The sequence below is a fragment of the Corvus hawaiiensis genome, chromosome 3 (genome assembly GCF_020740725.1).
Source record: "Corvus hawaiiensis isolate bCorHaw1 chromosome 3, bCorHaw1.pri.cur, whole genome shotgun sequence".
Taxonomy (NCBI): Eukaryota; Metazoa; Chordata; class Aves; order Passeriformes; family Corvidae; genus Corvus; species Corvus hawaiiensis.
Genome location: NC_063215.1, coordinates 74927728 through 74998808, shown reverse-complemented (window position 1 = coordinate 74998808; position 71081 = coordinate 74927728). Strand labels below are relative to the sequence as shown.

The following is a 71081-nucleotide window of genomic DNA, read 5'->3' as shown; positions in this document are numbered from 1 at the left end:
CCTGTGAAACACTCGTGACAACATTTCTAAAATCTCTGCCATGCTCTCACAGTTCTGTTTCTTACAAACAATCCCATTTAGAGGCATGAATTGTAAAGCGCCAGGGGATGGCTGTTGGAAAATGGGACTTTTGAATTTCAATGAACTTTCAAAGAAGACTTACTGCTCAGGACAAACACACGCCTTTCCTCCATTTAAAGTAGTAGGAGAATGAAATCCAGTTGTCAGACAGGCAAGTTGATCTGAAAATGCCCTAAAACCCAGAAACCCAGTCCTCAGCTCCAAAACTACCCACAAAACGACTTTTATCTTTCCTTTCATTATTGTTTATCTCGCCTTTTAAAATTCTGCTGATACCTTCAGTAGCACATGAACTGGCCAAGTCTCTTCTTTTAAATCTCTCTTCAGAAACAGAAGAAATATTCTTGCTCTTGGTAAATGCAGCAGTGCAGGTGCTCCTTGCAGATAAGGTAAAAAAGCAACTTTAAACATTAGTAACAATTTATGTGGGCCATGGCTGAATTTTTAGTAGCTGAGTACCAGAAACAAATTCTGGGATATGAGTACATATTTAATATTTGTCTTAATTTTAGCACAAAAATATGGGTTCAGAGACAGGGTAAATGATGGGGTTTCTCCACTGTAAGAAAAAAAGGCACTGAGGTTATATTCAGGTCTATCAGACATGAGTATCTGGTTTGTTTTGTGTTACAAAATCAAACAATATTAAAAGACATGTCCATTTTGGAGCTAGCAGCTGAATTCCAGCAATGACAAGAGGCCACTAGGGAAACAGACTCATTTCTTAAAAGATATAAAAAAGGGCTGCTCTGAATCACTGAGCACCTCACCCAAGGCAATGAGCTACGGCAGGGTAAAGGCACACCACAGTCACCAGACAAATCAAGTTCACCCAGCCTGGAGGAGTAGCACCAAAACCACCCTGCTTCTCCACCCCACCTCCTCTTCACCAGATTAGACAAACCACAGTATCCTCAGCCTCACCATCAGCGCTTCATCCTGTGCCACGAGTGCTGACAAGGTTTATTCCCACTCCAGTGGTGGGTACTGCAAGGGGGCAAACCAGACCCCAGCCCTTCATGCCTGAGCTCTTCCCACAGCACCACTGTGGGTCTCCACATACAAAATTGTGCCATGTCCAAAGCACAGAAGACCACACAGAGCTGGCAGGTCTTATTCCCAGTTTGGGACCCAGACAGAGGCCAGGTTTGCAGAAATTATGCTGCTGTGGAAACCTGGTTCTCAAACCCCAGGACCCTGTTTCCCAAGTCTGGCGGAGGATGAGGGGCAAAGACAAGCACTGGGTGGTTTGGGGGATATGAAAATTTTGCGCAAAGGTGTCTGCTTCAAAATGTCTACACCAGGACAACCAGGAAAGTTGTCCCATGAGTGACTACAATACTGATTCCTGATCTGGTCTCTAAAGGCGTGTGACATGGAATTTTTAAAACTAATTAGCTATGATCAAGTGTTTTACATTTTTGTCAGCCCCACACATTGAATTATAGTTTCTCAGATCTTTTATGGGTTGCAGTTGAATTTCTTTTTCAGTATCAAAGACTGTATTCTTTTTCTCTGTAATATATTTTTAAGAGTGACAAGAGATCGATAAAAACATGTAATTTAAGGATCCATAAGCCCCACATAATTTAGCTTCATATACCATGCTCTAATAAAACAAGACATACCAGTCAGGCAGTTTGCACGCAGGTATATACATCTATGTCTCTGGTTTGGTTTATGTTAGGCTTTATGTTTATAAGCTCTGACAGCTATTTAACACTTTATTAGGAAAACCAAAATGCAATTAAATATTGTGATGTGAGTCTCCTCTCCTCGGGTTCAGTTGAAAGCAATGGCCCACCCCCACCTTTTGCATGAGAAACAAAGAAAGAAAAGACAGTGTTAATCACTCCCTATCCTTTGCAATTTTTATGAGCATTTGTTGCAGTTAAACAAACAAGCAGCATTTTTCTGTAGAATTTCCTCTATAGACCTGGATGACTGTGACAGACAGTCAGCAGCCAGCCTCAATTACAAATAACTTTTGGATATTTAACATGATCCTGCCTGGAAAAGGGAAAGCTGTGAGGCAGAGAGCCCTATGCTCTCCATGGGGATCTTCTTCCCCGTAAAAAGGACAGGGCTACGAGCTAGACAGAGAGCTCAGATCTGCCCAGCTGCTCAGCAGCAAGTCGGTGTGAAGAGTCAACCAGCCACACTAATACGTCCCTCGATTGCAGCCAATGTCACACCAGGCCAGTGGAAGGAGCCAGGAGAAAACTTTCCTTCTGTTAAAGTGAGTGGCAAGCTGCTGAATCACTCTGGCAGGCAGGAGTCAGCATGTCTAGGGGAAGTGAAAGTCAATGTCTCCTGGAGGGGATGTTAATAATAAAAACCAAAGCAAGGACATTCAGAACTCGAAAAGATCTTTACATTTAGTAAAAAAAATATTCCAAGAGTGACTCCATGCACAAATTAATATTTCAGGAACCGTAAACCAATATTCATTTTATATTTATGATACAACATTATTCATCTACTAGAGTTTCAAAGTATTTTACAGCCATGCACTAATAAAGCATCTCATTTGCTGTGAAATGCAGCCATCTTGTCATGGGAGCACCGTGGCTGACAGGACTGTCTAGGGCACAGGGGAGAAGAAGCTGCCCTCAGAGGAATGTGAGAAAGCTCAGCACTGCTGATCTTCCTTTTAAAGTCCAGGATGGGCCAAAGTATTTAGAGGAGCTGGGCTTAGGGAGACAAGACAAGTGGAAAAAATAGGTATAACAACCACGGTTGAAAAGAGAAGTTTCAGACAAGTCCTTGTTGAAATCTGACTTGCCCAGTGCAAATATATAAATACATAATAAATCATGCAAAGCAGATTTTATTGTCCTTCCTCTCCTTTGTGTCATATCAGAAGCTAGCAGCGGTCAGGAGCAAACCAGCTGGGATCCCCTCCTTGCTGGGTCTCATCCCTTCCTCAAAAGTGGAGAGGGAGACTCCATTTCTCCTTCTTTCCATCCCTGGCAGCCTTTCCCCAGCAGAGGAAAAGAGATGCAAAGTTAACCCTTTTGATTACTGGGGACTGTCATTGTGCACCAGTCCATACATATATCCACCCATTCCATAGATTGAATTGATGTAAACAGTGAATTCAAACAGTAACAACCAGTAATACTCTTCAGGGAAAAAGTGCAGAATGCAACACCTCTTCCACCAAACTAAATAATCCTGTATGCATAAATATTCTTGAAATACAGGGTTTGTGTTAGGGGCAGCAGAAGTTGTGATATGCGATGTGCTTTGTTACAATCTGATGTAGATTAAAAGTCGAATAATGCACCCTCGGAGATATACGTACCGAAATCCAATTTTCCCCTCAAATAGAAATACAATAAATAAAATAGGCATCCAAAACCATCTACATAACTCCAAGAAATGCCATGTGCTTGGTTTTTTATGTGTTTAGGAATATATATGTACATAGGGATGTATATACACATGAATATGAATTTGTTTATTCAGGGATGGAGTTTGCTTTTGGTCTCTCTATGAAGATCAAGTATTTCTAAAATAATCATTAGAAACCAAGAGTGAAGGGAAAGGAGAAAAAAACCCTTTAATTTTCATTTGGAAAAAGTTCCTCCTTATTGATAGGGCTTCTGTTTGATAGGAAAATTCCTAAGAAAAAAAATTGAAAGAAAATGTTAACTGTAGCTTACTAATGCAAATGCAAGCATAATTTGGTGGAAACATGTAAGTTAGCAGGTGTCAAGGGCTGTTGATTCAGAGCATGACAACAACCAACATGGGCCATTGAGGGTTTTCAGCTGTGATATTTTACACAAGTCTTTCCAGCTGTGTATGGTATCTCCAACAGCATTTCTATCTTACTGAGAAAGTCCTCAGAGGTCCCTAGGACAGCAGCTCAGGCACCAGGTGTTTGCACTGTTTCACAAGACAGGGACAGCAGCGACTCTTTTGGTCACTGCAATGTAAGAAAGATACTAAGCCATTAGAGAGCATCCAAAGGAGGGCAGCAAAGATGACCAAGGCCCTTGAAGGGAAGCCGTATGAGGAGCAGCTGAGGTCACTTGGTCTGTTCAGCCTGGAGGAGACTGAGGGGAAACCTCATTGGAGTTACAGCTTCCTCATGAGGGGAAGAGGAGGGACAGGCACTGATCTCTTCTCTGGGGTGACCAGGGACAGGATCCGAGGGAATGGCCTGAAGTTGTGTCAGGGGAGGTTTAGGCTGGATATTAGGAAAAGATTCCTAAAGGTTCCACCCCAAAGGGAAGCTGGGCTCTGGAATAGGCTCCCCAGGGAAGTGGTCACAGCACCAGCCTGACAGAGTGCCAGAGGCATTTGGACAATGCTCTCAGGCACATGGTGTGATTCTTGGGGTATCCTGTGCTGCAGGGCCAGGAGCTAAACTCAGTGATCTTTGGGGGTCCCTTCCAACTCAGGATAGTCTGTGATTCTGTGATTCTGATTTGCCTTGACAAAACCTCTCAGTCAGACCCTGTAAGTGCTGGGGTCAGCAGCCTGTTCTTCCAAATCCCTATATATTCAACACACACTTTCAAAAACCTGTTCCCCTACAGCTCTGTGCACACTGGAGTATCAACCATGCAAGTGCTGTGTAAACTCTTGCTGAGTACAGTGGAGTATTTGGTGTAAAAATATTTGAGTCCAAAGGTGAGTTAGATATATAGCAGATGAGCAATCCAGGGGAAGAGGCTAATTCAACAGAGCTTATCTGGGAATCTGCAAGCAGCAGAGGGGGATGACAACTGTATCTGAGCTTCCAGCAAGTTAATCTGTTTAGTGGTGCCATATTGCCTTAGTGAATTTCCATTGGCTATTCACGCCTCAAAACTTCACATTGCTTCCAATGTATTCAGGAAAAATAGTAACTTTAGTCACAATTAACATGTACAGTAAAACTTGTATGGATGAGAAAAAGGAGTGAGTGGTCTAGCCCACATTTTAGTCCCAGTTCCAGAACCTCTGGTAAATAACAGGAACAAGCATTTTGCAGCTCAGAGGCTTGTAACCTGTGTGCTTGTATTTTTCATGACACACACATAGTCAGACTTTTCTGTAAGGTGAGTCTTCCAATTCAAACACGAAAATCTTTTAAAAGCAACCCACTGCCAATCTATTATAACAATGGTCTCTGCTAGTGAATATAAGCCAAGGGCTCTAGGGACAGTGAGCACCTTAATGTTCTAGGAAAGTCATTTAACATCTGTCTCTTTGCATTTAAACCATGCTGATCACCCCATGGACCTCATTTTCCCAGACATAAAATAAGCCAACAATATCTACTTACCTGGTTTGTGGATAGAGACATCTGCAGTAAAGGGCTTGAGGAGTGAAGTAATTAATGAGGAAGACCTTTTTGCCTGCCACAGACTTTGCCATCTGTGTGAGGACCTAGTGTGAAGATCAAGCTGAGCAGCAGAGGTATCTGATAGAGCGATCTATACAGAAAACTGAGTCAGCTGCAGACAGAAGGCTGCTGTTGGAAGGCACTGCAGGTCAGTGGGACATCTGCTGTGCTGTGTGGGACAAAAGGTGAGGTGGGTGAGATGCAGACCCTCTCTCTGCAGTGCTGGCACTGGGGTTTGGGAGAAGACCTGATGCAGGGCAGGGTGTGCAACAGGGAGGCAGACCTGAAGTTTGTGTTGAAGGATGTCACTCTGCTATTTCAATACTATGAAAGTATTGAAATGTCACTGATCAACATGAAAATGTCTCCATGACAGACTCCCTGGTAAAGCTGCAATGCAAGTGCCGTAATCTAAACCCTAAAGATCTCTCCACCCATGGCTGCTCTCAGCTGATCCTGTTGCAGGACAGGGGAGTCTCTCTCCTGTGTCTCCCAGGGTAAGGGCAGGGAGCAGATCAGTGCTGTTTCCTTGACAATCACAGAGCCAATTAAGGACTGTCTTTCAGTGCCACAACTCAGATAAAATCAAGAGGCCACATTTCACTGTCTAATTGCCTTTTTCATCCATGGTGCTTAACCATCAAGAAATACAGGAATACAACACCAGAAAGGAGAACTCTAACATATCCAAACAGCACACCAATCCCTTTGTTTTACCCTCCCCTTGTTCAAGGTGTCACCCTCTCTTTTAGAGCACAGAACCTTACTCACCCTCATCCTCAACTGGCTAGAGTTGCTCCTGAGCCTGGTCTGCACAGCCACCAACACAGGTGACAGCCCACATCTCTGCTGGGCTCACCGAAATCTGCTCCTCAAGTGCGTGACGAAGCAGCTCGGCTAACTCATGGCCCTTCAGAGGCACCTGGTGCCATCCACTGAGCTTTTATAAACCCTTTGGAGGAGGAAGAAGGCTCTGTAGGGTGGGCTGGGATCACCAGTAGGTTTGGCACAGGACTGGTCACAGGCAGGGCCAGATGGCACTGCACGGCTCATCACAAACACATACCTGCACAGACTTTCTGGTTATCCAACAAATAATTACCATGTCCCTTTAGGATGTGCATAGCATGTGCCAGCCCAATTACAACACATGGAGTAGGAGGGGATGGTGCCATTAAACAGCACCTAATGAAAATTAGCCCTGGAGGAGGCAGGGAGGGGGAGACCTTAGCTTCCTTTTCTTTCCTTTCCCTATGTTTAGCTTCTTTCACTTTTTCTCCCTCAGCTTCTTTTCTTGTTTTTGCAATCACTGCACAATTTTTTCAGTGGTTTTTGCTCTTGATGGAAGCAGGCTTCTCCTTCCGCCAGGTAGGGGCAGAAATGCTCGAGGGCAGAAGCACTGCCCCTTTCAAGCCGGTCACCCATGAAGGCAGCTCCAGATGACCCACAAGCAGTGACACAGCCACATCTCGGAGCGTAATGCTCTTGTAAGGCTGCTTATGGTAATAGAAACTTAGCATTCGCTATGAATAATCACAGATTTTATTTATAGTGACAAAATGAGAGGGCCTTTTATGCAATATTGACTCAGGTTACCCAGGTCAATAGCAGCCAAGTCATAGTGACTCATACTGTGGAATTAAATATTTTAAACATAGCACAGTTATAGTCTGAGCCTGACTTGCCTTCAGTAACTGCCTTGATCTCATTTTCCTCCTTCCTCCTCCAAAACAGACGAGAGAATTCAAAGTATCCCATGCAATACAGCACCTGATGATCAAAGACAAGGAAAGGAGTGCTCACACCATCTTTTAGAAGTTTTGCCTAGTGATCTATAGCAAACAGGGGACACATGTAGGGTGCAGCTGTGATGCCAGGACACCATTTTTGCAGGGTCATGTTGTTGCTGCTTTTACAGTAAGGTTACTTGAGGACCCAGGTAGCTGCATGATTCATGCAAGGTCATTGAGAAAACCAAACAGAAGAGTGGGGGATGGAGTATTAAAGCTCTGAGTGCAATGCCCCACCAGGGACATGCCTCCAAGTTTTACAGTTCAGATGACTGAAGGGAAAGTAATGCTTGCTGAAGCCTTACAACCTCTCTCTACAAGGTAATAAAGGACTCGTGCACTTGGTTCAGGAACAGGTCCTTCTGTCCCAGTGTAGCTTTAACTATGATGTGATAAAGAATCCCCCACTGGAGGTGCAAGTTGGTACCAGGGCTTCCCCAAACCAAAGGCTAGAATAAAAGCATCAGAGAAACAGCACCATTTGGGCTGGAGGACTTTCCTCACCTGGGACCTGAGAGTTATGTAGTGGAAAGTTCAGACCATTCATCAGAAAGGACTTGAGTTCTGTATGGTCAGAACAGTGCAGCAGTGTGTCCCCAGTCCCAGGAGGATCCACCCAGCCTTGCCCATTGCTAGGAAGAGAGGAGAACCACTGCATGAATCTACCAGAAATTACAGGAAATAAAGAACTTAATAGGGACACATTTTTTTGTGATTATAAATTACCTTCTCTATAAGCTTCCATGCAATGACAAACTCCTGCATTTTTTACCTTATGGGGTTAACTTTGGCTGTGCCTGAACACATGGACCCAAACTACAGGCCTGAAACAACATATGAGTCAGGGCAAATTAGGAACAGCCCTGCTGGATGCCACAATGCCTCGACTGCTGAGAGGCAATTCAGACTCTGTTTGCCTCACATGGCTTTGGGGTATTGATCAACCCCCGTGCTGCCAGCGAACCAACCGCGCTCTGGCACAGCAGGCACTGGGGCAGAAAGTTCAGTGGCTGTGTCAGCCCTGGGAGGCAATGTGTGCTCTGTGAATGGCTTTTAGATATGCCATCCAACGTGGCTTCCCGAGACCATGCAGCATGCAAGCTGCAGCCATTTTTCACACTAACATGTTTTCAGTGTGCCTTTTATTTTTCCTCCCAGTAAAACTGACCAGAAGAGAAACTACACTGAGACAAGGACTAAATTGCTCTGATTCAAGTCTTTCCCAATTGGAAGGGGCATTATTGGAACAATGGATGCAATAAAGTGATTCTTGTTTACACGACTTTTCCATTAGCAGAAGAGGATTTGTGGGAGATGTAAGCTTCTCCAGATATTCAATTAGAGCTGTTTAATGAAACATTATAACTAAAGCATCAGGATATAAAACGGTGATTTACCACAGTTTATTGCTTAGTTAGAGGAGAACACTTTAAGTAAGCATGAGTAAGAGATCAAGCCTACAGTCTCTCTCTACACATCTCAGTACTTAACAGCACACACAATCTTCTCTGACCAGAGAAGACCATAGTCATTATTTCCCAGACCACAGTCATTATTTCCATGAGGTCCATGGCAGCCCCACTAAGTCTGCTCAGGGAAGGAAAGGCTTCACTCAGCAGTCTCTAGTTACTCAGCTAGGTCCTTCAAGGGCAGCAGTGTCTGTGTTGGAGAAGGCATCATTGCTATGTGTCACGTAGCATCTTTGGCCTGAGCAGTGGAACCTCTTTTACTAACAAAATAACAAATGTTCAGCTAAAAACTGAAGTAATTTCTTCCGTCTCCAGGAGAGCCACTTCTGTGGCAGGGAGGTGCAAAAGGACTATCTATTTACTCTGCAACCAAAACACTGCTTACCTCTGAAGGAGCAGTAACTCTCTACAGCTGCCCTAACACAACCAAAGTGGTGTGAAAACAAAACTTTGGCATAAGACTTGAACAGCAACATGACACCCACCACCTGGGATCTCATTGAAGGGATTTATTGTGCTCTATTCTGTCCAGCCAAGCCTGTTTGGTTGCTGAGTAAAGACAGCCCTTAGCATTTTTTGGGGTCAATGTGATACCAGGAAAATGGTCTCTCCTACAGCAACAGCAGTCATCTTACCGGGTGTGTCTGTGCTCATTGTAGGGAAGGATGCCTAAAGCAGGAGGAATTTGTAGTTCACCATATCAATAAACCTGTTGAGAAGACAACATGCTGTGGAAGGGCCTGGTGCAAATGGAAATGGAGTCAGAGTGGGTCAGGATGCTCCCCTAATGGTCTGAGTATCAGAAAGCACAGATAGCCACCATGTCACCACATGGAAGCATCACTTGCTGCAAGTCAGCTATTGATCCTTCATATAGCTTCTTCTTGTGTAATTAAGTCTCCTGAGAGGATAAGGGAGAAAATTAACTTCGGAAATGAAAAGTATCAATAGCTGCAGCTGAGGTTCTGAAGAGTCTAATGAATTCAGGGTGATGGAACAAGCACCATGAGCTTCCCTTGCAGAAAAATTATGTTCTTACATAAAAAGTCACCTGGAAGTCAGATTATGGCAACTGCTACTTCAAATGGAGTTATAAAAGGGAGAAATTTTTACCCCAGAGTTTTGTCTTTGGACATAACTTTATAAATTACAAGTTCTGCTGGGAATACACAGGATACAGCAGCCCGTGGCTGGCCCTGCTCTCCCTGGAAGGACAAAGGTGTTCTGCCCTAGCATTAACACGTTTCAGATGCTCCAAGCAAAATTTCTGGGGCCTCTCTTTTAAGTAGTTTCCCACAACTGTAACTCAATTCTTATAATGAACTTGCACTGCAACAGTCTGGTGAGACTGAAAAAGTGTGCATTTCTATTCTAAAAGCCCTGGCTCTTCCACACCAGTATTCCAGCAGCACTAATAGCTGCCATTAGCTAATAGCACTTGGAGCATCTTTATGGGTCAGCTGTGAGTTTGTGCATGACATCCATACGTGACATGAGGAAAGAAGTTCCCTGAATATGAAATTAAGAGGAAAAAAAAGTGAAGAAGAAAACAATATTGGAAGGAAAACACATACAGGAAATACAAACAATTAGGTGACATCAACATGGCCAGTGTAGTTCTCACTAATTTTAGAGGACTTGGTGACCCCACAGTTCTTACATTTGGCATTACAAAACTGGGAAACTCTGCCACAGGAAAAAATGTTAAGTGCACTAAGATGCTCTCAGAGTAAATGTATGAATAGCTTGATTTGTCCTGATGGATGGATAGACATTGTCACAGTTCACTTCATCTGACAGAACTAAGACTCATATATGGTACAAATTGATTCAGAAAAGAGAAGACTGTCACATGCTATTACTGCTACATTTGATCTTAATAACTATGTACTATAAACAGATTTTGGTGCACAGCTTCTTCCAAGGGAAAAAATGAGGAGTAGCCCAGCAAGAATCAAAAGCTCTCCTGAGTATGTACCACTTCGCACACCCTGAGCACTTTGAAGGGTGGGAAGAATCCACTTACATCTTGTTCTGCTTTCCCCCTTTTGTCCACCTCATCATCGCTGCATTTGGTACTCCTAAAGGATTTGCTAAAGGCCAGGGAAAGAAGGAACCAAATCTGTGCTGCATGTGTCTTCCTGATGTTGAAAGCAAACACTCTTACAGCTGTTAGTCCTTCTTTTCATGCCCTGTTTAGAGAAGAAATTCTGGGTTTTGTTTATCTTCTCATGCAAGACAAGCAGAATTTTAGGGCTTTTTTTTCCTTTATACTCCAGCCACTTGTCACAGTTTGCTTGCCTGGACACACAGAATGGCTGCATCTCTGAGGAAGAGGAATTTAAATAAAGGGTATCATTGAAGAGTAAATGTAAAGCTCTCAGACACAAAATCTAACAAAAAAGAAAGTAAAATAGGCAATGCTAACACAGAAGCCCAGGTAATAACCTCCATCCCCTCACCCACTGCATGTCACAGCAAAAGCTGGTGACGCAGCTCACTGCTGGGAGATGCTCCAGCAGCTCAGGAGAAGTGTCCAGCCTGGCACGGAAAGCCCTCCCCCGTGTTCAAGGAGATGACAGTCTGTCCTTGGCCCTGCCCAGCACTTGCAAGGTGATTCTGGATACATCACTGCCTGTCTCTGCCAGCAGCAGAGCAGCCTCCCATGAGGAATGGGGGGAAAAAAGACGTATTTGTTTGTATGTGATCAGTCACTGGATATATTTGCTTTTTTTTCTTTTTTTGTCATGAATAGCTCTTATTTCTTCTTGGGTACTTCCTGCCAACAAGAGCAGAGAAGGAGAGAAAGAAGGTCTAATCTGGATGTTAGCAAAAGTCACCCTTTGCAATCAAAAAAGCCCTAAACACCTTCCTTTTCCTTTTTTCTTCCTTTTCTCTTCTGAAGCAAACAATCAAATGCTATCCACCAGGGAGTGTGATTCATCATAAAATCTCTCTGTCTAATCAGCAAGCCCAAAAAGATTTTTGTCTTCTTATAATTGCATGGAACACAGAAGTTTTAGCAGTGCTCCTTCCCAGTGTACACGAACTGAGTGAGACAACCCTTGGAGTCCCACAGCCCCTTATCTGATGGGCAGCCTCATTCCCTGGTCACAAGGCAGAAGTTAAAATCGGTTTCATTACTGTCAAGGGCAACTTGTCCGATACCAGCATATCACACTTCTTCCCACTTCCTTCTCCCCTCCTCCAACACTTGTGGGCATAGGCACAGGTCCACTTGCACACACTTAGACCACTTCCCTTATCTGTGTGGCATATCATTGGTGGATTTTGACACTTATGGGGCAGAGGCAGTGAGCTATCTTTACCAAGAAAAACACTTAGCTGCAGGATGACAAGCTAGAAGGTGAGGGAATTGGAAGCACATAATGGAGAAAGCATCGGCAAATGAAAAGATGGAGTGGATAAGTAAAGAAGAAAGAGCCTTTAACAAAAATGCACAACAAATAGAGAAATGCGAAAGATTGTTTCTATGGCAATGTAAGTAAGACTGCGAAACTGCTGCCTGCAAGCAAATGTATTTAAAATGAAACACGAGGTAACTGAGGTAACAGATTCTGTGTCATTAATGGCAAAGCAATTTAGCATCACCCAGTCTTCAGCATCCCCCACACCTTTGCCAGAAGGTGCAATGTGACCGCCCAGATTTCAGCACTGGAGATGTTTTCCAGGCAGCCATGGCCAGGGGGCACCACTCGGGTCACAGGTCTGCAAGGGCAGGCAAGAGACACAAGTCTACTCCCACATGGAGCAGGCCTGTGGCTTGATCCAGCAAAGCTGACTTGAATAATCCCTTCCTGCACAGTTTTTGGCAGTCTTAAAAATTGAGCATTTTAGACTCCTGTTGAATCCCTGGTTGAATGAACTCTTTAATGAGATTTGCTCCTCTCTCTCTCTCTGGCTGCTGCTTTCTCGGCCAGACCGCTGCCTGTACCTGGCCTCAGAGGCCAGGGAGCCTTTCTGGAAAGGGGTGGCAGGACAGGGCAGACAGGGGCAGGTAGCCCCATTAAAAACATGAGCTGCCTCCCCTCTCGTGACCCCTGTGCCATCAGTTCACCAGCACCCTGTTGAGCCCACCCCTTAGCTTGCCTTAGATAGGCGACAAGAGATTGTTAAGATCTTGAAGCTGTGTGCACATTATATACTGTAAAATAAAATGTTGCTCTGTATGTGGTAGATTAGGATTAATTTTTAGGTCAAATAGACTGAAGTAAAAGCTTAAAATAGAGGGGAAATAAACTCCAATACAGCCTGTTCCTAACCTGCTAAAAGGAAGGCAAGATTATTAAAAAATTAAATCAGTGTTTCTTCCACATGACCTTTCTTTGAGACCCTTGCTGTTGCTTCCTGGAGACATATAAGACCTTCCTTTCCAAACCAGGACTGAAATGAGAAGCCATGCATGCGCTGGGAGGCAGGTGGCCAGCTGCCAGCAGCCCCAGCTCTCCCAGACTGGGAGACCAGCCCCTCTCACTCACCTCCAACAAGCTGCCTGTGCTATACCAGCATCAGAAGCAACAGGCCAAAGATGACAGGTACACTTGTCTAAATTAAATGTTGCCAAGTGGTTCTCAAGGAAAGGGCTCACAGCAAAGTGTAAGATGTAAATTGAAGTGCAGAGAGAGTGCTTCAACAGACGCTCTTATCAGTTGTGCTGCTAGACGCCCTTTTTCAGCTATGTGACATTTCAGTTCCCTAAACTCTATTATGTCCTATTTATTTCCATTTTTTGAATAGTAAAAGCTGTAACCTAGCACCTCAGGCACTGGTCTGAGGCTTTGGAGAGTTGGGTCTGGCTTGTTGCTGTGCATGCAGCATGGCAATGCCTCTATTGAAAGGACAGGGATAATACATCCATGCTGCAGCTAAATCCAGGTTATAAAAGCCTCATATGAGGGCCCGTTGAGTGCTGAGGGCTTATGCTGCTACATGTATTGGTTTTGAATTAACTCAACCTTTTTTTTTCTTTTTTTTTTAATGTAAGACAGCTTATTTACTCTTAGTGCTCTTATTTGTGATATGCCAATGCTATTTATCAAAATGCAGTTGGTGTCAGCTATATTTCTCTGCTGTTGACCTGAGAAAAACAGCAGTAAATTAGGCCCTTTCCTTTTAATTATCTGCCTCTTTTCCCCAGAAAAAATCTGTACCTGGATACAGTTTTCACTACAGTAATCAAGGGGTACAGAGCCTTCCCACTCTCTCCAATATGTTGCATGGACACCACTTAGTTCCTCTGTTCCTTTTCTGCTAGTTATGGGAGAGTGTCCATGACTGTGAATCAATTACGTATGCAAGGAAGGAAGCCATGCTGGTGGTCTGAAACATTCTCAGGTGAGGTGATACCTGCTTTTGTTTCTCAGTGGTCCGGACCTCACTCACACTCTTCCCTCCCACCTTAAAAGGCAAAGCTACCCTCAGCCTGCCGGTAGGATGGGCTGAAAGGCATCTTTCCTGTTAACATCACACACCCCCAGTTCTCTCTTTTCTTCTCCCCTTTGAGTTCAGGGTTTGTTTTGGTAGCTGGGGTTTTCTGTTTAAAAACAGTCCTTGAGGAAGCAGCCTGCTTGACAGCCCTGCTGGCTAAAATCTGCTGTTCATCCACAGAATGGAATGTTGCGTGCCACCGAAGCTTTCTTATTCTTGTCACCTACATGCCGCAGGTCTGCTCTGCCGAAGCACCTCTAGGGGTGAACGCACGCTTCTGTCTCTAAGCTAAATTCAATCCCTGATTTCTTTGCAGAAACGAACAACAAGGGAGAGATTTGGCATGACTGATGGGAACCAAATGAATAATTCATGGGAGATCATTTATTTTGATGAATTTTGTCCTCTTTTTCTGTTTGCAAATTGTCTGCAAGTAGCTTATGAACATCTCAAACGTATATGGGATTTGAAATTAACTGCTGGATACTTTCCGCAAATAACTCCTAGCCTGTAGATTGCTCATGAACCATTCAACAGAAGCATTTGAAATTTCAAATTCTAGCCACATCGATTAGTTTTGATTGCTTTTGTGAGCCAGAAGCTCATCTACAGTGCTGGTGTAAATGCAAAGGAACTCCGTGGACCACACTGAGGCATGACTCCGGGTTGACATTGGTTTTACCAGCCTCAGCGTCTGTCCAGAAAACATTTCTGTTCTCTGAGCAGGAAGGCAGCATTTGAAATCAAGTGTCCTCAGTGACTGGGAGAGGAGAAAGTAAAAATATAATTTTATGTTTGCATTTATTTTCCATGAAACATAAAATGCTTTGTTCTAGTAACAATCCCTGCCAAGTAAACATCCATATCTTTAACATGCCTGGCTATCAATCATGAAACCTGTCATTTCTTACCAGCTTACCTGATGCATTTCCCATCAGTTACTATGACATTTCCACTTCTAGAAATCCATTCAATTAGTTTGCTAAAGCAAATGCAGGACTAGATCATCATCAAAATGTCTCAGTTCCATGCCAGTCGTGCTGCATTGAAGTCAGGGGTGCAAAACTGGCAGGTTACAAGAGAAGATTCCACTGGGGGAAATAACTTTTATTTTAATATTTATCAATAGTCTTGTAGCAAAGCAGACCAAGAAAGAGCTTTGGCTGACAGGATGCTGGTTTTGGGAATCCTCAAACCTTTCGTTCAACTGGATAAATCTTGATATATGCCAATTTAGTGAATACTTATGTGATATTCATCTGAGCCTGGTGGTACTTGTGCCAAATTCCTGCTGGCTTTCTAGGGAGCCCCATGTCTGTTTTACACAATGTCATAAATGCCCGAACAGCTGGTAGAGCCTGTCAGCCCCTGTCACGCTATTTGTGTGGAGTACATCTGAACAAACACCCCAGCACTGGAAGGCCAAGTCATCGGCTCCCAGACTCACGGTTGTCAGCCAAGCGAACAGATACGAGTTTGTCTTAACTTACAGCTGAAGATCTGACTGCAAATCCTCTCCGATCAGGTTCTCTCGCTTCAGCAAGGCCCTGGCTACTCGAAAGTCAAGACACGCTATCGCACACATCAAGACACAACCCATCCGACCTCTGAGTGACAGCTGGATATTGGTTTTCTCCAAATTACTCTGGCTGCAAGCAACATGCAGCACAGTGAGGGAAACAGGGAACTCTTCATTAATGGGAATTAGCAGCTGATGCCGCTTTCTCTTTACCTTTCCACATCTCTGCACCCCTGAAATCCCTGATGTCAGACCTGCTGCCAGCCCCCGAATACTTTTTCCTTTTGCCACACCTGCGCTTTGCCAGGCCTGCTGCATCATACTTGTTTTCTCACTCTGGTCCTATTGCATCAGAAACCCTGGGATGGAGGAGGAAGCAGGATGACAAACACAAGTACCCTTTGCTGCAACACCAACAGAGGCGGAGGAAGGTGCTGTGCCAGGGTGGGGGGTGGCATTTCCTCAGGGCAGAGTATAAATTGTGTGGCACTCCCAGCCCACCCCACATTTGTGTCAGCCTTTTGCTGATATACTTGTAAGCTTGTCATTGCCGGAGTCTTTTTGGCAGCCCAGCCTTATATATAGACTCTAATCACAACTGCATATGTTGTACAATCAGCCTAAAAACTGATTAACTTTTGTATAAGCTTATGTTCAAGGGGCAATCCAAGATGTGGGAGCTGGCACCAGCTCAGGGTCTGAGACTGTGTCTCCTTGTCATGCATACCATAGAAACAGTGTATGGCAGACTTAAAAGAGAACCAAATTATATATAATGGGAGATTAAGAGGGTGAAGCATGGAACAGCCTTCATAAATTAGGTGGCCCATTGGGCTATATTACATATACGTAATACATAATCTGATGGAACGAACTGCTGTGAAAATGCTGATTTCACCTAGGAGTCTTTATATGTTTTCTTATTCAGTAGTTTTATTTCATCAACAGGAAGGTTTTTATTTAATTTCAAGAAAAGGACAGGAGGGAAAAATAAAGCACTCCAGCTCATACCATTTCTGTAGAAGGAAAAGGATGGTGTGGGAGAAGGAGGCATTTGTACCTATCCAAGCCCATCACCGAGGCACCCTGTGAGTTCAATTCAGACACATCAGGGGGGATGTCAGTAACACAGCTGGTTAGGACAGCAGTCATACCTCATGACATAAGCTGATCTACAGCAAGGTCTACAGCTGAGGCCCAGCAAAATAATTCCCCTCTGGAACTGAACTCCAGAGAAGTCTTCACCTTTGCTTGAAAGATGTAGCACTCACCATGCTGGGAGGCACAGAGTTTGACTTGATGGCCGTTTGATCTCTCCTGGTTCTTTAATTGCACACTATGCAAGTTTCTGAGCAACTGGACATTATTTTCCGCGCAATCCTCCCTACAAAAATAACCACTTCATTGGTCCATAGTTCCCACTGGTCATATTTCATATACCAAGTCCCCAGTGCTTCTCTCTGCCTCTTGGTGCACGGAAAGTGAACTGTAAAGCAGCTAGTGTTTGAACAGCTGCCAGGAAGAGCTCCTACTCGAAGGGCTTTCTTTCCCAGGCAGTGGGTGCTTCATCTTTAAAATCAATCTGATGCATTGGCACAAGCCCAGAGAGTGTTAGTCCATCTGCTGCCTAACTCTCCGGGTTTGTTTGCAGAGGCTTGCTGTCAGCTGTTCAAATCCCTCTTTTTCCCCTCCAAGGAATTTCCTTTTTTTTTTCCCCCCCAAGCCTCCACCAGGATCCCATTAATCCCCACTTTACTTTCTCTCTCTTAATCAGCTTCCTGAAAGCCATGGGAAGAAGCTTAGGAGCACACAGTGCAATTAACACTATGTCTTATTCAGCTGGCACGGTGAGCGCTGTACAGTGGGGTAGGTGAGGCAGGAGAAGCTCAGGTTTCTAAGTCAGAGTTTTGCATGGTCAATCCCCAAGCCAAACACCATTTCCCTGTGGAGCTAGAGAACAGGATCCTACATCCTACACTTTCCTCCCACCTTCTACAGAAAACAGTAGACTTCAAACCACTCCTGGTAAGAGACCAGAAGACTCTCACCTGCTGCCTGGTGGTGGTCTCAGACAAACTCCCACCACTTGGGTACTTGTATCAGAAAGTCGGCTACTGCAATGAGTAAGGACTTCTGGGGCTGTGGGGAAGAGAACACTGCTGATGGAGACAGCAACGTGTTCTGTGGCTGCTAGCCACCAGTCTGAGGGGATAGGCTTTTCACAATCCAGGAGTGCCTGGAGTTCCTGGGGAGGGGCTTTCCAAGCTGCATGACAGGCTAACAGCCTGCTAAAGCAGTGCCAAGCCTGCCCCAACAAAGTCTGGGGAGGCATCCACCACTTAACACCTGGATGAACTCAGGTGTCGGCTAGAGGAACAAGTCTCTGCATCACACTTGACACTCCATCTCCACCCATACCATCCTTCACTACCTTCTGAAAGCTTCATCTAGGGAGGAGACCATATCTCAGACAGGTTAGATTTAGGACTCTTCAATCTCTTGAGCAGATCCCAAGTAGCTGCAGGAGCAGGACGCACCTTGTGCATGTCCTGGCTTACTCCTGAATGACCCTTGGCCATAGCTCTCTGCGAAGAGCTGTAGCCAGCCCCTTCTCACCTCCTCAAAGTAGAGCAGAAGTGAACACCAGCACGGACAGGCACTGACCTCAACCCCACAGGGCAGCCACTGGAGGGTGGCATTGTTTTCCCCTTAGAGCATCCCAAGGTTGCTGAGCACCTCCCCTGGACAGGAGGAGAGATAGGGTAGGCTTTACCTGCACCCAGTTTCTCTCTCTGTCCGCGCCTCCCGCTTGTGGCCACGCTGTGTGACACGGAGCTTCGGTCCCGCCTGCTGCGCTCCTGCTGCCCCGGCGCCGAACAAAGGCGGCCATTCAGCCCCGGCCGCGCGGGGCTTTAGTGCTACACATGAACATCTACCATTGTTGCCAGCACTCCAGCCCAGAGAAATTAAATGCAAATTGTCTTTGTTCCCGAGCACAGATTGCCATTTCTCTATCCCCACGAGCCAAACAAACACGCTCTGTACTCCCCATTTTTTCCTGCACATCACCTGCTTCTCAGCTAATACCCGGCTAGGCTGCAGGATTGAGCCTTGGGCACAGCCTGCTCACGTGCAACAGCATACAGATAATCTTCTAGGGCTGTAGCTGCGTGTGTATCTGGTACAGTGGGATGTGTCTCGAAATAAAAGCATCAGAAATCAGTCAGGGGGTCATCAAAAGACACATCTAAAAGGCAGCAGATTTCCTGCTTGTAAGGGAAAGGCATCGCTGCTTTGAAGACTGTCTATCCAAAACTCCTCCACAGCAGGGGCAACGGTGATACCACGGCTCCAAACCTTGATTCAAGAAATACTACTTCTCCTGCCCTTATTCCTTTTATCCAGAAATAAGAGGATAAAATTGAACCAATGGACTCAGGTGTGAGATCAAACAAAATTTCCCATGACAATAATCTTTAAAGGTAGGAAATAAACTCTTGAGGATACTGAGAAAGCCCTGGTTTTGGAGTGGTTAATCCTGTGACAGAAAACAAACAGCATGCAAAACCCCCAACTTTTGACAGAACAGGTGACATACCATGTAATCTAAAGAGCTTGGTCTGCCAAGACACTTCTGATGTAACAGAGGCATCTATCTGTGAGACCCCTGAATAGACAAAGGCCTGGATCCCCACTATAAACAACTGGACTTCAGCAAACAGTCTGAACCTCTGCCTACTGCAGCTCTGTCTATTAGTTACGGGATGTCAATTACTGCTGAGACAGTTCAGTGTCACGGTAACAACGATGTGCCCTCCATTCACAGTTCACATACTTGATTAGTTGCTACAGCTCAAGAAGACACTGCTTATCAGCCGAGCTGCAGCGGCAGACTGCATTCACACATAGCCTATCACAAAACTGAGATTAAAATGTATTTGCTTAAATCTTTTTCATTGTGGCTTATGCAAACATGCTTTACCTCATGTTTAGTCACAGTGCACTTGCCTGCCTGAGCCTCCAGCTCATAGCAGGTTGTGCTTTTAGATCCACAAATCCCAAATTCAAGCCTAGATGATGATGATGCCTAAGGCCATGATGTCCTAACAGGGGGCACAAGATCTGCACAGAGCTGACAGCAAGACTAAGGTTTGGATTTTATATTAGGCTTATCTCCATGGTATTTGATCAATTCCATCCACTACCAGCTATCACTTACCTCTGTAAAGCAACAACATTCAGGTCACCAGCTTTGCAATTTGTGAGCAATGAGGCAGACAAACCTCTAGTTTAGAACAGATGAATCTCCAAATGGTTGATGCATAAAACAAGAAGCTTAATATAAAATAGTCAAATATGGGGTGTCCCCCTACGTTTAGAAATATTCATCACCTGCACATTAGCTCACTAGCTTCTTCAAATACACATAGATATTCGCTCTCACAATGCATTGAGGGAAAACTCAATTTCCATGAGTCAGTTCCTGGTAGAGACTATAGAGAGCTGGATAGTCCTCTGCCAAGAGGAAATTATTAAAGCCAGAAATCAGCCAAAACCATATGGTTACAAAACGTTGGGGTTCCCCACCCTCCCCGAAAGGGCAGGGCAGAGTTCTTGCAGATATTGAGAATCTTTCCTTGGCTCACAAAATGAGATGAGCACATCTGATCAACTCTTAGCTGTGAAAACACCCAACCCAAGACAGGAGGAGCTAAAGGATGAACACAGTAGCATGGCTTAATACAGATGGCCCATCAACAGACTGGCAAATGGCAGGCTTACAATTTTCATACTGTTGCAGAAGACCCCCAGAAGCTGTTGTTAGCAGAATCAGGGAAAGAGAAGGCATTTCCGAAGGTGCACATTGAAAACAAGAGCTAAAGAAGGTTGAAAAATTTAGAGCAGGTGAAGCTGCTCAGAAGTTTGCTGTAGAGGCTGGCTTCATCTCAAGCTGTCCTACACACCACATTCATTTCTCAGACCAATTTAAGCTCTCAGAAGCCTGAGAGTTATGAACAGTTACCACATCTGGCTGGGGGAATATTTCACCCTCAGTACTAAACTGCAATTTTGCTTGTATTTAACAATCACAATAATAACCCACATTTCTGGAACCTAAGGAATGCTGTAGTGCAGGCAAAACTTATTTCTGTAATCACTGTGCAAACAGAGGAAGTGCACAAAGGGGTGAAATACTGCAGATGCTGGAACATGGCACTTAGCAAGGTTGGACAAGCTGCCTGACAGATGACCCTGCCCAGCACTGGAGACAAGCACCTGGGCAAGATGAAGGCTCGTGAACATAGCCACCCGCAAGAGCTGAGCACAGAGCCACCTCAACCTTTGCTCTGTCAGAGAGTGGTGGAAGACATTACCTTTAACAGAGGCTACAACACAGGGAGTGCATGCCACATCCCAGGTTATGCAGCCACAGTTGGGTAGGGCTCCCCTCGAGTGCTAAACACCTCGAGAGGGAGAAGTGCCACATCCTGTGGGAATCCAAGGCAAGGAGAATGCAACCACCCATACTGTAACATACACCATGCAGTCTCCAAGGGCTGCTTTTCAAAGTTCTGGAAGTCCACTGCTCCAGCTAACATCTGTCAGCTGCAAGAAATTAGTCTCCCTGTGGCCTTGCTCACCTGCAGCCTACATTGGCTCCAAAAGAAAGGGAAGACAGGGCTACCATGGTGGGGCTTTTTTGTTTAAGCTTTTTAGCCTTAACCTTTCCCATTCCATACTGAAATTCCCACCCCAGCTGTCTTTGAAAAAACTAAATAAACACATTCTTGAAGTACTATGAATAGAAACAGCAGGGCAGACCTTGCTTTGAACTGAGTTGCACTGGCAATTTCTTCCAGGGAGCTTTTGACTTGAACATTTCCTACTAGCTTTGAAACAAAACCATGAAACAAACCTGCATCTGAATTTGTGAATATTTCCTTTCAAAATTGTCCCAAAAGGATGGACTCCCAAGCTTTCCAGTTCCTAGACAACAGGAGTGTTATCACTGAACCTTAAAGTAATGAAGTCTTAGTGGCTTATCTCATTCAATGAACAAGGCTTAAAGCTCAGTTCTAGCTACAGAGGGGAAACTGCATTACAAGCCCTGCAACCATAAACCTAATTTTGCTCTGGTCCAGTTTCACTCCCTTCTCTTTTGCTGCAGAACAACTCTCATGTTGCTCTAAGAAAGAGAATCCATTCTTGTGTGAAGCCCAAGGCAAGGCTTTAAAGCCAAGGCATGTCTGTTTTGCCACCAAAGGTGTAAATAACTGCAGTACATCTGGCTATCCTTTGGCCAGCTTTAAACAAGGTGTTTGTGACGGCAGCCCCTGAGGTGCCAGGGTAACAAGAGCTAAAGGGAAGACAGCACCCCCCATACCTCCAAGTCAATTAGCAGCCAGGATTGAAACTTCATTTTTGAGCTTTGGCATCTATGGGAAACCAGCCAAGAGCTAGTCTGCCTGCTGGTGCTGTGAGTGCCTCCATCTGCAGCACACACCTACTGCTGGGCAGAGTGGGAATTGTGAGAGGGCTGAGTTCCACCCTGAGTATGCAGGACCAGCAGTACCCTGGGATTTCAGAGGCAGCTCCTCATGGTTGCATTGACCTAGCTGCATCTCCTCCAGGTACTACCTTGAGTTTCACCAGCTGTGTTTGTTCTGTCTGTGGGCAAAAGGCTACTGTCCCACTGTCCCACAGCAGGGACCAGAGAGAGCAGAAGTGTGTTAGCTTCTCTGCAACTCAGCATTTTATTTTTAACCATCCTCTCCACGGGTTTGGGGAAATGGATCAGGCTCGGAGCTGCTGGGTCTGAGGCAAGACCACAGCTTTGCTCCACTGATGATGCTGTGGGGAAAGTAACCTCCAAGAGGGTGCAGAGAGATTGATACAGCCCTGCACTGCTTTGGTTAAACCAGCTGAAACTTCTCCATCCCAGGGCTGTAGGAAGTGACTGCCGGTGGTGGAGGGGGCACCATTCCTGTCACAACAAATAAACTCCAGTCACTTCTCAGTGCACATGTTCATCTCGCCCGGCCCCTTCACAGCCTGCCTGCAATCCATGGCAAATTCTAGACAGCCAAGGGCGACAAGGGGAAGAGATGAGCTCCTCTGACAGCCCGGCAGGTGGTTAGGAAGGATCCTTCCATTCCTATCACCCTGTCCTGTCACAAACACTTCTATTCTAAGTCAAGGTTTTATTCCTTCAAGATTTCAGACTAGGTTAGCTCTTCCAGTAAAAGAGGATGCTGACAAACATCTCCCTGGTCTGACAGAGTTTGAGCAAAGCTGTGGGAGTGTCAAATCCACATTAGCTGAAAGAATTCTTACAAAAAACCCCCAACTTGCTCCATTTGACAAGCCACTTTCCATCAAAATGGCACAGGCAGACTATGTGATCCTTAAATTGGGAATTAAGAGATAGAAGAATGGGCTGATTCCCCATGTTTATTAAAATCTACATTTGAGACTCAGAGCATTTATCCTGCATGCCATCAGCAGTAACATTTTACTCCCTTACTGCTGTATGGAGATCAACTTACTGACAATCTGCATTGCTGGAGAGCAGCTCCTGGCTATGCTGGTTTGGGGTTTTTTTTTTTACAACCTCCTCCACTGCATTAAAGAGCCCATCCAATACCTCGTCTGCTGCTCTGCAGAAGTATTTGCACACCAGAATTGAAAAGCCACCTCTTCGTCTCCTTTCTGAAAGCTACGGTTCATATATAGTGGCTGGCTTCACAGTTAAAAAGAAAATTCAACACAAAACAAGCAACCTAACAAACTTAACCAATAAAATATTAATAGATTTTATTATAATTAACATTATTGGTATTACTCTTGGTGTTATTTTTCTTGGTGTTAATATTGGTTTAACAGCACTGCTGAGAATCTCTAATTAAAGCATGGATAGAACACAACTCCTGCCCTGAAGAGCTTAATGTCAAAAATTTGGCTTCATGGATGATATGTTGCACCCACCCACAGGTTATTGGGTTCACTACAGCAGTAACTATATCAAGCTGAATCGACTGTGATGTGATACACAAGAGGTCTGGCAAGATGATCTAGCAGTCCCTCCTGGTCTTAAGCTTGTGAATCTAAATAAACAAGACAGGAAGAAGACAGAGGTGAAATCACTTGGCAAACGGCAGAGCACTGCAAAAAATCACTAAATTCACAGTGCAGCACTCCAGCCACTAAGTCAACAAGTCTTTGAACTTTTGGGAACATGTACTTTTTCAGAGAAAATCTTTTGTGTTCTTCCACCAACATTTACTGCGAGTGTATGAGCAAAACTGCATGTGTATTGTAACAACCACCCATCGTGTATTTGTGTGTGCTTTGAGGGCACAACCGACAATGCTTGAAGGGTAAAGACAGAGAAGGAAATCAGGATTTCATTTGCTTTAGATGACAGTTTTCAACACCTTAAACTGCCTGACATAGTCTTTCATGACCTTCCTCCACCCTTGCAGCTCACCCACTGTGGAACACTCTGCTAGATTATACCAGCTCTCATAGAAACACCTAAGATACAAGCATATGTAAAAGTCAAACATTCACATAGGCTTTCCTCACCTTGCAATTGCAAGCTATTTTCATGTTCTCCTTTTCTGCAGATCCCAGTCATCCATGACCTCCTTTTTTTTGCATCTGTGTGTGCTAGCATAAATGTTACATAGATGTGTAATTCCATGTAGGTTAGGGAAGGCAGAAGCAAGAAAGGATGCACAGCTGTCAGCTGGGAATTGCAGGGGTAGGTGGAATTACACCTAGAATCAAATTGTTCCTCTCCTTTCATAGCACAGCTTTATTTGCCTTGATTTCCTGTTCTCATCATCCCTGTTCCTTTTCATGTCTTTGCTATTAAAGTTATTAGGAAAATTATTCATTCAATTGCTTGTAGAAGCTGCCCAAAGATAAATACATTCAGCTTAATAAATCTAGTTAGCAGAATGGAAGGGGAGAATGCCTAATTAATGTATTAATGATTATAATGCACTTTGAAGATGAAAAGTGCTGAGAGCTCTAAGGGCAAGTTTCTGCCCTCTGAAGTCCCTAGGAATCATGTGCAGAAGCTAATTCTAAACATTACCACTGCTACAGTGTGGCAGGAAGAAAGATGCCACAACTCCTCCTCAACATCCTGGACGTGGATGCAAAGGTGAGCCCATCTTCCAGATACTGCCTGCATTAAGACAGCACAGCTACATATTCTCTTCCAAAAACAGGATCAGAGGTGTGGTGCTATTGCAGGGAAAGGGCATGTGGGTCAAAGGAGGTTTCCAGCTGGTGAAGTTTCCATGGCTCAGGAACAAAACTATTTCTCTTCCACAGGTTTCTCCTCATCCAGACAATATGGCACAGGCTGAGAGCTGAAGAACAGATTTGCCTCTTGCCGCAGTAAGAAATCTCCCTTTACAGCAAGGGAAAATAAGTTGCTTAGAAAGTCCCTTAGATGTCACTGCACAAACAAAATACAAGCTGCTAATAACAGGTTTCTCAGTCACACTTCCTTTGCATGTGGCACCAGGAGGCACATACTCTAGGCTCTCAGTATTATGGGCTTAGGTTATGAAAACTTTCATGGACATATTTTAAATTTCAGTCTGAAGAAATCAGGTACTAGCAGCTGACATTTGCATAGCTGTCTCCCGAAAACACTGAACAATCTCAATAAAACCTAGAAAAGAGAGTAAAATGCACACTAAAGCAACAGCAAGATTCACATACACCTGGTGAGAAGACGAAAGGGGCAGAAATTATGCAGTCAGTCAACATATTTTCTGGTCATCACTGGAGATACTGTGGATCAGCTAAATAATGCTGTATCACCCATCTCTGTAGCAGTTAAAAAAAAAAACAACTCAGTTCCCTTAGATACCCACAGAGCATTAAAATTTCTGCAAACTTCACAAATCTCTTACAGGGAAGACTCCTGTCTGTGTCAAAAGCCAGAGAAGATAAGGCCTCAGCAAGCAAAGCACACAGGTGACCTGCAGCAGGTGCAACACCAAAGCCACCACAAAGCCCTGAGCTTTACTCCCAGCCATGGGTGCTCAAAATCAGCTGCACTCCTGAGCCTCAGGAACAGGAACAAGCAGCAGCTACTTGCATTTGGGCAGACCAGCTGTGCTCAAGTGGCAATGTTTTCTTGCCAGGCTAAAATCAGCATCTGTTTGTTCTAGTGTCTCTCCTCAAGTGATAAGCATGGATGGCTACTTTGTCTTCAGGGGATTATGGGCTGACAATTACTGGATGAAGTGTGATAAATCAGCCTTCCCTCCATGAGTTAATACACTCTCTGATAAAGCTGAGGCTTTGTTTGCACAGACCACATAATTTACCAATGGAAGTATTGATCAAATTGTCTTTTATGGATTTGCCTGCTTATGCCCCAACATGAAATTCTGATTTTTTTTTTTTTTTTTGGTAACATGGTCCTTTACTCTTCCTTTCTTTTCCTGGGATATTAACAAACCCCAAACCCAAGAATACTCTTCTGTGGGGTTACTGGAGGGAACTCCCACGTGCTGCTCTAAAACTGGCATAAAAAAACTAAACACAAATCAATCACTTCTTCCTACAATGTTGTTTCTTCTCCCACCCACTGTCTCTCACACCTGGCAGTGTGCAGGGACAGCGAGTGCCTGCTCACAGTTCACACTACTGCACACATGGTGGCCCATTGCCCAGAAAGGTTTCTAGGTGCTTGGAGCACACCAAATAAAGCAATGGATGTTTAAGACGCACTGAAAATCAGGAACAGCCTGGTTTTCAAAGCTGCTCTCCTTTCAGCTACCAGAAACTTCCTTCTGTCTTGGAAGCTGCTAACTCCTACCCAAAATCAAATCATTAACAAAGCTATCTCAGCAAAGAGTCTTGACAATAGACTGGATGCATCCTAGACCTCCATTCCTGCTCTTTTGCTTCTCTCCCTTCCTACAGCAGAAGCAACCCATGGTCATCATCCTTAGGGCAGCAATGTGTCCGTTTTGTGCACGTTCCTGAGCAGCCCCAGCACAGCTCTGTGAAAGCCTGGAGAACCAATCCCTCAAGCAGAGGCTGTAAAAATAAAAGCAGGGATACCTGAACCTAACAGAAAACCTGAATGGATGAATCAAGAGGGGACCTGTCCCTGATTTTCCTCTCCTTTTATTCTTTGTTTGCTTTCCGAATCCTCTCTGCCAGCTATCAGCAAAAAAACACCCTGTCCTCTGGTTGTGGGGAAGAACTGAAAAAGCATTACAGTGACTTCCCAGCTGAAAAGAGGGTCCAGGCCCTGCAGCAGCCTCCACAAGAAGATGACTAATTCAGAGCAGATCATCTGTGGAACTTCTTTCAAGAAGCAATTCTGAATCCAACTTCTAAAAAATGTAATTAAAATAATGACAATTGCTCTGGGGCAGAAATTGGTCTCCACCAATCTTAAAAGAGAAACCTCAGAAGCACATGTCAGAATAAAGCTCTCCTGACATAAACAAGTCTACACCTAGAAAGGACCAAGCACTCACCACTGGCAGGCCTGTACCTCTTGCCACTCTATGCTTGCATTAGAAGACTCCTACAAAAGACAAAACTGATTTGGTCGTTTTTGTTTGCTATCATCTTCAGAAATAGGTACAAAAACGTCAGTATCCAAGAGATGGCAATACAGCTTAGGCACTTGGAGGGCATTTATTTATTCTTCACAGATTCTCTTGAAGAACTGCCGACAGGTTTGCTGGAGGGCTCTCCTAGACTAAAATTTCTGAGAAGGTCACAGGGACACACTTTCTTTCACAAATTTTCCAGACTTTAAAGTTAATTAAAAAAAAAAAAAAACTTTCACATTTTTTACAAAAGGTGTGTGAATACAGATGAGTGAGTACTGCTCCATAGCAAGACAGGTTTCACTTCCACTTGTCTGTGACATAAATATTACTGGGTAGGTACAGTAACAGGAGCCTCCTCCTTTTCGGGAATTTTGACTACTTGCAGAATACATCACTGATCATTCAGCAGCAAATGTCAGTACTGCTTACAATGGCACTTTTGTATGTTTCTCATTGAAAAAAATCAAGCAGTCATTTAGCTGAAAAAAAAATTTAAAATTGTTCTGTGTTGAGGAATCCACCACTTCCCTGGGGAGATTACTCCAATGGCCAATTGTTCTCTCTGTGAAAAATTTTCCTCCTGTGTCCAATTGGAATGTCCTCAGTTTTACCATTAGCTTTTGTGTTTTCCATGTGATTCCTTGTAAAAAGGGAGTCTTCATCTTTGTAGCCACCCTTTAAATACAGGAACACAGTGATAAGGTCTCCCCCTAAACCTTATTTTCTCAAGGCCAAACAAACCCAGTTGTCCTTTCCTCCCATGGAAGACTTCCCTGTCATTTGATCATCATTGTGGCCCCTCCCTGGACCTTGTTCTGCCTGTCCACATCTTTTTTGCATAGCGGGGAATAAAATTGATCACATTACTCCTGGTGTGGCCTGACAAGCATGGAAGAGAGTGGGAAAATGACTTCTTTCTCTCTTCTGGTGATGCAGTTGTTGATGGGATTGAATATCCCATTGGATTTCTTTGCCGCAGAAGCCCACGTTCACTCATACCAAGCCTGTTGTTCACTGGCACCCCCAGGTCCCTTTCCACAGAGCTGCTCCCCAGATGGGCAGATCCCAGCCTGTGCTGTGCTGGACTCTTGGATTATGTTTTCCCAGGTGCAAGACCCTGTGTTTGTCTTTGTTGAACTTCACAAGGTTTTTGTTAGCCCAGCCTTCCAGCATATCCAGGTCTTCCTGCAGCTTGCCTCTCCTGTCCCAAGTGTTCACTTCCCCACTCAGTTCGGTATCATCAACAAACTGTATCACTGGAGACATTTAATGGTTCAGTAATAATGGTACAGAAATCTCTCAAAGTACTCCTTTATTCATATTATTATGTTTTAACCCATAAAGATAGCTTTGGAGGGAGCCTTCTGTTATCCAGAAGCTCCGGAACTGCATCAAGAAGTAAACAAATAGGAAGCTACTGATGCATTTCAAGCTTAAAGGAAAGTACTCCGTACATTTTCTCTTCCCATAAGGTATGATCAGCAAAAACAATTTTTGAATAAGTAAGACAATATCTAACGTCTTACACCATCATCTTTTTTGACATTTCTATCCACAATTGCAAGGTAAATCAAGTATTAAGCCCCACCGCCAGGTAAGTAGAAAAATCAGCTGATTTTCACAGCAGCTACACAAAAATAAAGGGTAAATAAATCCAGCATGATCTTTGTTGGCCTTGACTATTCTTCTTGCCTTTCCTGTTCCTTGCTATTTGAGCCAGTTTTGGCACAGCAGACTTGGGCACTGCCCATGCACCAGTACCAAACACCACACGCAGAGTCACAGGCTGAGCCAGTGGCACAGCCAGCAGGACGCTGAGATCCCAGCCTCCGAGTTCTGCCTACGAGAGGTATTTCTGTCCGTGCTGCAGCAAGAAAAGCCCTCAGAAGAGATGCACTGCATCAACAATTGGAAATCTGGCCAAGAATATCTGTTGCAGAAGCCTGTAAGGCCTGGAGATTCACTCACACAAAGCAATGCTCCAGTGAAACAAAGGTCACGACTGCCGGCCTCTACCCCTGAGATGGTGCTTCTTCCAAAGCCTTTACCTTCCTGATGTTTGTAGCTCGTAAACTAACCCAGCCTAGGAGGAAGGGCTCCCAAACTGGTTTCAGACAGTGCTTTGTACCCTTGCAGCATGGCCCCACCGTGTGACAACAGAGGAACACTGCACCCATGTGGGAATGCTCTCGGGAGTACAAAGCCTGCTTTCTCAGCAGGTGGTCCTCTGCCAGTGATTTAATTTATTCCAGCTAAAAAAAAAAATCCGGAGCAGATCTTGGACAAAGACCTGGGATTAGCAAGTGAAAGACAGCCTTCCTTTTAACCCCTTTGTCACTTCTACACAGAAATGCTGCTTTGTGCTTCAGAACTCCACTGTTTTGCATGGAGAAGGAGGGGGGCTGTGGGATAAGTGGCAGTTGCACAGGGTGTTTGAAATAAAGGTTTAATTGTGGTAGGATTTCAAATTTTCATTCATTCAAGCATGCACTGCATCCTTTTGATAGTGGGGGTTTGTTAATTCCTTCACCCTTGTACATCTAAGTCAGTTACACATTTTCATTTCCAAGCCAAGAGATTAAAATTGGTAACGTTCACAAAGTTAGTATTAATGAAATAAAACGGATGTCAGCTCAACTCGTTTGCCTCCTTTGGCTAACATTATTTACTGTGGTCTACACTCAGAAGCTTTTGGGCTAAGTGTGTGGCTTGCAACCATGCAGCTACATCGGGGAGCCTTGACACTTAACACGCCAGAGATGCTACCTCACTTCCTTCCTCCCTCACTTCCTCCCCCGCTCCAAACCCAGCTCTCCTTTTTTTGCTGTTCTTTCCACATCCTCTCCCAGTGCTCAAAACCTCCTTTCATTTTCCTACTGTATTAACTGTCTCCACCCTGGAGATCTCCCCTCTTTGGCACCCCTTTGGATGCCCCCAGCTCATACATGTTTCCCTTCTGGGACCTATGTCACTGTCCCACTTCCTGGTGGAGCAGAAGTAACTCCCCCTTCCCACTGCTGGCCCACATGAAACAAAATACAGAAGTGGCCCAGTGGTGCACAGGATCCAGCTTGGATGGAGTTAACTCGCTTTGTGGCAGCCTATATGGCGCTGTGGTTTGCATTTGTGGCTAGAACAGCATTGATAACATAGCACTATTACTTCTGAATAGCCCTTGCACAGTACCAAAGCTCTCCAAGATGCTTTTTCAGGATGAGAGGAGGGTCATGCCCAGTCCAGTGGATGAAGTTTAGCCCAGTCCTGCTCACCTCCCTCATCTGAGCCACATGGAATCTCTTGCCCCAGACAAACTTCATCCTTTGGACCTTGCTACAAGGCAGATGGACTCAGAAAAGTGGTAAGCCACATTCCATCCTCCCTCTGTCCACCCCCTATCTATGGATTAAAGCAGATAATAAAATGAAAGTATTGAGTTCTTTCTACTACCTACATGTATGTGTGAAGACTGTTTTACCACTTACATAAAAATTTACATCTTTAGTATCTATCATTTTCAAGAAAATAAACTTCTGTCATTTAGCTAATGAAAGGGAGATACTTGATAAAACTTGATAAAGCTTCCTGTCAGTTGAGCTGCAAGAAGCCTAGGCCTTACTCTTAACCTAGAGTGAATGCAAAGCAACAAGGCTGAGCTTAGACCAAAAAGGGTCTCAGATAGTAACAGTGGTAATTAACATTTGTCACAAGCTAAAACTGTACATGGAGAGTGATCACAGCTCAGATGACTAAGTGTAATTGCTTAATGACAGTAAATCGACCAGAGCTCCAGGTAGTCAGTCTTTTTGATTATCATGAGATCAGAGGATAATACAGTTGGGAAGGAAATTCAATAGGTCAGATCAGGTTGCCCAGGGCTGGACTGGACAGCAAAACCAATCAAGCAAAGAGATACAATCTTTCAAATTTTTTACTGTTATTTCTGCAGTTTTGCACAGTAACCTGCTGTACAGCTGTGTAACACTGACAAATTTCTTCAGCTACAAAATGTAAAATAACAGGGTACAAAAATAAGCACTTTAACTGCTTTAATTCTGCTTACCATGTAAGCAAAAGCAGGAGTTATATCCCTCACTGGCTTTTAGACCAGACTGTTGCTTCCACAGGAAAGCACCATGATGTGCCAAAGCCTGAAGCCTGACATCTGCTGCCAAATTGCAGTGAGCTCCCCAGGGCTCCCAGCGAGTTCACCAGGGGCCAGCAGAGGCACAGAAGTTCTGTCATTTGTGGCACAACACAGGACCAGACCAAACAGCACAGCACATCCTCCCTCCCCATCTCCCTTTTTCCCCCTTATGAAGGCTGGCTGTATAGGGATAAATGCAATTCATGTTTAGCACCCTCCTCAGGTTCGATCTTACTGGTCATCCCAAACCAAACAGCAACTGAGCATCTTCTCAGTGCTGCAAGATCAGTTCATAACTGATCATGCAGCACCAGGCAGGATTCCTCATGCAGTGTACTTTTCCTCCCCCTGCTTTTTTGCTTTGTGGTAGTGGTTGTAATCATTATACAGATCCTTAAAGACCTCCCTCACGCCTGCTGGGAGCGATGCATTCAAGAACTTGATGTCCCGTTCAATGCAAAGGTCAAGGATGTGATATACTCCTTCTGTGAGATGTGTCTTCACAGCTGGGTGCAAAGTCACCTACAAGAAGAACAAAATTGCCTTAAACTTGAAGACAGAAAGGCAAGAAAACACCGTTTCCACAGTCAGTGTACATTAAATGCTGACAACGTTATCCTTTGCATCAGACCATCTGGAACAGCCCATTAGATAAAATCCAAGATTTTGACTTGTGCAGTATTTCCCTGATTTTTGCAAACATGTTTTGCAAAACAAGCACAGCCTTTACAGTAAAATCCACAGGAGTACTATATACATTGCTGCAGTGGCAAAGACACTAATCATCCTGGAATCACATGGACACTCCTCTGCACAACAACTGTAATTAAAAAACCCCTAAAATACTTGCCTTGGATTACACATTTCAGGAGATTCTGTATGTCTCCTATAGGCTGTATACTAGTAAGTCAGTTACAAATGAGCACTTCCTTTAGGCTGCTCTCTCATTTACATTGGGTAGTCATACAATTATAACTTCTCATTTCGTAATTTGATATTTATCTAACAATTTTTTCCTGAGTACTTCAATGTGCAAGCCTTAATAAAAGAAGCCTTCAAAAAGCTCAGGAGATGTATATTTCCTTAATTTGTTTTAACACCAGGAATGAGGTACCTTGCCTGAAGTCAGGCAGAAAGTTGGCGGAATACAAGAAATTACTCAGGACTCGGCGCCCTGCTCCTGACATTACCTCTGCTCAACCCCACAACCAGCAGAACCCCCACTACAACCAGGAACAGCAGTGCTGCCTCTGGAGTCCTCTGCTGCTCCAGGCTAATTGAAATTTGTCCTGTGCTCACAAATCACTTGCTAAGTACTTCACTGCCCAAGACAGTGCTAGCCTCTGGCATCATCACGTCATTTTTGCTGCAGAACCATGTCTTATCTTTGCTGAATCCCAAAATTAGCCTTATGCCTCCAGATGTCAGCCTCTGCACTCCACGCCTAATGAAAATTACATCAAAAGCTGTCACTAAAATTCAGGCTTCTTTCTTCCTTAGGCAACTAATAAACTTTCTGCTAATGAAGTGCACTCCTCACCACTGTGACAGGCTCCTGCTCTCTTTCTGCCCTACATGTGGAACAGCTAATATATTTTGTTAGATCCACTAACATAGCAGGGAAAAACATATAGCAGGCATTAAGGCACATAAGCCTTCATTAAGATCTGTGACCCTGAAGTGTTTGCATGTCCAAGAGGTTGTAATTTTCCCCTTCTCTGTCAGTTGATCAATTGGTTTGTTTCTAACAGATGTTTTTTCTCCCTACACTGTGCAATATGGTTGGAGAACAGCTGAGCATCACAGCTCCCAGTGAATGCACTGGGCTGGGCTCTCCCTTCCTAGGGCAGCGAAATGACTGCAGAGAACAAGGACAGGAAAACCCACAGCTATTGACAATATGGACCAGATGGCCCACTTGGGATAAGTAGCTACCTGAGAACTGCAGTTAACGGAACTGCACCCCTCACACCACAAATTCATCTGGACCCATGCCTTATTTGGTCCATTCTTGCTCTGCAGTTTCCTATAAACACCAATAACACCATGGGAAGCAGAACCAAATTTAAACAGCTGCCACTACTGGCTGGCAGTTAATTATACTTGTAAGTGGTTTATGGTCTATACAGTTAGCATAACCAATTTGTCAAGCACTATAGAGCTCTTGATGTGAGACATTAATTGTGTGAAGAGGTATTTCACTGTTGCTGAATTAAGCAACAGCTCATAGGCAACAAGCAGAAAGCACTGTCAACAGTATGAAAGAGATGCCACCCACTCCAGCAAGGAATCTTTCTAGATTAATACAAAATAATTTGTGGTATAAAGAGGAAGCACTGAGGGAGCTGCTGCACAACCACTTTAGGGGTAAGTAACTACTTAGGCCAGTAGCTTTCATCAGCTCTAGTTTGCAGACCCTTAAAAGGGTTTCAGTAAGTGTGCAAATGCCCATGTAAAGAGTTAAACCTACCAACATGTTTTTCTCAGTTATCTTTGATGGACCCTCAGGGTCTTCATATCACACACAGAAAGCCACTTGGAAGAGATGAATGGTTAAAAGAGTTTTTCTCTCCCTCCACAGAGCAACATGAAAGATGTGTTCAAGCTCCATTTAAGACAGGCATGCTGAGGCCTCCCCTTCCTCTGATATCCATCAATTCCCACCAGTCTAACGAGCAAATAAATCATCACCTACTTGTGATCTATCTATTCTGTCAGACAGAAAACACTCCTTTGCCACAGCGTCTGGTGGCACACTACACCAATTCCCCCTTCCACACCCAAAGGTTCCATGCATACATTACTGATCTGTGGTTTCAGCTATCATCCATCATTTTCCATTTCCCAGTGAACATCTTGCACAAAACTTTCCTAGAAGTCTCATGAGACTTTGTGCTCCTGCTAATACAGAGACAAGTGTCCTTTCAACTCAAAAAGGTCGTTTGACAATTCAAGTCAGGCTTTCAGACTTACATTCAGTGATGACCAGATTACAGATTTCAGAGGTGGTTAAAGGGAACAGAAGTTGTCTTAACAGCAATTTTCCCTCTGCCGAACTACCATGTTCACTACGTAAACAATAACCAACTAACCAGGAAATCTGACATCTCCCATTGTTTTGCTCTACCACCCCCCTGGCCAAAAAAAAAAAAAAAAAGAAAAAAGACAGAAAAAAGGTCATGAGAGAAGGCAGCAAAGTTTAACCTCTGTAATAACCTCCATGGTTAGTTACACTGGTTACACCACAATCCTTCAGGAACATAGCACCAGTTAGGATATTTTTATTTTTGTAAGAGGGCCTAAAAACAAAGACTAAAATTCCTTTCTGTATTTCAGCCCATGCCCAGGCCAGAACCACAAATAATCAATTTGCAGGTACTTGTGCCACAAGCAGCACTCAAACCCTAGTGAAATCTAAGTATATTGGGCTGAAGAAAATGACAAGCTGAAGTTACCTCCAGATGACAGAAAATACTGATCTGGCTCTGGCATCCATAAGAGCAGAAGTAGTTGCTCTCAGTAAGGATCAGAATGGTACCTTTGGTACAGAAGGATTTGGTACAGAATTACTGAAAAGCTAATAATTCTTGACTTGGTAACATTTTTTCTATTCACTTAATCATTTAGACCATATTAAAAGATATTTTCCAGAATTTTCCACCATTACTTTGCCAGATAGGGCCTTAACTACTACCAGTCCTGGACAACAAAACTATTTGGGAGACAAATAGTATAAGACATTTTTAACAATGATGGTGGCAAAACTCTGGAACAGGTTGCCCAGAGAGGTGGTGGATACCTCATCCCTGGAAACATTCAAGGCCAAATTGGATGTGGCAGTGAGCAACCTGATTTATTTCAAGATGTCCCTGATCATTGTAGGGGAGTTGGACTAGATGACCTTTAAAGGTTATCTTTCAACCTTTCAATCCAAACCATTCTATGATTCTATGAAGAAAAGCAATACCCAACATGGCATGAAAGCAAAGCAGTTCTGTACATGGGCACTGCATTGTTTCATCTTAGAAAAAAAAAGACACAGCCCACGCCTTTAGAAAATTTTCCAGGAGTTTGGTAAGAAACATTCTCAGAAACTCTTGCTCAGTATAACAGTCTGGATCAAACCTGTATCTCCATGAGGCATAACAACTTCTGTAACTTCACAAATTTTACAAAATTTAACAGAGTTGCCTTTGGAACAGAAACTCCAAAGCTAGCACAGTACTATGGCACTTTCAAGATAGATGAGAACATACCTTCTGCAATTCAGTCACATACTGAGCCACAATGAAAGCAGAAAACACAGTGAAGTCCTCCATTTCTGCAGCAATATGAGTATACATCCGTTCCACCAAGTGTGCACATTTCAGTATCATTTCAAACTCATCCGTGTTGCCTAAAACACAAAGTGAGATGCAGCCTGGCATTTGAGGCTTAAAAACATTAGGAAAGAAACCCCAATGAATCACTCAGTCTTGATGCTTGAACTACATGAGGCCAAGGACAGCTTGCCCATTTTATCATCTTTTCTTATCAAGCCACAGCTAGAGGCCCCGTACAACACACAAAATACATCTCTTAGAATGGCTATTTTGTAAGAGTATACTGATTCCAATTTCATGTGCACTGCAAGGCAAAAATTGTTTGTTATAGATGTTGAAGTGCTCAAAGCAGCAGTTATGGTCCCTTCCGTGATTAAGTCCCAACTAGCACTGCGGAGGAGAGAACAAGGAGACAAGAAAATTGTATTCCCTACCTAGAGAAAATCAGAAGACATTTCTTAGAAACAACATGGTAAGAAAGCTTTCTGATGAGATCTATTATGTGGAATATGGCAGCAAAAGCTACATCACTGGAGATATTTAAAGTGAGACTGGTGAGATCAGCTGAGAATTACCTCAGTAGGCAGAGAATGAAGAGAGCTAGCACAAACAGCAGAGAAGCCAGAAATTATTTTCATGTTACCTGTTACAAAACCAGAACAATCCTGCAAAGATAAACAGCATCATTTTCAACTTGATGATGCCATGTACCTGGTAAGCTTCCTGTGACCCTTGCCTTAGGGAAACATACTGCAGAAGCAAGACAATTCTCCAAGTCTGGCACCAGTTTAACATACCTTTCCCTCTATGATGGAGCCTCAGCTAATATATTCCTCTACAATGAATACATACACTTAGATTTGCCCACAGCTGTGGGCACCATAGCAGCTGAGATAAGTCTGAACATGGCACAGGCAGAAAGCTGGGATACAATCAGTTTCAGGCCATGAAGCCAACTTGTCTCAAAACTCACCACTGTTAATGAGAGGGTATTTGTGTCCTGACCATCTTAATCAGTGTGAACATCTTTGACTTGTCTACTTTGACACTGTAAATTCTTTAGTAACTTCCAGTAAGAAGTATGTTTTTCCCACTTCCTCTTAGGATATTTAATTACACTTATTCCAAATCCTTGATCATACAGATATATCATCTAATCCCAACTGATGCTTCAGATATGTAGAGTTCTGGCTTTATATTTAGCATAGAATGGTGACAGCTCAGCTCCACAGTAAACACAATTCCAGTCTCGAGAAATTCCATTTAGTAGCATTGATTTGGGATTATAACTCACACATATTAGCGTGCATCACTGGAGCTTGCAGCCACCATGCTTCCAGACACAGGGGTTGATAGGAAGAGCAGAAATTGAGCACAGCAAGCCTTACTGGTTCCTGTCTACTTGCCAGCCAGTTAGTGAAGATTAACTTATTCACCAAAAGCAATGCTGTCCTGCATGCAGCTCCACAGGAGCCCCAGATATCTTCCTAAGCCCACAACACCACAAAGCTCATCCCCAGTTTTACATAAAGGACAGACAGGGCTGACAGTTTCAATGTCACAGCTAGGTTTTGAGGAATTTGCCCTGTTCAGTATCTCCTCTTCTAGAGTATACAAAATTACAGTGTATATATATAATGCAAAGGTGGAAAAGACATGGTACCTCTGTCTCCTTTCTGACGTCCTTCATGCATGACAGAAACAACCAGACGATGGAAACTGCTCAGAAAAGATGGTGCTGCTTTCAACAGCACCTGAAAAAGACACAAAATAAAAACATCTGAGATTACATAGTAAAGGGAGTGGAGAGGGTAGAAACTATCTTTTCATTCTGCATCCTGAGCCATTTGTGTTTCTAGAGATCAACCACAGAAAAAGGAAACGTTTTTTCCTAACCTAGCATCAGATGTTCATAAGCAATCCACTGTTAGAGAACAACAGTGCAGGCACAAGCAAAGCAGGAGAGCAACTGAAATTATGTGATTTTGAGGTTCCCAGCCTTTTAAATGACAAGCAGTACAACACACTTTCATACTAACAAGACAAAATATTTCAAAACCATACTAAAAAAAATTTTATCACTGCTGTTTTGCTCTTTCTGCCTTTTTCCCCTCCTCCCACCCCCTCCCAGATGTACCTTCGGATGACACTGCACAATAGAGAAGAGCACTTCATGGACCCCCAGGAAGACACCACGATAGTCTTCTGTCTTCAGATGATCCAGAGGGACTGTTAGGAGAATGCTGAATGCCAATGATACATGATGTGGATTCACGAGAACCCGTTCTCCTTGTCTTAGCAGAGCTGCTACAGTCTCTAGAATAGGTACAACTATGACGGAAATCAGTGACAGGTCCTGACAGGCCTCTTTGGTTTGCAGCTACAAGACAGGAAACAGACATGGAGAAATGCATTAGCCACCTATCATTAGTGTTGGAACACCAGAGAACCCTAATGCTCCAACTGGAAACAAAAAATGAAACTAGACCTGTGCTAGCTGGACTGGCAGGGAGACTCCTGCACCTGAGCCATTTTCATGCAATTGTGCCCCGGGTGAGGATGCATATGAGGCATTTCAAACAAACACTGCTGTGAGCGTAACTGGAACAGCAACTATTCCCAGGCCCCTTGGAAACCAGCACCTCTTTGCACCTCTTCACACGAATGCAATGATGCAGTTCACTCCTTTACAAGCCTGCAGACCTATCAAAAAGGGCAGAAACTGCAAGCTTATGACTCCCAGGCATTACAGAGCCAATCTCTGATAAATTCTTGCCTAGAGATATCATCCCAAGAGAAGACAAACCTACTAGGTTTATGTGCTGTACAAATGAAGGACAGGAAACTTGGGTTTGATTAGTTTCAGTTAAGGTTCCCTTCCATAATTCAGTAAATTTATATAATTACTTTTTTATATAAGAATTTTTTTCTTTTTGTTTTGTTGCTGTTGGCTTCTGCTGCAACCCATGGCTGACAGTTACCTTTTCCTTTAGACAGAAGGAAGGACAGGAGACAGACTCTCTACTCTGTAGTGTAACAAGTTTCTCCCAAGCTCCATATTACATGGTGTAGTTCCATAAAATTACTGTGTATAAGAAATGGATGATCTGCACACTGCACTCACAGGAGGAGATTTACTTGAGGAAGGAGGAGAAAAAGAGTCTAGACAAAAACATTCAGATGAATCTGGCATTGATTTGTTTAGTTTTGGTTTCTGTGTGCCTCTGTGCACCTTAAATGTAACCACTAGAGACTCCAACAAATAGGAGGGGTAGGTAATGAAGTTACAATAAAGAGATACTTACAGCTAAAGCTGTGATTATCTGAGGGCTGGCAAACCAGAAAGCTTTCTCTTTGTCTCCACTTAATGGGCAGCTGAGCAACAATTTGGTTAGCGTAACAGCTGACAATACTTCCTGCAGAAAGCAGACGGATCATCAGTCAGGGGTACAAGGCACACTGGCTCCTTTCAAGCACAGAAGAGCTCTTTCAAGGCCAGTGGCACTTTTGAGCATTACCAGAGCCTTGACACATGAAAGGCCTCCCACCAATACCTCTCTTTGGAAATTGTGAAGTAAGTGGCAGCTCAACAGAATTCAATACACTGAGCAGCACTGACCCAAATGTACTTCACGCCACATTTGTTTCACAATCAACTTACTGTACAAAAAGGCTTACACGACTTTTAAGAAAGGAAAGCCTTCTCATACAACTGCCACTAGATAACAGAGGGAAGCAGAGGCAATACAGTACACTGTAAATTAAGAATGCTGGTTTTGGCAGCAGTGTTTTTTTTACTTGCTAGTTGTTTATACAGACTAATAAAAGAAGCATATTGCAAGCTACATTCAGGTAGCAGGAATTATCTGTGCAGTTCAGGAATTCCAGACACACTTTCAAAGAGATGCATCAAGAATTGATGCAGCACATCCACATCTCTTTCTGACAAACAAGACAGGGCTGGATAACCCCACAAGTTTAATCCAAGTGTCATTCTCAAGTCACTGGGCTTTCTAAGGAGCATACAGCTGACTTTTTTTGCCAAAAGTGTTCCATACATCATCACTGGTGCTTAAGCTGCTCTGAAGAAAGGCACAGAATTTAAAAAGATCCTGAGTGGTATCTGGTTATTGCTGAGTAGTCTTTAGAGCAACAAGAATCAAAATGTAGAGTTTTGGTTTTACTTAAAAATGCTAGCATTTCTAAAAGTGCCTTTTCCTTGTAAAAAAGAGCCACAGACAAACACTGACTGCTGGTGTCTGTTGTGCAAGAGCTCTGAGCAGCAAGTAGGAAAGAGCTTTCAGCATGGCCTGAAACACCACAGCTGTCTGATTTCTGTTGACAATACATGGAATCCAGACTGCTGAGTCCTTAAGCTGAACAGAAAAGTTTTTTGAGTAGGTTTCTATGATCTTTCCATCTCTCAATCTATATACAGAACACAGCAGTCACCAAGCCCTTATACATGTAAACTAATTTGACCTGATCACTGAACATAAAGCAGGAAGAACGTCCTGGGGTGATGTTTTGAAGCCGCTTTATTCCTTACCCGCCCGCTCGATGCCCAAGGACGCTGGGCCTTTAGGATGGACCCGGGGCCGGGGCCACAGCACCGAGTGTGGGGCAGTTTAACGGGGGCCCAGCGGCTCAGGGGCTCGGCAGGGAGTGCACTGGGAGTGCTGTGCTGCTCTTTGGGTTTCTGTTGTGCTCCAGCTAGCTGGGAAAAGGCTCTGTTGGGTTTTTTTCTTGTTCTTTTTTTCCGTTTCCTTCCCCTTGCCTCACTGCCTCCCTTCCCTCCTTGCCAGTCCAGGGAGCCTGCGAGGTGGCCCCGGCTGGTCCTAGCCCACGTGTCTGTTCCCTCTCCAGGAATTTGTTGTATTTTGAGGGGGTTTTTTATCCTGTTCTACCCTGTTTTGTTTGTGTGTTAATAAACAGTTTGGGGGGTTTTTTTCCACTCTCACTGTGACCCACTTGTCTTATTGGTGGAGGAAAAGGGGAGGCCCTTTTCCCTTCGGAGGAGACACTCATTCCAGAGTGTTTCCTCCCAAAGTTTTGTCTCCAAAACCGAGACGAAGAAAAAAATGTTTAACAAATGTCATTCAGCCAACAACCTTTTTTCAAGATACAGCAGCATGTACAAGGAAGTTGACAATATATTAAAATCATGTCTTACTTTAGCCTTCTGTTGCCAAATATTCCTCACTTCCAGTCCCTGCAGCACCAGCCTCATTATGGCATAAAACTCCTCAGCAGAGCAGTTTCCCAGCACCTGGACAAGCACCTCTGTCAGCTCCATCTCCATACTTTGGATCACCTGGGTTGTAATTGCAGGACCTGCATATTCAAGAGACAAAAGCAATCAACTGCCCAGACAAGGACTTCCACAGGTAAGAACACGGCAAACAAAAAATAAAATAACTCTTTTTAACACTCTTATACATAAAGAGCTCAATACTTTGCTTAACTCTCTCCACACCAGTACAATGACTTGATGATCTCAAGTATATCCTACTCTCAGGTTCACAGAGCAGTCATCATACCAATAAAGTCTTCAATAACACAGAACGACTACACAAAAGCAGCTGCACAAGCCAAGGGAGCAGGCTAAACAAGCCACAGGTCTTTTCTACAAATGGTGGCCAGAGATCCATCACAAATCACAAAAGCATAAAGCTTTTTTTATGACTATTTAATGGCAGTACAAACACTGAGATCACGACTGTAGTTCACTTGAGCAGTAGTCCCCAAAGTAGGGTGTGAACACCACAGGGTGTGCACAAGACAATTCATTGGGGTGTGGGAATTACAAGTAAAATATCTTTAACAAATATAAAAAAATATTTTAAATAGTGTTTATTTCATCTTTATCTCATGCTTTTTAAACATTTTCTGTATGTATGCTTTGTAATGTACATAGTGGAGTTCAGGCTGCATGTTCAATTTTTTAGGTTTTTTTTAATGATAGGTATGTGCAATCAAAAATGGTTGGAGACCACTGAACTAGAGCACACCAGCAGTAAGTTTGACAAATTCCAACAGTTTGAAGAAGTCAAAGAGAACAGTTACACCTGTGCTGTGTTCTTCTCTCTTTCTGAATGAGGCAACATAAAGGAGCCATTAGGTCCCACAGCTGGCAGCAGGTTTTTCATGTAGTCTCCAGCCCTGGCTCTTTATTTGATGAGGATAAAGGAACCAACCTGCCAATATCCCACAGAATTTATCAGAATTAACACATAGTGTTCAGCATCCTTAACAGTGAGGTAACTTCCACTGTTCTATAAACTCACCTACCAGATACAAAAGCAGATGAGTACTTTACTGTAAGATCTGACCTGGAGCAAATCAGCTGCCTCAGTGGTGCCTACTATACCAATTACACAAGCAGGACACTGCACTTCAGCCCTACATCCAGAAGTATTACCATGTTCCAATTACTTTCAAAATGTTCTACCAGGGATGAGTAACTCAGGACCTTAACTTATTAAGATGTTAACATCCATCAGAAGATCACCACCAAATTAGATGGTGGCTGTGGTCCAGGTACCACAATATTGCCTCCTTGAAAATTTTCCTGTTACACATTTAAAAAAGCCTGCTGTTTTAACACAAGTAAACAGATACAGACTTTTAAAGAAGCTGTATGCTTTGCTAAACGGCTTTTAACTAACAGAATTAGCACAGGAGGTGGAGAAAGAGTTTTCATACCAGAGAGAAGCTTTCTTATAGCAAAAACAACCATGACTGCAGTTTCTTTTCCAGGATACAGCTCTGGCACGGAGCAGAAGACGGTCAGGAACTGCAAAGCAGGCTGAAGGAACTGCAGATTATTCCCTGCACAGGGCAGCTCTTTCAGTATCTGAGAGTAAAACTCTTGGTACAGCTTAATACGGGGCCACTCCAAAAACCCACTGGGCTCCTTCTGCCAGTCCTTCTTGACAGGATGGCTCAGATCTGCTTTGAGGAGAGTAGTGACAGATGGTATGAATGCTACAGGCAAAAGCTGGTTTGGGGTGTTACTCTGAAGACCGTGTTCAACAGTTCTGACCATCTGCAGAACTACTGGTTCCAACCGAGCAGACATCACATCCGCAGAATGCAGCTTCTTTTCTGGCAGCTGCTGGAGGTGCAGTGTGACGACATGACAGAGTGTGGTGAATGCTGTAAGCAGTAACTGCTCAGCTGCAGGATTCCAGTTTTTCCAGTCTTTGCTTTTGGCTGCACCTGTGTCTGGCCTGCAGCTCACCAGGAAAGACATGAACTTTTCCAAGTTGAGCTTCACACTCTGTCTTCTTTCAATAATCATCTGAAGAAAGTTGTCCAAAAACTCTTGGACTTCCTGGACATACTGTGCCCAAACAGGAACATCAGTCAAGACATCAGTGAAGAACTTGCTAGCTGTAAGCTGGGAGGTCATGACAGCCTCAAGAACATCGCTGGCATGTAACACCTTAAAAACAGAGTTGGCATTCCTGCCAGCTTGCAGGCACCTCAAGAGGTGGAGGCAAGTACTTAAAAACTTCAGCAGTAACAACCTGCTGCAAGAGACACTAGCCCTGGTATTAACTAGCAGGGACAGCAGCACCAGGAAACACCGAGTACAGTCAGAAGGAAGGAAACTGTCTAATTTCAGAAGAGAAACAATTTCTAGCAAACCCAGGCATCTTTGTAGCTGACGTTCTTTCAGGATGACAGGGCAGCCATTTTTTGCTAACAATACTATACATTGGGCAACTTTCTCCAGTGTTTTCCATGACAAGCTCAGCTCATCCTTCTGCAGTTTGTTTTCTGATGGCACTTCCAAGGGGTCAACAGTTTTGCAAGGAGCCATAATTTCTTCATGCCAAGGAATATTACTCACAGACAGCTGCTGAAGTGGCAGATCTACTGAATCCCTGGTAGCAGAGGGCAGCACCACAGCAAACTGATGAATAAGATGGGTCAGAAAAGCACAGTGCAGGACCTTCATTTCTGGTAGAAGAGAGCTGTGGATCAAACCAAGGGATATCTTTCCAATGCTGATGGAAGGCTCCTGGTCTGTGGCAGTTTCCTGGGCTTTGGCCAACATCAACGTCTCTAGAAGCACATTTGCAATGTACTCTACATCTTTTAAGGAAATATACGGCAACAGGATGGTCAGGTTGGACATGACGAGGTGCCAGTGTGCTGTGGGGTAGCTAAACTCAGTTATCGCGCTGATATCTCCGTCCCACGGTTCAGATTCTCCTCTGCTCATGGTGGATCTTCCAGACTCCAGGATGAAAGCTGCAGCATGCTGCAAGGCCTGTAGGTCAGCTTCAGTCTGCATTAATATCATCTTCATTTTCTGAAGTGCAAGCAGTTCTAAGCAGTATTTACTAGTGGAGGCAAAACTATTTGCAAGTTCCATAACTCTCCCCCAACACTGCTCCTTCACACCAGGCAGGAAAGCTGAAATGCCCCAGAGCCTTGCAGCAGGTTCAGAAACAGCAACTTCAGCTGTTGGAGACACATATTTACTGCAGCTAAAACCAAACAGAGTGTCTACCTGAACCCAAGTGTAAACAAGGAGGAGAGCAGCGTCACTGGCCTTTCTTAGCCAAAGCTCTGACTTTTCTTCCTCTCTCTTAGGAGCCTGCAGCAGCTCCATCAGTGGCTGAGTTACTCCCCTCTGTATGTTTGCCATCAAACGCTGAGTGCGAAGCACCACAGGGGAAGGAGTGACATCATCCAGGCTCCTCATGTTGAACAGAAAAGCATGCAGCACCGAGCACACTGACATCAGCTTCAAGGCCATGTCAACTGACCCTTCAACAGCTGGAATGATAAGGGTCTGGCATTTCTCCACAAAGAGACACAGAATGTCCAGAATCTGGTTGGGTGGCAGTTCAAGGAGGCACTCACGAAGCTTTACTGTCAGGCCAGCAGAGAAGATGGGCGGCCTCAGTTCATCAACAGCTGGCCGGCAAATGACTGTCAGCACCTCTTCAAAGAGCCGTGGGAACTGCCTCAGCTTGGAGTAAGTCTGGAATATGGTGTTGATGAGAGTCTCCTGTGCCTTCTTCGTACGCGGCTCAGAGGCCTCGGCATCAATCCAAGAAGACGACACCAAGTCGTCCAGGTCTGGCTCTACTATAAGGTGGTTTAATGACATCAAGAGTTTGAGACACCTGAACCAAGCAGGGATGGAAGCTTGGGAGTGTGTAAGCAGCATCTGTGCTAGCTTCCGGTAAAACCCAAACTGCACCTCCTTGTGCCGGATGCGGTCACTGGCGACATTATAGATATCATTGCTGAGCACCAAGTTCAGAAGCTGTTCCAAAGCAAGCAGCTCTGTGCTCCAGTCCACAGGGGAGAGCGTATCCCTCCTCCCTCCCTGTTGTAGGTCAGAGAGCCTGAGACAGCCAAAAAGCCTGCTAAGCATGTGGAAACACACGAGGTGGTTTTCTGCCTTACAGTATGAGTCCAGAAAGAGCTTATATAGCAGGGACACCGAACCAGCCACAACCGCCCCATGGAGGGCAGATTCACACAAGTCACTGCCCAGCTTGGTCTGCACTGTGTTGACTGGTAGCAAAAGAGTTTTCAAAGCTCCTTTCTTCTTCTCCTGGGGTTCCTGTTCTGGAAGCAGCTCTTCTTTGTAGGATGAGAAAAGCTCAGGCTGAAATAACCCAGCCTGCAGCAAAGTTTCTATTTGGTTTCGTATGTCCCGGCTCAGGTGCTGACGCACATGGTTATCATCTGCTTGTGTCCAGCTCCTCACAGTCAACAAGTGCCTCAGCAGCAAACATGGCTGGAGCAAGTGACTTGTCACTTGCCCAAACACACGGTTTGGGTTGGTTTGCTGCCTCTGGATCAGGAGGTACTGAGCAAAGGTAAGTTGGAGGACGCTGAACAATTGGGAGCCCACAGCATCATCAGAAGCCAGCTGCTGACATGCCAGCTTGGACAGCTTGCTGAGGAGATCAACCAAAAGCTCACACTTTGCTGTGTAAATGATGGACAGGGAAGGAGTAGAAAGGATGCCACTGGAGCAGCTCAGCACTGTGCCAATGTTTTGTGTTTTTTCAGAACAGGCCTCCAGTAACCTTTTGTTTATGACCTGAAGATGGGGAAAAAAGAACAAAAACAAACCCCAAAAACCAGTCAATTTAGCATACAAAGATAAAGCCCATCATAATGAACCAACACCACCTTCTGTGAGCTGTGGCTGCAAGCAAGGGGGACATGCCAACAGCTGCTGGGCCTCTCACATCATAGGTGTCAAACTAGAAGCTCCACTGTCCTTGCATTTGTTTGCAGCACCAGATGAGTGAGGAAGCCCTCGTGCGCTACTGGCAACGGCATAAGACTATCCATACTTGATCCTAATAGTTCATCCTGCAGAAACGGAGTAGGGGTAGACTTCTTCCCTTCTTGAATGGTCCTCAAAATCATGCTCCAAACAACAACAAACCCACACACAATACACATCCCTGCTCTGATACAGAGAGCTTATTTAGTAAGAATGTCCATGACTCAATGTCATCTTTATATTTGAAAATAAGACAGTTTCTGGTGCTGATATCTGGAATGTGAAGGACTGTTCTCTTTTCTCTTTGAGGGATACACATTTCTAGAGAAAAAATATTGCATTTCTTTTCCTTTTCTCAAACTTTTTGTGGATTTCCCTGTTTTTCCCTTTGATCCACTTTTCACTTGCTCCCTTTTCTCACCTTTAGATAACGTCTGCAAACAAATTCAGTAACAATTACAAATCTGCCTCTATTTTGCTAAAACATCACCTGTCTCCTTACAACTTATTGTGGATGGTTCATCTCCTCAGCTGGAACACTGTTGGACTAAAACAGACCCTTAAATTCTTTCCACTGGACCCTCTACCACCTCTGTCCTTGGTGTTCAGAGTACCCTGTCCTGTACCTCTGACCTAATCTTTATCCAGACAGGTTTTCATACCCAGACCATGTTTAAATTTGGCACACTTTCTGCATAAAGTCTCTGAAGCACAGATTTCATCCAACCGATTCTCCATACTTCACGGTTCAATTCTGCATGTAAAGACAATCTTTTCTTGCTTCCCTTCAATCTGATCAAAACTACAAGGGTCATTTTCCAAGTCATTTTCACTGCCTTTGCAGCCATTCACTAATTCTGCCATTTTTAACCTTTGTGCTGCACAAATACAAACTGTACTGCAGGACTGAAATATAGAAACTTTCAGTATAGGTCCTGCAAGCTATCAGATTAATACATATTTCATCTAACATCTGACACTGTGAGAAAGAGTCAAGTACTGTAAAAGATACATATTGCTAGCCAGAATTTTATGAGATATCCACAGTTATAGTTACCTGTGCAATTGAAAAACTGAGACCAATAGTCTTCCCACTCTTTAAGAGATCCTGTAGTCTTTTACTATGGATAACATTGTCAAGATATGCCCAGAGTTTTTCAACAACTTCATCCTCCAGTTCAAGTTTCTTGTTGTAGTTTGAAACCAATGCATGGCTTACCCAGTCAAGTAAAACCTGTTAAGAGAAGGGAAAACAAGAAATATTTAATAAATCTTTAATAACCCCCAAGCAAAACCAGGACAAAAGCAGTACCTCTTCACAGTTACAGTGTTTGTGCCTTGAGAACTGTGCTACATCCAAGCAGAACAGACTCTGAGTGAGCAGAGAAGTCTGCCTCTGAAGATTTCAATTCCTAAGAGCTTACACTCTACCTAATGTTGGCGCTGTGCTCTCATGTACCATCCCAAAACAGCTTTCAGGAGTGAACATCTAAAGTCTGACAACATTCTAACTCTAACAATTGATACCGGTTAGCAAATGCAGTCTTTTAAATCAGTGCTCAGAGAATCAGCTGGTTTTCACTTTCTGACAGCTGCTATTCCACTCACATCCCTCTCCTCATGTGTTGAAATTCACTACCTAGAAATTCAGGCCCAGGAATTCAGACAGGTGCAAACTGGAAAAGGCTGAAATCTACTAATTACTGTTTCAAAACCGAAGTTATAGTGTATGGCTAAGTTTAATATTCTAAGTAACTGAAATAACAAGAACCCAAAACATAGATCTCAGATGTGCAAACCCTAGACCCCACAGTACTACCAGGGCTGGAGGAATAGGACAAGACACCCGTAACCCAGGGAAACACTGCAGAGACCTTCAGGAAACAGCGTCAAAACAAAACAGGACACACAGCGGGTTTCATGAAGAGAAAACCAAATCACCTTCCAAGCAGTAGTCCATGAATCCACTGTGTGCTCTTTGCTCATGCACAAGTTCTGAGCACCAGAGAACACACACATGGCTACAGTCAGTCCTCCCACCCTGAAGTTCTTGTTTTTAACTATGGCCAAAATCATCTGACTTCGGAGTGTCCTGTATTGGACATAATACCAATGGCAATGACAGCCCTGAAGACAATGATTTCTCATCACTCTGAGAGACAGAACACAGGCACCACCCTCTTTACAAGAAAGTTTCTTCCATACTTCACTAATGCAGGACTTTGTGCTAAAGCTACCTGCAATACGTTTTTAAAAAACATTTCATGTAACGACAAAGAAATCAGAGCTGATCACAATCCTAAACCAGCGCTATATTTACAGTGCTATCCGCTAGCTAAAAGCTAGGTCTGGATTTTAAGAATTGATTCATCCACAGCAGCAATCCGCCATCGGTATTTTCATCTTTCATCACTGTTCACCACTAAAAAGCACTCACTTGCTCCTTATTAGGCAGGACGCACTGGTGAGAAATCCACGCGAACCGAGCTAGTTTGAGTTTGTCCTCCCAAGAAGTCTTGGCGCTTTTCAGCTTCAGGTAAATCCCGGAGTAGATCGCTGCCATGGGGGCGGCACGTGGGAACAGCGAAGAGGCAGACACGCGTCTGGAAGAAACGCCAAGCAAAGAGAATGCGGTCGGACGGGCAGCGGCCCCTCACCCCGACACTCACGCACTCACCCACGTGGCACCGCTCGGGGCCCAAGCGCCCCCTCCCCCCGCCAGCCGCCCACGGCCCCGCTCCCCAGCGCCCAGCTCTCCCCCACCAGCCCCCGGTCCCATTCACCTTCCCCTCCGCTCGCAGGGACGTCGCTACCCACTCCCCGCACCAGGCACGGCCGGGCCCTCCGCGCCGGCCTCCGTCCCCTCCAAGCAGCGCCGAGCCCGGGAGGCGGCGCGCTGGGGCGAGCCCGCGCCCATTGGCGGCCAGAGGGCGCTTGCGCGGTCCCGGCCCCGCTCCCGCCCGCCCCGGCGTGTGTCAGCCGGGCTATGGAGCGGCCGCCGCCGCCCGCCGGGCCCCGGGCAGCACCGGCCGCGCCACCGGCACCGGCCCGCAGGGGAGGCGGCAGCGGCGGCGCGCCCGCCGGCAGCTCCCGGCGCCGCTGGGCGCAGTGACAGCGCCCCCCGGCCGTGCTGGTCCCCGCCGCCTCCCGCCGCCTCCCGCCGCCTCCCGCCGCCTGCGATGCTCAGTGAGTGGGAACCGGCCCGGGGCCGCGGCCCGGGGCCCGCACGGGGGGGCGCGGGGGGCGGGGCCGGCGGCGGGAGCGGGGCCTGGGCGTTCCGCGGGCCGCCTCGTGGCGGAGGCCCGTAGGCCCGGCCCGGCCGGCGGCTCCCGGGAGGCCGGCGGGGGCACCTCGGGCACGGGCGCGGCCCTGGGGCAGCCCCGGCTGCGGACGGGGCCGGGCGCGTGCTCTGCGCCCGGAGGTCGCGGGGCGGCCTCTGCTCGTGATATCCTTCTTTCCCTTGGAAAGTACGTGGGTTTAATGAGCGTCTCCTTATCGCGCCATCTCTCTTCCCTTTTCTTTTTTTCCTCCTTTTTCTTTTCTTTTTCTTTTCTTTTTTTTTTTCTTTTTTTTTTTTTTTTTTTCAAATATTGACAGGAGAAGGCTTTCACTTTCGCGTCCCTTCAGCGAGCGCCCTTCGGCCCGCGGAGCAGCAGCGGGACGGGCGTGGGGCCCCGCAGGACTCCCGGCCCCGGTGACCCCCGGCAGGGCCCAGACGCGAGCAGAGCCTGGTGCCGCGGCTCCGTTCGGCCCCGGAAGGGCTGGGTGGTGGAGCTGGGGCCGAGGTGGTGTGAAGTGGGCTGGAGGAAAGCGTGTCCCGCAAATCCCGCAGAGGACATCGGTGAAGCACTGTTTGGCACCGCCTTGGGGCGGCGGGGGGGTCGGGGGGGAAACAATGTGGAATTGGCAAAGCGTCATTCGTGGATGGTGAGCCAGATCTAGGTCCAAATGCAAATGGATTCATGCTGTTTTAAAATCACAGCTGTTCCCTCTCTGCCTCTTCACGTGAATGCCACTGCTCAGGCAAAAGCCTTCTCCGTAGTTCCTGCTATCCTATTTTCCTATTTTTGTACCACCACCATGCTCTCTAGGTCTCCAAGTCAGCTTGTCATGTTTACTTGCCTGTTTTTGTGAATTGCAGATGCTGCATGTGTGATATCCCTTGGCTCTGAGTTCATGGTTATCTTCATATCAGTTTATCCTCATCTCGTTTTTTCTGAAGTTTTGTAAATCTCAGATTATCCTAATGTCACAAAATTAAAAATTGGGAGCTATTATTGTTGGTAGGCCCCAAATTTCACCTGTAGTGATAAAGGATAAAAGATTAGTTTTTTGCTGTCCACAACTGAGGCCTGAGATGGAGTTCTTATTAGAGAATATTCAAAAGATGCTTCTGTTTTATGCTTTTATTGGTTTGGGTGGTTTTTAAGATTGCTTGTTCTTAGTTCTCTGATGCTCACAGGTCTTTCCTCAGTCTGCTGCAAGGAAGAGACTGCTTTCCCAGTGTCAGAACCAGAATACAGAGTCTTTAAAAGCAGTGTTTCCAGTGCTAGTTTTTAAGCTCTTTTTAGTATGTCTGTACTGGGATTATTTCAAGGCTGTGGAATCTGCCTAAACCTGTACCTGAAATGTAGCATAGGTGGGAAATTAATTTTCTTGGCCCATTGCTTAGTTCACAACTAATTCCTAGCTTTTCTAGGAAGGAGGAACTTGCAATGTGTTATTAGCCTCTGCTCTGTCTTTTTTTTTAAGTGGCTTTGATTCTTAAAAAAAAATTACTTTAACCTTTTTTCAGTGCTCCAGTTTGCAGCACTGCAGAAGATGCTGCACTGTAGCTCTGCAAACTCACAACGTGATCTTTCCTCTCTCTTTCCTTGTGTATTTTGCTTATCAGTAAAATTAGTTAATGGCATTAGTATTTATTGTTCTCTTTCGCTGTTTGAGAAGAATGAAACAGCTGGGATTTCTGAACAATTGTTTCAAGCTTTATGCATTTCATGGACAGGGAACTATATGCTTCCGGTTTGTTACATATTTTGGAGTTAATCTTCAGTTATAAAAGCTAGAGTCTTAAAATTGATTGAAAGTTAAAAACGGCAGGCTTGTCCTTTTATACCTTTAAATTCTGCATCATTGACCTGTTGTGCATTGGCTTAGCTTGAACCCAGCTGAAGGCATTTTGGCAGGCCATCCTTATGTTTATTTTATGATATACTCTAATTTTGATTAAGGGCTCAATAAAGAATATTTGTAGGAATGTTGGTTTTGCTCTTGCAGTTTTTGTGAATGCTTTTCCTGCCTTGGTGACACTATTCTTTGTAATGCTGAGTGTTAAGTATAAAGGCAAAAGTGAAGGAAGAAGCAAAGAGCTGAAATTAGAGTATGGGTGACAGTGTGTCTGATGCCAATGGGTGTTTCTTGGTGAAGACGTATTCCCTTAAGGTAGTTCCTGTTGTGTTACCTGGCAGCAGGGAAAAAAAATCTCCTTGAGATACTGCTGGTAACATCCCCTACTGTGACTGCAGGGGGGAATATAGAGGGGAGCAAGATTGCATAAATGCCTGTGGACCTGGGCAATCACTTGCACATGAGTCCATGCTGCTGGCTGAAATGCAGAATGGTAACCATACATTGTGAAGCTTACTTAAGAGTGTTTTTAGGAGGGTGCTAAGTTGCTGATCCATCCTTGTGTCCACTCTTCTTTGTTGTCTTCATTAGAGTTCTGTTTTTCCTACAGTTTTGTGCAGCAGAAGTGTTACATTTGAGACAGTGTAAGTATTAGATATAATTTCTTTAATTGCAGGGAAGATGAAAAGGAAGTTTGCTTTTGGAGTGAAAAAAGGTGTGGTTGAAATCTGGAAATGCTTTGAAAACTCCCACCTGTTGATGCCCCTTCCCTACCCTCAAAAGTTACTTAACCTGTGGTAGCAAATGGGAATCTTTCTAAGGTTTCACCCAAGCACGTGGGTTTGCAGTTCCACATATCTGTTGAAAGTGAACTCTTGCTGAAACCTTGCATCCTCATCCACTTGTACCTAACTTCACAGAAGGGTTATTGTTCTAACAAGTGGAATAAGCACTAAAGTGTACATGGGTATTAGAAAAGACTCATTTGTTACAATATTTTTAAAGCTGTCCTTACAGTAGAAATAATGGTTCTTACAAGGGGAGGAAGAGCATCCTTGTCTCTCTGAGAAGTTGTGTTTCATTAGATTTAGCTGCTCAAACCAGGAAGCACTAACACTCAGGAAACATTCATGTCATTGGTAGTGGAGCTGTAAGGTGTTGAACTGTCTCGAGGCAGGCATTACCTAGTATTGTTATAGGAAGAAAAACCCCTGTGGCTTTATTTAAAGGCTTTTAGGTTATCTAAATTTTGTGTAAAGTTGATGGCTATTGTGAAGGGTTGGTGCAGTCAGTGACTCTCCAAATAGCAAGGGAGCTATTGCATTCATCTTACTGAGGTTCCTCTATTACAAGCCAGGAGCTAAAAGGTAGCCTTGGGCTCATTCTGTTTTTGAGGTACTACCAAGTGGTATTTGTGAGGATGGCTTCCTAAATGTACATTAAAAAGCCTTCAAAGGATTATTTTTGTTTCAAACTTTTGTAGGAGGGAAGCCTGGATAGATCGAGGCAGGTGACAAAGACAGAAGGCTCTGCTTTTAATTTCCTTCTTTTTTTCTTGGGGACCTATCTGAGTGAAGTGCCAGAAGTCTGGCTCTAGCCTTTAAGTTCAGCCAATAAGCTACTGCTTCTTGGACTCCCCATATAGATTTGCTATATAAAGCACTATGTTTCCAAAATTTCCTTCTTTGTATGTTAATTTCTCATTCCACTGAATCTTCTGGAGTTTTATTTTGTTGGTTGGTCAAGCAGAGGAACCAGAAAATGACTGAAGATTACTCAAACTGCTGCTGTAAAAAGACAAGGAGGAGAGACATTCCCTTTTTATGAGCTGTTCTTAACAAAAATGCTTCAGCTCACCATTGCACTTTTAGTCCAGAATCCTCAAAACTAGTTTTGATTCCTCTGTAAAATTAGTAGAATTAGGCAGCAAAATATCTTCAGGGGTCTACAAAATGTCTAGTTAGGCCATACCACCAAGAGGCAAATCCCTGAAGGTTCTGTTTCATACTTCAGCAACAAAAATATGGAGCTGTTTGATTTCTATTGGCATTATTGCAGCTGCAGTGTAAGTTGGTCTTAGCTTACCCTGTAAGAGCCTTATCACCTCTTTCTTTTCTTTTGAGGTCATGAAACGCGTACGCACAGAACAGATTCAGATGGCAGTGTCCTGCTACCTCAAGCGCCGTCAGTATGTGGACTCGGAAGGTCCCCTAAAACAAGGGCTGAGGCTGTGTCAGACTGCTGAAGAGATGGCAGCTAATCTCACAGGTAATCCTGTTGTATTTTCCATGACTGCTTCTTGGCAGAGTTGTAAGCATGTATGTTGGCAGCTATATGAATTTGTCTGCACACATGGACGTTTCTTCTTTTGAAATAAATCTCTCACTGTTAAGTTGGCATGAATTACGAACTTTTGAAGAATGAAAATGTGGGTGAAAGTGTAACAAGGTGACATTCAGTGGAACATCAGGCTGAAATACTATGTCAGGGTAGTGGAAAATACATATGTTTTATCCCAAATAACATGAAGTCTGGTGAGTAGTGGGGCTTTGGAATGGAGGTGAGAACAACCTAGATGAGGAAGGAAGTAGAAGGAATTCTGTTGTACCTTTGTGCTCCAGCAGTTATATCATGTGAAATTAAGGCTGTGTCTTTTTCTGGCCTAGTCAGCTTTGTAGTTGTGAAAAGCCTTCTCTGTCACTTGGGGGAAAAAACCCAAAACCTTCAGTGGATGAGACAAGGCATGCAGGGAAATAAACTTTCTTTTCTTTCTTAGAGATGTTTGAATCCTGCCACACTGCTTGCTTTCCATATTGTGTCTGTGACAGTCTTCATTGTAATTATTACTTTTATTTTAACAAACTATGCTGTTGCTTGAGTGTGTACAAGTATTAGAAGGATGAAAGTTATGCAGACGTTATAGAGATTAAATTCACTTGTAAAAGTAACAGAAAATACTGGGCTGACCTTTTGGATAAAAAAGCAAGGAGAAATTTTTTTCTCTTAATGAAACTGCTTAGATTATGACAGTATCCCAGGCAAAGTGGAATGGTGGAGATCTTAGTTACTTGTAATACGACTTGATTTGATAAAATATTAGTAGCTGTATAACTGTGTTTGTGGCTAGATAAGAATGGATGCAGGAACCGCTTTTTCCACCTTTAGAGTATTTTACCATAGTTAACAATCCAAAGATGAGTGACTTGTGGGTGTATGTCCAGGGGGACTCCCTCAGTGGCCTGGAGGAAACTGGACAATATTTCATTATTAGAAGTAACTTAATGTCTTATTAGTGCTTTTAATTTCCTCACTTTTTTCAGCCTATCTATCAGAAGTTTATTGCAATCCCTGAAAAAGTACTGGGGAAGATGGTAAAAAAATGAAACCAAAGTAAAATACTGAATTGTTTTTCAATGGGAGATTTTATGTGAGAAGTGGGTAGAAAGGTCAGAATGTGCTCAGCATGTGATACCAGCCGTATGAGGAGGTCACCGAAGTGTCTTATGCAGTGGAGATGGACTGGGTTACAAGCCATTGCACGTGCATGTGGCCTCATGCAGAAAAAAAATATTTCAGTAAAGAGTGTGAATGAGTGTGTGATTGGGTTTTGTCTTTTTTACTATCTTCCATCAAACGTTATTACTAAATTTTATATTAGTCTGTATCCTCTTGCCAGTGCACGTGTTTAGTGGATGGTGATTCAGAATTCAGTCATCAGTTTTCATTAGAACTGAAAATGGTCTGCTCTCATGTGTTCAGCTTCTTACGACTTCTTGTCAAGCATGCTCGCAGTGAGCTGTCAATGAGCGTGCTGCAGTTCCATCAATGAGTGTTGGAAAAGCAAACCCGAGCTTGTTACTTAATCTGACAACAGGTGCTGAAAATACTTTCTGCTGCAGTCATCTCAGTTTTGTGAACTGAATAAAAACTGAGCAGATTGTAAAGCCTGCATAGCTTTATTTTGGGGAAAATTATCAGCATGTTTTTCTGGAGATGTTTTTGCTTTTTCCTTAGAAAAGCTCACCTTGTTTTTTCTGTTCAGTGCTTTTGTTTGACTTTTAAATTAGCTAGCCTGTGTGAATGGGAGACTTGGAGCAGATCTTGGAAGATGATCTGGTCCAACCTTTTCTCTGGGAGAGGGAGCCCAGATGAGATTATCTAGGATGCTGTCTGATTACATCTGCAGTAAAATACAGCACAGAGCTTCCTTGTGAAAGAATAATATCTGAGGACAGAATGACTGACTAAGGAACAGGTTCTTCTAATTCTGCCCATAGCACTGTTAGCACATATGACATACAACTATCTGAAATAATGTCAAATTGTGCATCATCACAGTCACGTAAAAGAGGAATCAGTTGCTGTTATACAACATTTACAGCAGCCCCGCATTTGTTAGCTGGAAGCAATTCTGCTGGTAGCCAAAAGACAAGACCAGGAGGGTACTGTCCGTATCCCTGAGTTAGGAGCGAGTTCCTTTGAATTTCCTATCAGGTTGCATAGCTGGCCACACTTACTGGATATGAAGCAGCAGATATTTCTAGTAGATGTTCTTATGACCACTGGGGAAGGTAGAAAAGAAACTGTGGTAGGTTTATTAATGTACGAGGATATAGCAAGTGTTTTATTTCTACCGGATGGAAAATGTGCATGAAATTTTACTGTTATTTTGGAATCAGTTGACTTCTTGATCCTCTTTGCAGTTCTCGTAAGTTTTGGGAAGGCAAAGAATTAGAATTTGTCACAACTGTCTGGTATGTAGGGTTCATTTACCATTTCCTGGACGGGAATGAGCTCTAGCATCACTGCAGAAAGAATAGGCCATAATGGTTGCCCAGTCAGACTGTTTCAGGACAGGTGGACAAAAATGATACTCCACTTTCTGAAGCAAGAAGTACACCTTTGGAATTAAGTTGCTTATACAGAGAAAGTTGTGGCATGGAGGAAACATTTCACAAAGCCCAGGCCACTGAGTTGTGCTTGCATAGCATGAGCAAGGTGGCAAGCCATTCCCATTCCTGCAGAAATGAGGCCACCAGATCTCTGTGAAGAGTTGACTGTTACATGTAATCCTGTGACAGCATAAGAGACAGGCCCTCATATTTCTGTATTTCTTTGCTTTTACAATGAGTTGTATGGGTGACATTGGAAACTGTCACTAAGTATTCTTGAGTTACTACATGTGTATATGTGCAGTTTACTTTCTCATGCTGAATATTGATTATATTAAATTTTACATCCAAATAGCAGAGCTTTTTACTTCAGCTGTTGAGTAGTACCAGTATATAAGTCTGGAGTTCTTACTGGAGAAACTTACTGAGTTTCTGAAGCAGCCAGGCTGTAGAAAGCTCAGTGTAGCTGTGCCTTTCAGCAAGTTATATTTGTTTATATCTAAACTTATTTAAGATGATATCATATTGGTGCTGGAATCTGGTTTTGGTTTTTTTTCCCCAAGAAGGGATGATGAGCACAGCCCATCTCTCTGTTTCAAAAGCTGAATTCAGCTTGCCAAACTTACCTCATGTATTTACATAAGCTGAAGGAAGGTAGACCTTTGTCTTACCAGAGAGAGAGAGGAGTGGGGGAAGAAGTAGTGACAGGCTGCCTGTGTACCATGTGCTGATCTCTTTCTAATTAGAGGCACTGAGATGAGCTGGAGGCTGGCCTATCTCTCTTTAGCGTGTGAACATTTGATAATGTTGTTTATAGACTTCCAGGGCTGTCAGACTGGTGCCTCTCTGCATGAGCCAAAAGTCCCCCCAGTGAATCAGCAGTAGAAAGGCAGAGGATGGAAAGTGATGCAGGGCAAGGGAGACTTAAATAAATTGAAGTGAAAGTAATAAAAATAGGGGGTTTGGAGGTGACAAGAGTTACAAATTGAAAAAAAATAATAGGAAAGGAAAATACTGAAACTCCTTGCCCTCTTGTGCTCTATTTAGAACAGCAGAATGTGTGTTTCTAATCACTTGTATTTCCACGTGCTTGGGGTATGTTGATGCGTGTCTGAAAAGTTGCACAAAGTCCCCTGCGGATTCCAGGCCATTAGCAGAAAAGCAAAGGTTTGGTGCCATAGAAGGAGAAGCCAATTCCCTTTCTAAACAGTTCAGAACCACTTTTACCAGAGTCTGGTTCTGAAAAACAGTTTGACACAGTCTGAGAAGACTGTAACAACTGGGTTTGTGGTCAGTTGCCAGCTACCCCTTAACCTAAAATCCTCAGGGAGAAGGGCACATTTTAGTGAAAAACTGCTAAATGTTTGCTTAGAGATTCAGTGCTTTCTCCACCACCTCTGTGAGACTTGGTAAATTATAATGATTATAATTTATTGTAAATTATAGTGACTGGGATGAGAAATTTGAGAATCTGAAGTCGTGTGACTGTAGATTTGTTTATGATGGTTGGTAGGACTCACCGAAAAAGAAACTATATTTTGGGGAAAGTTGTGTATTGCTTTCTTTATCTTTTCTGAGTGTAAAGTTGTAAAACCACAGTTGTAAAACTTTTAAGGGGTCTGTGATGGTGTTACTCTGAATTTCTTGGGAACTTAAGGTTGCGTTTGAAAACTTCAAAATGAGTTCTGGGTGGAGCAGGTGAGTTGCTGAGATTTTTAGGATGGGTTTTGGCTCTCAGTGTATTTTCTCATTCATGATCTGTCTAGGTGGTTAATGCCACATTTAGATGCTTTGGACTACGTTATACCTGGATGGTTTGAAAGATTAAATGTCATCTGAGTGGCTGCATACTCTGGATTTTATGAGCAGCTTTGTTTTCAGACACACATGTAGAAATCCTTAAATCTCCATGTAATTTTTGCTTCTTCTATTTCATAGTCCAATCTGAGTCTGGTTGTGCCAACGTTGTGTCTGCAGCTCCCTGCCTGGCAGAGCCACAGCAATATGAAGTACAGTTTGGACGATTACGCAATTTTCTGACAGGTAAATATCAGGAAGCAGGGAAGAAGTAGCTGAGTTTTGGTTTTGTTATTTCAGTGAGTAAAGGGCCATATAATAAAATGCAAAATCATGTCTCTAACAATCTTTTGATTTCTAGTTTTGAGATTTCAGTTAAAATAGAAATGTTTAATTTTTCTTTTTTTGGTTGTTGTCTGTGTGCTGAATAGCTTTGAATTTTGTAGATGGCTGACTGTCTTTTCTTGCTCAAGCATTTGGCCTTTGTAGATATTCTAGACAACAGCATATTTACACAGGACAGGAGTAACTTCACTAATTAGTCTCTTGTTCAACCACCTGCTCAAAGTGGGGCAAGATGGGTGTTTGATCAGGTTGCTTATAGCCTTTTCCAGTCAGGTTTGGAAAATCAAAGACTCTGGAGATTGCTGTGCATCTCTGGGACCCTGCTGCAATTCAATGAGAATTTTCCTTGCAACAGCTTGCCTGAGCACCTCTGAGAGGAGGCTGGCTCCTTTTCCAGTCTAATATCTTGCTGGGTACTGAATGCAAGCAGTTGAATACCCCCTTTATTCTTCAGGCTAGGTGGACCCAGCCCTGTAACATCTTCGTATGTTCCTAGGGAACATTTTCTTTGTTCATGTTTCTGCCAACTTCCCTTCTCTTCCTTTTGTCCCCTACCGCAAAGTGAGGTTCTTCTTCTTGTTGCATTTTTGGACTAGTGCACCTGGAGAAAAAGGAGACCTGCTGACTGCTTAGAGCTTTTACTACATTCAGACCACTGTTTTCACTGGCTTTGGCCCAGTTTCAGTGGGAGAGGAAGGAGAGTGATGCTTAAGTATTCAAAAAGTATGTATACGCTGCACACCACACATACTCTGTAGTTACTCCTGTAGAAATGAGAGAGAGGCACAGTATGGACTAGGGAAAGTCTGGAAGAGTGCTCAGCACAAAGGAAAAATAACCTAATGGAAAAGGAGAAAAGGGACTATGCATTGATGAGTGGCAGGAGGGAAGAGAATGTTGAAAAGCAGCAATGCCTTTTGCATTTTGAGGATCAGCAGTGCCTATTTGTTTTCCAGTAATTTGGACCATTTGGTCCTCTGGTAATAACTCATTGTGGCCCTGCTTGTTGCCATGGTATTCTGCAGGGCTCCACTCCTCACAGTTCCCTGCAGCTGGCAAACAGCCCCAGAGAAGCTGGGGAAGGAGGGGTGGAGCTGTTGCACAGATCAGCCTCTGCAAGGTACAGCACAGCCTAATCGGGGTTTGTTACACTGTGTACTAGGAATTACTGCTGGGATTTGCCTTGGCAGAGAGAGAAAAGCATGTACATGAGCAGGCACAGAAATAATAAAACAAGAGCACAGCATATTGCAGTACATTTTGGAAACTGTAGCTTCCTTTCCCCTGAAGACAAATCAGTTCCATCCAAAGCACCACACGCACATTTTACTGATGCTGAGAGAAAAAAAGCCACTACAGCTCAGGCCTAGACAAGCTAGGTAAACAATTTTGACTTAAAACACTTAAATACTATTTTAGATATAATGAATAATTTTGAAGTTCATTTATCACGATAAACAAAGGGCATACTTTTTCTTTTGAAATAAGTGGGGAAAATTCAACTACCATGTGTTTTATGAGGTGGTATATTATTAGCTGTCCCACACCTAAAAATGGTTTTGAATTCGCTGTATTTTATTTTGGCAAGGTACCTCACTGATGTGGCAATTTCTCTTCAGGTCTGCAATACGTACTGTACCTCCTTAAGGTGACAAAGAGGTTCACGTAGATGTGCCAACAAAAGTCTCCTTTTGCTTGCTCTCTCATGTCGCTGTCAAGGCTTTTTCAGTAGTTGTCCTTGCTCTGTTTTATTCCCAGTAGAAAGTGGATTGAGAAGTCATTCCAAGTTTTTTGTTGTTTTTTATATAGATTCAGATTCTCAGCACAGCCATGAAGTGATGCCTCTTCTATATCCCCTCTTCGTCTACCTCCATCTGAACATGGTCCAGAATGGCCTAAAAAGCACAGTGGACAGTTTTTACAGCCGCTTCCATGGCATGTTCTTGCAGAATGCCAGCCAGAAGGATATCATTGAACAGTTGCAGACTACCATGACTATTCAAGATATCCTGTCCAACTTGAAGCTCCGGGCTTTTCTGGACAACAAGTACGTCATTCGCCTTCAAGAGGACAGCTACAACTACCTTCTTCGCTACCTCCAAAGTGACAACAACAACGCCCTGTGCAAAGTCCTGACCTTGCACATTCACCTGGATGTGCAGCCTGCCAAGAGGACTGACTACCAGCTCTATGCTGGTGGGAGCTCTTCACGCAACGAGAGCAATGGCCTGGAGCCCAGCGACATGCCGGCTTCCATTCTGCAGAATGAGGCAGCGCTGGATTTACTGCAGGACAGCATTAAACGTGTCAAGGATGGGCCCCCTTCCTTAACCACCATCTGTTTCTATGCCTTCTATAACACGGAGCAGTTGCTGAACACTGCAGAGATTTCACCAAATAGCAAGCTGCTCGCTGCTGGGTTCGATAATTCATGTGTGAAGCTGTGGAGCCTGCGCTCCAGGAAATTGAAATCTGAGCCCCACCTTGTTGATGTGTCCCGCATCCGTTTGGCTTGTGACATCCTGGATGAGGAGGTCTGGATACCCTTTTTTTTCTCCCTTTCTCCCCCTTCTGCTGACCTGTTTTGAACATGAATTGTTGAGGATCTAGTAATGTCTTGGGGAACTGTGAGGCTGTTTGACAACCTGTGTGCCTTGATGGTCAGATTTTATAACCTGCTTTCCTCCTTGTTCTTCCCTGCAGTGGTAGTAAATGCTGCATTGAGGTGCAATGAGTTTGTGCTCGGGTCATAGTTTGTTAGTCCTAGGTGCTGGTCCCCCCTCCTTCAGCTGTCCTTGAACAGATGCCAGATGCCTTGAACAGGCAGCCCAGTAAGGGCAGGTGACTAGAGTAGGCTCCCTTCCCTGAGGAACATGGAGCCTTCTTCGGGATGGAAAGATGAAACAAGGAGATATGGGCAGTAAAACGCAGTGCCAAATGAAAACTCCAAGTGTACAGTGTAGAAGGAAGGAAAGTAGCTCAGAATAACCAGGCATAAGGGTGGAGATGGAGAGAAGGGCAGAGACACAGGAAGAGGAAAATACAGACAAAGTAAGGAAACAGCTAAAGAAGTCTGATCAGATGCCTACATGCAAAACTGTATTTCAGGCATCACCTTCATTTACCAGAGGTAAAGAGTTATGGAAAAATTACGCAAAATGTCTCTTAAGGAATCTGAAGTGTAGAAATTTCAGAGGCTTTCTACTCTGGAGTGGTGGAGACAAGGACAGGGATGTGTGTACCTTCAGTTCACATGCAAGGCTAGATGGCATCTTCTACATGACCTTTATTTTTCTTGGGGTTTTTTTTGGTTGGTTTTTTTTTTTTTTTTTTGCTTTCTAGTCACGCCCTTCCTCCCCTCTCCACCCAACTGCCCAAGTAGCAACTTATATCTGGTTAGAGATCAAAATTTGTGACTCTTTCATTGTTTAATCACTCTTCTCCTAAAAAAACCCAAACTGATTTGTTCTTGTTTAGCAGGAGAGACATCGTTTTTTCTTCTAAAAAATACTTAGTGGCAAGGTTCTATTTATTTTGGAAGAGTGCTGAGAGCTTGGTGTATTCAGGGATCTGTGATTAGGGGTTGCTTTGTTAAACAGCTTGAGAAAAGAGGCAGGCATCAAGGTGAGACAGCACAGCAGTATGTTCACTGCTTCCCAGGTTAACCCTTTTTGCAGAGTGAGCAGGTAAGTGGGTCAAACTAGCCCAAAATGGTGCTATGGACTTGATTTCATTATAAACTGCATGAGTTCATAGGGCATGTGACTCTATACTGCCCATCATGGAAGCCCAATGTCAGTAACCTGCAACAGAGGAGAATTTGTTTAGTAAATCAGCAGGTCACCTTCTTTGGTTCTGGACTGTGGAAAAGTGAGATATTGCCAGGTTATCAGGAGTGTGTTTATTAGGTTTCTCTGGCATGTGGTCATAGACTTGCATGTTGTGCATGTATTAGGAGACAGCCATGGAATCTTGAATGCAAATGGCTTTGGTGGCTATTTGATGTTTTGTGTACCCTGCAGTTTTTGTGCACAGGTCTAAAGCCGGAACTGGTCAAAAACCAGCATAGATCAAAGTCCTCATTGCCCTGAATAATTTCCACCACTGACAAAACAGTGACCTGAGCAGGAGTTCAGTGTTGAAGGAGGATACCAATACCAGTCTGAACACACTGTTGGTTACCAAATGCAAATGAAAGCCCCTTGAATACAAGGAAATAAGTTCACTTATCTGGGAGCCCTAAGTGGAAATACACAGATACCCACAGAGTTGCAGGTGGGAACAGACCAGCACTTGCTTTGGTGCCATGGGAGAGGAAGCCAAAGATACCAAGACCAAAACAGACTACCTTGACTGGGCTGCAGCTCAGTGTGAGCAGGGGCTGTATTTCAGACTGTCACTGCAGTCTGATCAGTAGCAATTCACAGGGATAAAGCTGATAAAAACTTTGACAAAGAACAAAAAATTCTTAATATGCTTTGACATTACTTTTGTAAGTTCTGTAGAATAACTTGTGAGGATGTTAAAATTTGATTTGGTTGATTTCTGTATTGTATAATTAGTTTTGGATAATGTATTTAAATAGTAATGCATTAAATAAGTAGTCTTCAGCCTGGTTTTTGATTTTCTGCAAGGAAACATCCTTCTTTTTATGAAGTTATAAAGGTCTAAAATCATGCTAGTTTCAGTTGCTGTTGTTCAGGGTGGCACTAAAGCTACTCTGTTGAGTTTATTCTTCTTGTGAGGGGGTGTGTGAGTGTGTATATATATATATATATATATATATGTAAGATTGAGACTTAGAAAATGTGTTAGAACAACTTCTTTTTCCTAGTCCATGTGAAGCCTTTGTGTCACTAAGGTCAAAATCATCTTCTAGGTCTAGTTTTAGTGAATTTTGCTCAGTGTGATGCTGCAGTGTACTTCACTAGTGTAGCCTTGCTTATTGCAAATAAGAGAGGCTTACTATTTTGGGATACAGTAATTCTGTTTTCTTTATAGTAGTGTCTCACAAATGCCACTTTATAGTCTCTCTTACTTTGGGTCCAGTATAAAAATGGAGTTCTGTAGCTGTACAAACGGATGTATTGTCTGTCTCTGCAATTTTGCCATGCTCATCGCTGGTACTCCATAAATTAACATCAGAAGATAGTGCTCTGTTCCAAGCCACAATAGTGCCAGCCTTTAAATCCTGTGAAGACTTAAGTATTGACCCCATTTAGCTCTGCTTCTAAGGTTCTGCTTTTAAGTGGCAGCGGTCCTTCAAGTGGTAATGAGTGAGGATGATGCTGACACCTTGTTTGATGGCAGATGAGAGGGAATTCTGGAAGGAGCACTAAGAAATGTCCTGCAAAGAGAGCCATCCTTCCTCATCGTTCCCTGCTAGGGAATCTCTACTGTAGGCAAAGAGATCTTCCCTTTTGACATCTTAAGAGCACTGCAGGATGGGAGAGATGATGACAACCAGGAAAACCTGTTACTGGTTAGAAAAAAAAAAAAGATGTGAGACTTTGTTTTGTTTTTCTTTGAGACTATCATTGTTGCTTTTTGAGGCTTGGTGGCTGCACTTGCAGCTGCCTCCTTAATCTGGTCAGCAGACTAACTTGGATAGGGAGGAAACTGAAAAATGTAGTGACTCAGAAGCATTACAGATACACTGTTTTCAGTAAGCTATGAGAGGAGCATGCAGTTGTGCTAAATGGGTGTCAAACAAGTCGAAGATAAGATTTGCTCCCTGTGACCATATGGGAGTGTAGGTTTCAATGCTGCAGAAGGCGTTGTCAAATCTGCTGGTACTGTAAAACAAGGAAGGCAGAGGAGGTCCTTGCAGACAGCCCATGTAGCCTTGTATTTGAATGCATGAAGTTGAGTACCTGGACTTGCAAAATTTGCAGAAACTGTAGTACAATACAGGTAGCTTGAAGGGGCTTCCACTGGTAACTTGTCAGGAATCTTATGGTCATAATTAAATAGCATAAAATGCTGCAGGTATCAGCCCTTCCCCTTTAATGTGGTAACACAGCCTAGAGATGCTGTGGATTCCAGTAAGCCATGCTCTATCTGAGGTAGAAAAGCAATTTGAATAAGAATGGGGTTTTGCATGCCAGAGCCTGCAGTTTCTCTCTGCCTCACCTCCATAGCAGAGATGAAGTTGGCTTCCAGCCGCATCATAAAGCTCCCATGGGCACTGACTACTCTGAAGAGACACAGCACTGCTAAATATGGCTGGCTGCCTACCACATAACATGCTGTTGAGATGGAGAAAGGCAAGGAGATAGCCAAGTCAGAGTTTGCTCACCTCCAGTGTGAATTTGAAACTACTGGAGGAGAAGCACTTTCAGGGCTATTGCTAAGTCTGAAGCCAAACTGTCTGTGGGTCCTGAGGTCAGGGGGGTGGAAGATACAGAGCTGCTTTCAACACACCAACTTCTGCTGGTCTGACTTCTGCTGATTGGCAACAGTCCAGCAACCCTGGGGAATTGGGTTTCCTCTCCGGGCAGGAAGTGCTCCTTCTGCAGGAAATGGGCCAGTTCAAGATGATAAATGTTAAAGGGGCTGCTCACAAACAAAAGGATGTTGTGTTGAATTTGATGTGCTGAATGGGTGTTACTGATTCAGTACTGAGGAAGAGTGTCTGCCTGACAGCCCTGAGGAAAGGTGGTCTCAAGTTACTACACAAGTGCACCCCAAGACAGGGTTATCTTGCACTGTCAGTGAGACCCCATCTTGTCAGGCAAGGACACTTCTGAGATCTGTTGAAATCTGTGCAGTCTGTATTTCAAGTGTCAAGGGCTGCTACCTGAGTAGGCTTTTAGAGACTCTTACCTTCCATTGGGAGATTGCTTTAGCACAGCTCGCTGAATAGTCTTTAAACACAAGAGCCTTTACTAGTTGACTATCTGCCCTGGTACTTGAATTGGAGAATAACAGGATTGAAAGGTTTCCAGTTCCGTCATTTTTGTGATTATTCATCTTCTCCTATGCCAAAATAGATACATTGACCTAAATAAGCTGCGTACAGTTGCTGTTCTTGAAGGGTGAGGATGTGAAAGCATCCTGATGGAGCTTGCAGGGAGAAATAGATGTTAGAGCCTTGCTGGGTTTGTGTTTATGTGTGGGGTTAAGAAAGAATGTTAAGCAGACAGCTTGTCAAATACGCTTTGTCTTTCCATCTGCCTTTTATTTTAGACATCTGTGATTGTTTCCCTCTACTGTGAGATTCACTTCCAACAATGACCACACGAAAAGAGTAGATGCCAAGATCTGTTTTCAACATCTTAGCCAAGTGTTTTTAGTACAGTGTGGATAGGGGCTATGCATATTTTTTTAGCAAAAGGAAAAATGTCATTAAATATTTTTTCCCCTCTTTGCCTGCAGTCTCAGGTTAAGATGCCTTCTGGATTAAGCATAAGGCTACCAAAAATAGTGATAATACCTTTATAGAAAGTCTTATCTCACCATTTCTTTCCGTGTTCACTTAGAGCAAATGCACCAGCAATGTTTATGTCTCAGAGTTGTACAAAATGTGCCACATCTAAAGTAAATAATCTAAGTCCTTCTGTATTAACAACCTCCCATTTTCCTTGTGGAGATTCTTATATTTGTTGAATGGATAAACATGCTTCCTTCCTTGTTTCTTTCTCTTCTTCATGACCAGGAGGAAGAGGATGACAATGCAGGCACAGAAATGAAGATCCTGAGAGGACACTGTGGACCTGTGTATAGCACGAGGTTTCTTTCAGACAGTTCAGGACTCTTATCTTGTTCTGAGGACATGTCCATCAGATACTGGGACCTTGGAAGTTTTACAAACACTGTGTTGTACCAAGGACATGCCTATCCTGTCTGGGATTTGGATATTAGCCCCTGCAGCCTGTATTTTGCCAGCGGTTCCCACGATCGCACTGCAAGGCTCTGGTCGTTTGATCGGACGTACCCGCTGCGAATATATGCAGGCCATTTGGCAGACGTGGACTGTGTCAAGTTCCACCCCAATTCCAACTACTTAGCAACGGGCTCCACAGACAAAACCGTGCGCCTGTGGAGCACTCAGCAGGGCAACTCCGTGCGGCTTTTCACTGGCCACCGGGGCCCTGTGCTGGCGCTCGCGTTTTCTCCCAACGGGAAGTACCTGGCATCAGCAGGTGAAGACCAGCGGCTGAAGCTGTGGGACTTGGCATCAGGAACTCTTTACAAAGAACTGAGGGGGCACACGGACAACATAACCAGCCTTACTTTTAGCCCTGACAGTAGTTTAATTGCTTCAGCGTCAATGGACAATTCAGTTCGGGTCTGGGACATTCGGAACACTTACTGCAACGCCCCTGCGGATGGGTCTTCCAGTGAACTGGTTGGTGTATATACCGGACAGATGAATAATGTACTGAGCGTACAGTTTATGGCCTGTAATCTTCTTCTAGTGACTGGAATTGCACAAGAAAATCAGGAACATTAATTTTGCTTTTTGTCTTAGGGAAGTGGGTGGGTGTCTTGAATGCCAGAGTCCATTGCAAGCTGAGATTACTGACTGTGAAACACTTTTCTTCCTCTGCCCCCTTGAAAGGCATGTTCAGAGTGATGGAAATGCTTTAAGATGTCACAAAAATGCCTGTACTGTTGAACAGAATAAGGAAAAAAAGGAGGAGTGATGAAAATACATATACATTCTAATTTTGTACTTGTAGGAATGGGAAAAAGGGGAGTAAATCCAGTAGCTTGGGGAAACTGAAAGCCTGGCCCAGATAAGTGAAACTGCCAACCAGATAAGCTGCTGACCTGCACTTAGATATCCTTCATTGATTGATGGGCACATCTTACCTACTGTTAATTCGGCTTGAGTGTGTGGAGAACTACTGGCTCAGTGGTTTTTGTTTTGTTTTGCTTTTGTTTTCCTGGTATTGCAGAGGACCAGCATTTTTAAGACCCTTTTATTAAAAGAACATTGCATATTTCCTACAGTGATAGTGGTCCTAAATATTTCAGCTCCCTATAGCACTTCTGGAATATTTTGGGCTAAATAAGTAGAAAATACCCTTGTTCTTTTTTAGTAAGGGGATGGAAATCTGACCTCAGTTGGGGCCCATCTCTGCATTGTTGTTTGGGTTTGGTTCCTGGTACTAGCTGTGATTATGTGTATTTATGTTCCATTAATTAGGAAATTTTCTGACTCTGGTTGCACTGTGTTTTGAGGATGGGAGGACAGTGGGGACAGATTGGTGGCTTTAGGGTAATGAGCGACTTGCCCTGTCTGGGGGGAGGGCACCATAGAACAGAAGCGGCTAAGTTAGGACTCCTGATGGAAACAGGGCATGTCAACCCACCACTGCACCTCACAGAAATATTTCCGTAAATGGAAGTTGGCAGTCTAGGGAGAGGGGGATGAGAAGAGACACACAAAGTGACATGGGAAAAAAATAGTATTACTAAATTATTGTGTGTACACAGAGGCAGCTCTGCCAGTGTTGGATTTTTCTCAAATGTTGCAATACCGGTTTCATGAACACTTTGTGAGATAAATCATCAGCATTTACAAGGATCTGCGGAAAAAGCACGTTCTAGTTTGTCATTTGGAGAGATTAAATATTTCTGCTTTCTGGAAAGAGTTATTTTGTATTTTGTTTTCTATTAAAAGCATTTAGTTTAAAAAGAAAAATAAAAATTGTTTGGTCCCTTTCTGGGAAGCTTGTTCTGACTTGTATGAGAAGAAGAGGGCAGCAGCGTCCCCTGCACTGCTTGAGCCAGACCCCGCTTGGCACTTGGAGGCTGAATCTGGTGGTCTCACTCACTTGGTGCTGTTTTGATGTCCCCCTGCTTGCTTTCCACAGAGCTGATGTGACGCATCACAGAGTGGAATATTGATACAGCTTTGTAGGTCAGCTAAAATGTATGTGGAGAATCTAGGTACTCCCTGAAGTTGATACTAGACACCAGAAGGCCTCATTCTGTAGCGCTATATGACCTTTACTTTGTGGTTTGATCTTTTAAAATGCCTCTTTCAAGCAAATGTCTTCTAGACAGGCTGTGGGTATTAAATGGTAATTCCCTTCAGCTTCCCTTAGCCCTTCTGGATTTTCGTGAGAAAATTCTCTTGAGAAGATCTGAACAATCTAATAAGAGTTCAGACAACAACTCACAGTTGCCTTTTTATTTTATTGTGTGTTTAGATGATAGTAAACTACAAAAAGCCTTTCACCAGGAAAGTGTTTAACCTTTCTGACATGTGCTGCAGCTCAGTGCTGGGAGTACCAGAAACCCCTCTGTACACTTGGAGTTGAATGGCACTGCTGCTCTTCTGGTGGCTGCTTGTCAGAAGTGTGACGCAGCTTAACAATCCCAGACGAGGATTGGGCATGTTGAAGAAAAATGTATGGAAGATGGTTGTGTTGCTGATGCTTTGTGCTATGCAAGTCTCTAGAGAGACCTCCTTCCGCTCTGTTGAGCCAATACCGCACACCAGACCAAACACATGGTATTCTTCAACCTGCAGTAACCTGTCTAGTTTTTTTGAGTGGTTTTGCTCGCTTCTGTAGATTTTAGCCCAAGGGTTTCATTGAAATGACTGTTTTGGCTGAAGGCCTGTGTGAATACCTAGGAAGGATGTGGCCCACCAGTGCTCACTGGAACTCATTTTGCTGTTTGTTGCCATATGTCCTGAGCAGTGTTTAGATTTAGAGCAGCTGGAGTTCTGGTCCTGAAGTAGAGCAAACAGCAACCAAAAGGGAAGGGGAGGAGGGAGGGGGAAAGGGTAGGGGGCGGAAATAAGAATGAGATGGGCAGAGAACAAAGTTTCCCATTAACATCTTACTTCTACAGCAAAATTGGGCTTTTTATTACTTGCATTGCTCTGAAGTATTTTGCATATAGAAGTGACAAGAGTAAAGAGACTTCAGAAGCAGATCCTGTTATGTGTACATAGGCTAAAAGATGTAAAACTCATTCCTGAATTGTTGGAAAAACAAGGACTAATTATGTGCTTCAAAGCTATAAACTACTATGTACTGTGTGGAGAGTTTTTGGTGCTCTTTGAAGGAAGCTAGGAAATAATCTAGACTATAAAAAAAATGTCTGCAGTTGATTGACAGACTGAATCTTAAGGCAGAATTGGGAGGAAAGTATGAGTGGATGGAAGGAATACCATTAAGTATAGCAAAATTTGGACTGTAGTCTCTATTAGCTACCTAGTTCAGAAATAAGTATACTTGCACAGACCACTTTCTATTTTAATTATATAACAAAAACCACAAAAGGATTTAAGTTGACATAGTTAAGCACTCAAATGTTAATAAACATCCTAGCAGGATCTTGCAGTTTGTGTGTCCATATCTAACATAGTTCTCAGTTGCATAACTGGGTCTTCCTTCCCCTGCAAAACTTTTTACTTCATGTGCCTCCTGCACGATGCACAGGGCACCAGCTACTGCATGGTACCAGCCAGTGGCTGTCAGGAGATACTCAGAAAAAGAGGACAGATGAACAGTGGTCCTTTCATGGTTTACACAATCCTGTCTTCTCAGAGTTATGGTTTGCTGGGGTTTGGAGTCTGTTACAGTAGACCTCCAGCACTGCAGGCTGTGTGTCTTTAATAACAGCTGATGAATTTAGTTTCATCTAAAATAGTCTCATCTCTTTTATTAATCAGCTATATACTTGTAGCTTCCACAGTTTTCTGCAGCAAGAAGTTCTACACCTTGATTTTATGAGGGGGGAAAATATATCCTTGGTTTTGACATTTTTTATCTGATAATTTTGTTCTGTTCCCTAACCTCTTGAATTGATAAGACAATGAAGAGCAAAACACCTTTCCAGGGTGTCAGGTAGTCCAGGCCACAGCAGGTATAGACAAAGCTAAGGTAAAAGCCCATGTTTAGTCACTGAATACTGATGAAAGGAAAGGGTATTTGCTCTAATAAATTGCTACACCCATTCACAGGTCTACACTAAAGTTGTCCTCCTCACTTTTAACACAGGTGTCTCCCAAGGAGGTTGCTGCCACACTGTTCAGTCTAAATGTCTTAATTCCTCAAATGGTAAATTCATCCTATTCCTCCCCATTCTGGTCACTTTGTGACAAGACTGTCTCTTACAAGTGTTTTTAAGTCTAAAAACATTTTACAGAATGGTATTTCCATTAACAGGTCCTTTGGGTTTGCCAAGAAAAATAAAAAGGACTTCAAGCCATGTTGCTAACCTTGTTTCAACACTTGCTGCCTTTTGTTAGACCTCTGGGCTCTGGGTTCTTCAACAAAGTCCTGAAATGGCCTTTCTTCTGAGTGGTGTCTAGTTGCTTACAGTGAGCCAGGCTCTAAAACTGTACCATTACAAGACACCGATGTGACAGTTAAATTAACTGCCTGGATGTCCCTTGCCAAAGACTATCCTGGCATGCTCCACATCAGCTACGGGGTGTTTTTAAAATGTACTGGATGGGAGCCCAAACTGACTGAAATAACAATGTTCACCATGCTCAGCGTACTTCAAGTATAAAATACTGATAAAAATTTTTCTATGGACTGGTAATCTTTTTTAACAATTTTAAACCTCTGTCTGGCTTTCTGTTTCAAGGACACTTCTATACAACAGCACTGAGCAGCAGGTGAACAGAGAAGGTAGTACATTCTAAGGGCACAGTTTAAGACGAGGTGTTACCTCTGGCGTGTTATATTGAAGAAACAGTCTCTTGGGACAGGGAAGTTGTTGAACAAGGCAGCTGTAGAAGTTCTTTCTATAACTTGATATTACAAGTGTTACACTTGCATTAAGCTGAGGGTTAGGGGGGAGGAAGGAGGCAATTTCAGAAGCCTGCTTTTATCAGTAGTCCTGCTTTCCTACCTAGTCCAGATCTCTGCAGTTCCTTTTAGGATTAAGTTGTCTTCTCTTTGCACAGGTTTGTGATCTTCAGTGAAGTTGTGGTCTTCTGTTTATGGCAAGCCTGAT

The 71081-nt window shown here is 43.8% G+C and overlaps 2 protein-coding genes across 4 annotated transcripts; one reads left to right on the top strand and one right to left on the bottom strand.

Moving 5' to 3' along the window:
- Window positions 1-31161: 31161 nt before the first annotated feature.
- On the bottom strand, window positions 31162-48880 carry URB2 (URB2 ribosome biogenesis homolog). The gene is made up of 10 exons (XM_048298813.1): window positions 48771-48880; window positions 48425-48590; window positions 47045-47221; window positions 42423-45795; window positions 40891-41051; window positions 39023-39133; window positions 37855-38097; window positions 37381-37471; window positions 35652-35791; window positions 31162-31917 (listed from the first exon to the last, which is right to left on the bottom strand). Exons 2-10 carry the CDS (start codon window positions 48548-48550, stop codon window positions 31720-31722), a joined length of 4620 nt encoding a protein of 1539 aa, XP_048154770.1. The 5' UTR covers window positions 48551-48590; window positions 48771-48880; the 3' UTR covers window positions 31162-31719.
- Window positions 48881-49061: 181 nt separating this feature from the next.
- Window positions 49062-67822, top strand: TAF5L (TATA-box binding protein associated factor 5 like). Of its 3 annotated transcripts, XM_048297446.1 has the most exons (6): window positions 49062-49173; window positions 49585-49828; window positions 53238-53382; window positions 57945-58049; window positions 59958-60682; window positions 65806-67822. In XM_048297446.1, exons 3-6 carry the CDS (start codon window positions 53241-53243, stop codon window positions 66601-66603), a joined length of 1770 nt encoding a protein of 589 aa, XP_048153403.1. In that variant the 5' UTR covers window positions 49062-49173; window positions 49585-49828; window positions 53238-53240; the 3' UTR covers window positions 66604-67822. The 3 variants fall into 3 exon arrangements, with proteins under 3 accessions (XP_048153403.1, XP_048153404.1, XP_048153405.1); XM_048297447.1 differs by lacking the exon at window positions 49585-49828 and having other exon boundaries at window positions 49063-49173; XM_048297448.1 differs by lacking the exons at window positions 49062-49173; window positions 49585-49828 and adding an exon at window positions 49363-49454.
- The last annotated feature ends 3259 nt before the right edge of the window (window positions 67823-71081 follow it).

What these genes read in the sequence shown, in the direction of transcription:
- URB2 (XM_048298813.1), bottom strand. Translation starts at nt 48,550, where the DNA reads ATGGCAGCGATCTACTCCGGGATTTACCTGAAGCTGAAAAGCGCCAAG. An exon ending in TTTGGCAACAGAAGGCTAAA is followed by an intron (nt 39,134 to 40,890) that starts GTAAGACATGAT and finishes TGCTTTCTGCAG; the next exon opens with GAAGTATTGTCAGCTGTTAC. An exon ending in AGATAATCACAGCTTTAGCT is followed by an intron (nt 38,098 to 39,022) that starts GTAAGTATCTCT and finishes CCTGTCTTGTAG; the next exon opens with CTGCAAACCAAAGAGGCCTG.
- TAF5L (XM_048297446.1), top strand. Translation starts at nt 53,241, where the DNA reads ATGAAACGCGTACGCACAGAACAGATTCAGATGGCAGTGTCCTGCTAC. An exon ending in ATTACGCAATTTTCTGACAG is followed by an intron (nt 58,050 to 59,957) that starts GTAAATATCAGG and finishes TTTTTTATATAG; the next exon opens with ATTCAGATTCTCAGCACAGC. An exon ending in GTGACATCCTGGATGAGGAG is followed by an intron (nt 60,683 to 65,805) that starts GTCTGGATACCC and finishes CTTCATGACCAG; the next exon opens with GAGGAAGAGGATGACAATGC.